The following is a 71,007-nucleotide window of genomic DNA, read 5'->3' on the forward strand; positions in this document are numbered from 1 at the left end:
AAACCCAGTTAGCAGCTGTAGCTGTGAAAGGTCTTTTAGTGTCTTGAGTCAGCTCCATACCTGGCTGAGAAGGACCATGGGTCAAAGCAGACTCCAGCACCTGGAGAATGTGATAGACAGATTTGCCAACCTCAAGGTGAGGCGATATAGGTTAAAAGAAAAGAAAAAAAAAATCTGCAGAGCCATAGTAGTATCTGCACTAAAGATCTTTTCATACATTGTATACATTGTACCATAGGCCAAGGTGTCTCCATTTTTCTAATTTTTTAATAGTATTCTGTACATTTCACGGACTCTTCTATTTTTGGAGTGTATTTTTTATGTATATGTATTGTATTATACATACACATTAAAAGTGAATCTCTGTCCAGAAAATGCATTCAGTTTTCAGTCAGTTTTACTCACTATGAGCATCATTCATTATTCTCCCCCAGTAATTAAGGTTAGGATATGTATTTTTTTTTTCTTCAAATTTCAATCCATTCTTCTTTAGCAGCATTTAAATAACCTTTATCAGATTTGATGGTTTTGTTACAAACTTTTCAAAAAAGTGTTTTGCTTTTCTTTCACAAATGTGGGGATTAAATTGTGTTAAAATGTACAAAACAGTGATGTCATGTTTTGTGACGAGGACCTAGCCACAGAGAGACTTGATGAATTTAAGAATCTTATGATTTAATAAAGAAATTTGCAGACTTGCACAGAAATGGTAAAATTATGATGACTGATAATGGAGATGAAGACAACAGACGATGAGGACAGGGAGGAACAGGGGTTTAAATGCACCAAGGAGACAGTCAGAGGGAACTCAGGACAACTGGAGACATTTAAGGATGCAGGGACTGACAGAGACAGGGAAGAAGTCTCATCGTGACGAGTAAAGTTTATCTTGCCTGGCTGGGCAGCTCTCTGGGTGCTCAGCACCCCCAAAGCTCTGATTCTAGAATCGCCCCTGACTGAAACTCAGAACACAACCCAACAGTTTTAGTTAGACTCTGTGCTGTTTTAGAATTTCAGAGCAAAGATGAGGTCAGCAAGTACAGTGCAGGTATCCAGTTTTAGGATTAGATATTAATGCTTATAGAACAAAAAATGCAGATGAAACCCGTTGAATGAACATTGGCTTTAACGGTCTGTCTTCAATGAAAAGATTCTTCAGCTAATCTTAAGTTTCAGTGAATGTCCTTCAGTATCAAGTCAATAAAAAGCAAACACACATTCAACAACTAAACTGGCAGGTGAAGGTTGTGGTAGCCTGTTTCTCTGCATTTTGACCAACCACTGAAGCTGCTGACTCAGAAAGGATCTCATTTTGTGCTTTCACCAAATATTTACTCTGTTAAGTTAAATACATTGTAACAGTCTTTGGTGGCTTGCCAAACCCACTTTATAGTTTATAGCTTGTCAGCCAATTAAAATTCTGCCCTTAAAGGAAAAAAAAGGCCAGGGTAAGACGAGTGAATGATAAGCACTTTCTGTTGTTTCTCTGTAACTACCAATGAAAGATGCCAGACCACAGTAAATTGTAGCTTTTACTGATCACACCAGATCTAAGCAGATCTCTATGTGTGTCCCTTTCTCATATACACTTTAACAGCTCTTGTAAATTGTGTAATTATAATTGTTAGTCACATTAATAATATAGTGTTATTACAGTTTCCTTTTTTAGAATAGATTGAAAAGCAGTGATGCCAGACCAGTTACTTGAGATTAAAACAGAGACAGGAAGTAAAGTCCCTTGTATCCATGCCCTTGCTTGAAAGCCTAAACACAACAATGTGCCCATGCTTCTGTGTCGCTTTGTGTGTTTCCGGTCAAGCAGCAGTTGAAATTTCAAGGCCAACATTTTTTTATTAGTACATTTAAATCTTTTAGCTTTCTGTATAAATCTTCTGGATTTGGTGCCCCCACCCCCCATGGTACATGGATCTCAGTTGAGTCAGAAGCTCCCATCAATGTGTTTGTGTTTTGGAGGCTGTAACTACAACCACCTCCTCAACTCTATATGCTGGTGCATGTGTCTCCTCTTTAGGAACAGACTGCATTGGTAATAATTAATAATGTGCATGTCATTAACTGCATTTTGCACAGGGACAGTAAAGTTGAGTCTAAACTTCTGAATCAAATCTTTGCCAGCTACTGTAAGATTATACATCGTTGTAGCGAAAGGTTGGACATGATTAAGCAAAGTATTTCAGAATTGGTAGTGTAAGGTTTTGAGACTGAGGCTTTGAGACTTGTAAATTTATTTTTAAAAATGTCATAAATATATAAGTGGCAGCGGTTGAGCCTGGTAATCTCTGGTGATACATTCATTTAGGACATCTTTGCAGTTTTGAGATAGCACGGATAATTGTGTAGCAAAGTGTAAAAATACATTATAAAAGCAAGGAAAATGACGGGATCCAGTGTTTTGGGGGTGTGACTCATATTAATTCAATTTACGTAATTATTTATATCATATATTATTTGCAACATTAAATTGTTGCATCAGACCAATAATATTGTTACAGTAATTTTGGTAACAGTTACTTTACCACTACAATTTGTTTCCTAACCTTAAAGGTACTCCTTAACCTTAACCTAACCATAAACCAAACCTAGCCTAAATGGTAAATTATACTTTTCAAAGCAATGAATGCTTTAAAAAGTGCCTCACTTATTTATGTTATGATAGTGGGTCATGCTAATAATGGTAACAATTTTATGAGTCCTAAATAGCTTGGCCATATTAGGTAGGATAAAGTCTGTTGCCTCTATATTCTAGAAAATATCCAGACAATTCTGTTTTTGTGTTTTAGTTTACTGTGTCATCTCTTACGTTTACGCCCTCAGAAATGAAGAAACCCACCATAAAAGAAAAGCATGTTGATGGTGTTGTTTCATATGTTTAGGCTGGAAAGATGGTTGATATTATTTCCACTGTGGTAGTGCAGTGAAGCACTAACGTAATAAAAAGCCAATCAGATTGTTCTAAAATTGTTCCCTCCCACTTGATGTGATTATATTAAGTTGCATCAGCTTATAATATGTTTAAATGCTGTGTGCTTTAATACAAATGAGCTGCAAGTGGATTAATCAGAAAATGCTGATAATATTTTACATACTGCTGAGCATCAGAGTTGGTAGTAAGTTTATTTATTTATTTATTTATTCATATATTTGTACAATTTAGCATTTCCAAATCTATCTCTCACTGCTTTTTTCACATTTTATTTTCAGGATGCACAGGTGATCTATTCTTTGAAACAAAGAGTTTAGTTGTTGGAGATTATGTGACTCTGAAATGCCCACGCCAAACAACTGAGTACAAAGAAACCATGTACTGGATAAGGATAGTTTCTGGCAGCTCAGCTGAATTCTTGGGAGGAACATTTACCTTTGACTATAATGGTGTTAACAAAACTCCCCATATTACAGCAAAACAAGAACCTGGAACTTTTACTCTTGAAATAACTAAAGTTAATCTAAGTGACACTGGCCTTTACTACTGTATAAAAGTCAGGCAGCTTGCTATGACATTTTTAAAAGGAACGTTTCTTACAATTCAAGGTGAATATGTTTTTTTTTCTTTCAAAAAATCTTTTTTTTTCTCAGTGAAGTGAGTGAAATATTTTAACTATTTCTTCTTTTATATTTTCCAGAACTAGAACCTGATATCACTGACATTTTTCAAATGCCTCCATCTGATCCTGTCTATCAAGGAGATCCAGTGACTCTGCAGTGTTCACTCCTCTCTAACACTAAGAAGAAAACTTGTTCTGAAAATCACACTGTGTTTTGGTTCAGAGCTGGAACAGACGAGTCTCAACCCAGTCTAATCTATGCTCATGGAAATACTGGCGATGAATGTAACAAGAGTGCTGAGGATCCTTCCCAATACAAATGTGACTATAGCTTCTCCAAGAACGTCAGCACTGCTGATGCTGGGTCTTACTACTGTGCTGTGGCCACATGTGGACAGATCATTTTTGGAAATGGAACAAAGCTGAACATTAAGGGTAAATTTTCCAACGTTTATCCAATAATTTAGAATATATTAATATCAGCTGAATACATTGGTGTCAAATTTCTAATGTAACAACAACAACAAAAAAAATCATAATGATGGGATGCTTATATTTTTCCAGGGCCCAGCACATGGGACTTGCAGAAGGCCAGTACACTTCTCTTTCTCTTATCTGCTGCACTGGCTACAAGTCTAATTGTTATAGCCTACCTCGTAAAGAAATTAAGTGTTTGCTGCCCTGGTAAGTTTTCCCTTCTCTATCTAACAGTATTTTGCAAAAACGTCACATGAGGTGACTGTTGTTGTGATTTTAAATAAAACTGGCAGTCAGGTGACTGACAAAAATGAATTGAATTGATTCACAAAGTTGTTTTTTAAAATCAGCCAAGAGTGTCTTTCATCTTAATTTTTTTGTTTCAGACACAGATCTTGGAACAACCAGTGGCAATCACGAGAATCAGGAGGTAAGGTGTATATCAGAAACAAAGATAAATTAATGGCATTTGAATTTTTTTTCACTTTATTTATCTCCAAAAATCGTATGTATTTCCTCAGAGAGGTGAGAACTCGATGGTTTATTCAGCAGCAACTTTCACCATAAAGAAAAGTGGCAAATTAGTGAGAAGAAATGAAAAAACAGAAGAGGAAGCAACAGTCTACTCTGATATCAGTGCTTCTGCAGTAAAATAACTATTTTCAAACTGAATTTGAACTGATATTATCAATTACAAAGTTTTGTATGACAAACAACAATGTCATACAACATACAACATCTTCTATTTTACTTTTGAAACCCACAAATTATATTATAATAACATCTATGATTTTAACATCACATTTTGTTATTGTCCAGTTTGTATTATTAATGCTTTTTTTAGAAGTGTAAAATGTAAATTTTGCTGATATACTATGACGCTATATATTTAAACAAATGCTTACTTCCTTGCAAAGGGGGCTTCCCATCTTTCTTTTGTTAACATGCATATTTCATCATCTTAACCATTCTGTAATGCATCAGTGCAATTTAAAACACTTCAACAAAACTGACCTATGTGACCCACAAAATATTGGACGTCAGACAGATGTCCAATCGATCATGTCTATATTGGGTCCATTGGTCAATCACCGATTCTGGACATGTGTACTACGTCTGAACTTGGTCCATGATTTTGACGTCCAGCCCTGACCCAATTTGATGTTCAACATTTTAAACTTGGACTGGGTACATTTTTTGGACGTCATGTGGACACCCGTGAGAGGTGCAGGGAATTTACATGATTAATAAATGTAATGTTTTTTTATTTACAAATATCAGCATTGTTGTTATCAAAATGAGATATATGAATATGGATTATTTATAAATAAACATGGTTTATTATGTATTAGCCTATTGGTTTATTTGGTACATGTGGGTTTTTTTATTTTGTTTGTTATTTTACATTTTCCTGATTATTTATTTTAATTAATCAACTTATTAGTTTGAAACCAGGTAAAACTGAAAACTACTAAAATGTGTTGAAATATTAAAAATATTGAAATCCATGTTAAAATGTAAAATAACAATGGTTATATTTAGAAAAAGTTTTAAAATTCATTTTAAAAGGAGTGCAATGTGTTTAATAAGTTTAAAAAAGCATTTGCATTGTATATGGTTTGTTTTTATGTTAGTGAGGTTGATTTCCTGTTTTATTGTGAAGAACTTTGTAGGAGGAAGTGAATGTGGTTGTGATCGATGGCCTGCTCTGAGAGACGTGACAGAAAGTACCAAGGGTTTGTGCAAGTTTGTATGTATGAATGAACTGGACAGCTCGACAGTGTTTGTCGATGCACACATTTTGTAAACTGAACCCGCAACATCTTGAAGATGTCCACTGACCACTCTGCATTCCCTCACACATAACTGTTACTGTAGAGAAAACATGCCCTCCACCCTCTGGAAACATGGGACTTATTATAAAAATGACATCTAAAAAAAAGGCTAAGTGTGACATTGAAAAGGCACAGTTATGGAGGTCAAGAGTAGAAGTTTATTTACTGTCATCATAGTCATAATAATGCATTTGTATTCACATATAACATAGTAAGGAGGGGTAATACTACATAAATGATGAATAGCACTTGCTAATACTTTACTAATACCTTAATAATACCTTGCTAATAAGTGCTATCAGCTTTTCTAACCACAAGATTTCATAAAATAAGGATTAAAGATTAAGTTTGGGAGGTTTTAAAAGTTTTACAAATTCAGATATATATTATATTGTATACATATGATATATATTATTATTAAAGATCAGCAAAGATATTTTAGATTCCACTAATGTTATTATACTTTATTTGTCTTATACTTTATTCTAATGGGTTGCAGCTACTAATCACTATCTGATAACGTCTCTGGAGTAGGTGGCAAGCATTAGGATAAATTACTGTGGTAAAAAAAAAGTCATATAACCTGTGAAACATCCTTTTGATAGATTATTGGCAGCATCGAACCACCACCACTTTCACGTGAATGCACAAGGGAAACCCTGGGTTAAATTAGCAAGCTGATAACCAGCTTTGTGTGACCGATTATCATGACTGCCAGTGTTAGGATAAGTGAATCCAGATGATAAAAAGACATCTTGGGTATGCTGAACAAGTTTCATAGTATGGGGCTCTGGTCTTCCACCCAATGTCAGGTGACTATTCTTTGTGCATTTTAGCAAAAATGAAAAACATCCACCCAAACGCCATTTCCCAAGTCAAAGTCTTTCTTACAAATACCTGTTAAAAAAAATGCCTCCCTTACAATTTAAGGGAAACATTTGTTTTTCTTCTTTTAAACCACTGGTGTCTATTTTACCAATATATGTCACAAAGTAATGCAGTTGCATGCAATAGTCATGCAACTGCATTACTAGGTCACTGATTATTAGTTTTGAGCTGCCTATCCATATTTGTGCTAAGTAAAGCATAGGCAGTTCTTTGGCAATAATTAAAAACCTTGCCACAGAGACCAGTGAAGAATTTGACAAGGAAATGTTTTCTTTCCTGTTCTACCACTTTGATGCTCTTGTAAGCTGTTTGTTATGCTATGAATTGATAAAACGGTACTGTAAGGCCAGCTTCCTGAGATTAAAGACAAGAAAAGCTGCTTTTCTATTCACACCTTTATTTGAAAGCCCAACCACAGAAATGCTTAAGTTTCCTTGTATTGCTTGACAGTGAAGACTTTGAATTGTGTTTGTCACACAAAGAAAAGGCAAATTATGCAAAAAAATAAGGGAAAATGTATTTTTTGTTTTCACTCCTCGGCTGCAAAAGGCTGATGGGGTATTGACATTACCCTGCTGTCCAAGCGGACAATGTGGACACCCAAGTCTGAGAATGTGATAATTCAATAATGAATAGATAGCATAGGTGTATCTACTGAAAATCTTGGATGAGCTCAAATTTCAACCTCAACCTCAAGGTCAGAGGTCAAATTTTTTTTGAAAATCTTTAGAATGTGATAACTCGACAATGAAGTGATGTAGGATTTTCAAATTAATACTTTAGATTTATCTACTACAAATCTTGGACGACTTCAAATCTCAGTGACCTAAGGAGCTTAGAAAGAAAAGACTTCTTTAAGTTGCAAGCAACTTTTTGCAAGCAACTTAAAGAAGTCCAGACGCTTTTCTTTCTAAGCTCCTTAGACTACGATGACCTGGATGACAGAGAACCTTCACAGACAAATCTCAGTGACCTCGACCTCAAGGTTGGGGGTCAGGTTTTCTGAAAATGTTGTGAATGCACTTGCAGATAAATAAAAGGGCGACTGCAGTTACATAAACGATAATAACTTCTACTGGGCTGCTGGTGTTGGATGTGACATTTATCCAGGACAGAATAGGGCTGAGCATAGCAGAGCTTGTGGCTGGACATGCAGAACAGTGCAGTTATCTGGCTGTTCAAAGCAAAGTTGCGCATAGAGTCTAGAGTGTGACTTGTTAATCCAAATGAATAAAGAATCAAATCTGAAGCAGAGCAGCTGAAATGGCTTTCGGGTCTAAGAAGCAGAGTTGAAGAGAGCTGCAGTTACGTTAGAATAAATGGATTCTAACTTGTTTATCTATGTTTCTTGTCAGCATAGCCAGATTTGTCAACTGGGGATTGGACCACCAGGTCCTCCACCCTTGACTCCTTCCTGATCTACAAAGCACCAAACCCCTAACCATCTCTGCAAGCTGTGGGCTCAGGTTGTGTAGGCCCAGCCAGGCCTCATGGATCAATATCAGGCCCTTAGGATAGTTTTTAGATTATTTTGTTGCATTACAGTGGAGTGTGGTTGTAGGTGCAGATTTTGCGTCTGTGTCAAGGTGCCCTCAGACAGGATACACACCTTTGTATGACCCCTGTTCCTTATGATCACTTGTATGTGATTTTACCATTTCACTCTTTCAAAGAAAATCAAATACCTGTCTCTGAGGAAACCTGGGTAACTGTGGTGGGAACACCGATAGTTCTTTAAGCCAGGGTCTAGTTTCCCCTTGAGGTCTGTCACCATTACAGACTACTGTGTAGATCAGCATAAAGGATCTAAAAAAAATGTTTTTTGTACATTTATTTCCAGGTGATACAATATAAACAAATCTGTTATCTGTTATCTTTCTATAAGTTTCAGTTTGAGAAACCCGCAACAAGAACCAAACATAAGATGACAGAGCCTACGATTGGTGTTGTTTCATGTGCTTAGGTTGGAAAGATGGTTGATGTTGTTTCCACGACGCAGTGGAATACCAACACAATGAGAAGCCAATCAGGTTCCTCTGAAATAGTTTCCTCCCACTTCATGTGATTATATTTAGACAAATCATTTCACTAGGTTTTTAATACAGCAGTACCAAGAGGAAAGACCAGAAATGAGGATTATATTTTATTCCTATCTGATGCTTAGTATTGCACGTAAGTATATGTAGAGTGCCCATACTTAGACTAAATATATGTTACAGTAAAAAAACTGAGAAGAGGATTTGGGTGATTTTGTGTCTTGGGTCACGACTGACAGGTATGATTTTTTTTTTCAGATTGCTCAGATGAACAGATTTTTGAGACAAAGGCTGTTCATGTTGGAAAGGAGATTAAACTGACATGCCCCCGTAAGGAAGTAGGAACCTTGTTTTGGATCAAGCTTGTTTCTGGAGACTTTCCTGAAATCTTAGGAAGGACATTTAGCTTTCAGAGTGTTGATCAGCGCATTAGAGCTGTAACAGAAACTGGAGCATTTGTTCTGTATATTACAAAAGCACAGCAAAGTGATACAGGAGTTTACTTCTGTATAAAAATAGAAAAACAAGAGTTAAAATTTTTGAATGGAATATTCCTGAAAGTTGAAGGTAAGTACACAAAAACATCTTTAAGTCCCATGAAAGTTTGGAAATTTACATAGTTTATTTAAAAAAACCATATATAAGATAAGATAAGATCTTATCTTTATGTAGTTTATTTAAAAAAACCATATATAGTGTGTTTACTTATATTTACACATTTATGAATGTGTAAAAAAGCACCGTTTACATAATTTAATTTGCAATTTGTCTTTTTATAAACATATATGATTGATGTGTTTCTCAGGACCAGAACCAGCTTTCACTACAGCTCCTCCATCTGATCCTATGTATGAGAAACCTACATTCACTCTGCAGTGTTCATTCCTCCATGACTGCCAGAATAAAGCATGTCCAGCAGCTGATACTGTGTTTTGTTTGAATGCTAAATCACATAAATTTCACTCCAGTTTGAATCATACTCATATAAATGGTGGAGCTGAATATGAAAAGAACTTGGATGGACTATCAATAATGAAATGCTTCTCCAGCTACTTGAGAAACTTCAGCACCTTCGATTCTCAGACATATTACTGGTCCACGGCCACATGTGTGGAGTCATTTTCTGAAGATACAACAAAAGGTGATACTGAAGGCGAGTGCATCATGTTTTTATATAATGGAGAAAATTATAATATTTGTGCATTTGATTTGATTTTAGTTTTGAATCTAATATTAATCTAATATTGATTAATCAAATAATACTTTTATTAACCATTTTAATAATGTTGAAGGTTAATTATTTTCATTTTGTGTCAGCAGTCAATAAGAACAATACAGTTCTCTATCTGTTATGTGCTGCTTTGGCTATAAGTCTGATTGTTATAGCCTCTCTAATTTATTCAATCAAGAACCTGAAGAGGCAACCATATGTGAATTGTAATGGTAAGCATTCACTCATACTGTACATCAATGTATCAAATAATACTTGCAATAGTAAACTAATTTCAGTGCTCTGCCTTTATGTGACAATATAGCTGCTGTTGGTCTGCAAACAAATGTCATTCCAAATGGTGATCAGGAAAATCTGCAGGTAAAGATACATATAACTCTGAGCTATAAAAATATTTTAATGTCTGTGTGTGTAAATATTAATATGTGATGCTTCCTCAGGTAGATGAGGACTCGGTGGTTTATTCTCTAGCAACTTTTAAAAAAGTGAGCAAATCAAGGACAACAGATACAAAACCTGCAGAGTGCATCTACACTGATGCCAGGGCCCTTGTATTGGATTGACATCTATCAAACTCATCAATGTGAATACAAATGTTTATACAATGTTTTTTGTATAAATGTAATTTATCATTTGGACAAACTGAAACAAAATATGAAATGTATGTTTTAGGTTTTTGTCATAGCTTACATGCAGAGATAATAAATAAACAACAGATGCAAACAACTGAATGTTTTTTCATTGTAGAAAGTTTGAAAAAGAAAATGTTTTTATTGTGATGTTTCACAATAATCATTTGTATATGTATGTATTTTTCAATGAGCTTCATCAATATTATACACAATAAAATAGATCTAATATAAATATATATGTACATAAGACTATTATATGCATAACACATTACATACATGACAAAAACATGACAGAAAAAAACACCATGACTATTTATAACTAGCCATGGTGTTAAAATCACAGACACAGATTAATCTCCTTATTGCCCATGGAAAAAAGTCTTTCCTAATCTGCTTCTTCTTCAGATTAGAAATTGGTGACTAGAAGCTTTTATTCTTTCTTAACGGACAAATATGCTGTTATGCAGTGATATTAAAGAAAAACCCAAAATTCAAGTCACTAATTGTTTCTTGAAGATTTTACTTAATATTGATTGTAGTTAATTTTTTAAAAGTTGATATAGATATTATTTTTTTATGTTAATTAGCTATGAAGTTTGCATTTTGGAAACCTCTCAGTCAATGTAAGATGCTTTGAAATAAATAACACATGGTCTTGTTTATTAAAAACTATTTAACAGTTAAATATTAATGGCAAACCAGGAGGAAAATGATTTACATTACAGTACATTGGCTTTTGTGTTGTCGTCCTTGCCAGTAGTCACACTCGATTAAGAGTAGCATTTTGCTCCTAACAGTCCAGAGTGTCAACTTTTGTGAATTTTTTCAAACATTTTTCTCACAATCTGAGTAATAGTAATGGATAGAGCAACATACACAACTAGTGCAGGTTTTTGACTGTCAACTTAAGTGTGATGCTTTTTTTTTTAATTAACTAAAAGAGGCCTATGAGATGAGCATAGAGGGCTTCCTCACAGACAACCAACCCTATCAGGTGTAGACATTCATCCAAGCATCCAAAACACACACTTACATACACCTTCTCCCTCAGCACAACCCACCCTCCCTCTACAAACATGAGGTCTGGAGAAGATTAGTCATGAAATGTTTTGAACGGGTACTGCTCAGTACATCATACCCTGCCTAGCCCCCTCCCTCGACCCCCACCAGTTTGCTTACAGAGCCATCTGGAGAACATGAGAGCTATGTAAGGATGCTCTTCGTGGATGACAGCTCAGCATTCAACACTTTAATCCCAGACATCCTTACCACCAAACTGGACCACCTTCAGATCGTCCCTGCATCTCCTCCTGGGTCAAAGATTTCCTAATCACTGGTCTCAATCAGTCAGACTCCCAGGCCCCCACATCTCTTACCCCACTGTTACTCAGCACCGGATAACCACACAGCTGTATTCTCAGCCCCCTCCTCTACGTGTTGTACACATATGACTGTACACCAATCCAACCACATCTCCAATCATTTCACCTGGACCCAAAAAAAACAAAGCTCTAGTAAAGAAGGGCCAGCAGCAGCTGCTCATCCTCCCTGTCCTAAAGAAGAATAACCTGGCCCAGAAGTCGCTGTGGGGAGTGTGGTCTCCTTTTGCCCGGGTGGATGGTACAACTGAGACCAGGAAGCCTGGCAGAAGGTAATTAATGCCGCTCAAAAGAGAGCTGGCCTCCCTGGAGGAGATGTTCAGATCTGTCTCTGGACAACCTGAACCATCACAGGTGATCCCTCACCACCTGTTTGACCCAATGCCTTCTGGTAGGCACCTCAGGTTAATCAGGTCCCACACCTCCAGATTTACAAACATTCTGACCCACCAAACACTATCCACCCAACCCACCCCATCCCCCTCCACATACAGTGGCTTGCAAAAATATTCAGCCCCCTTGAACTTTCCCACATTTTGTCACATTATAGCCACAAACATGAATCAATTTTATTGGAATTCCCCGTGAAAGACCAATACAAAGTGGTGTACACGTGAGAAGTGGAACGAAAATCATACATGATTCCAAACATTTTTTTACAAATAAATAACTGAAAAGTGGGGTGTGCGTAATTATTCAGCCCCCTGAGTGAATACTTTGTAGAACCACCTTTTGCTGCAATTACAGCTGCCAGTCTTTTAGGGTATGTCTCTACCAGCTATGAATATCTAGAGACTGAAATCCTTGCCCATTCTTCTTTGCAAAACAGCTCCAGCTCAGTCAGATTAGATGGACAGCGTTTGTGAACAGCAGTTTTCAGATCTTGCCACAAATTCTCGATTGGATTTAGATCTGGACTTTGACTGGGCCATTCTAACACATGGATATGTTTTGTTTTAAACCATTCCATTGTTACCCTGGCTTTATGTTTAGGGTCGTTGTCCTGCTGGAAGGTGAACCTCCGCCCCAGTCTCAAGTCTTTTGCAGACTCCAAGAGGTTTTCTTCCAAGATTGCCCTGTATTTGGCTCCATCCATCTTCCCATCAACTCTGACCAGCTTCCCTGTCCCTGCTGAAGAGAAGCACCCCCAGAGCATGATGCTGCCACCACCATATTTGACAGTGGGGATGGTGTGTTCAGAGTGATGTGCAGTGTTAGTTTTCTGCCACACATAGCATTTTGCATTTTGGCCAAAAAGTTCCATTTTGGTCTCATCTGACCAGAGCACCTTCTTCCACATGTTTGCTGTGTCCCCCACATGGCTTGTGGCAAACTGCAAACGGGACTTCTTATGGTTTTCTGTTAACAATGGCTTTCTTCTTGCCACTCTTCTATAAAGGCCAACTTTGTGCAGTACACGACTAATAGTTGTCCTATGGACAGATTCCCCCACCTGAGCTGTAGATCTCTGCAGCTCGTCCAGAGTCACCATGGGCCTCTTGGCTGCATTTCTGATCAGCACTCTCCTTGTTCGGCCTGTGAGTTTAGGTAGACGGCCTTGTCTTGGTAGGTTTACAGTTGTGCCATACTCCTTCCATTACTGAATGATCGCTTGAACAGTGCTCCGTGGGATGTTCAAGGCTTGGGAAATCTTTTTGTAGCCTAAGCCTGCTTTGAATTTCTCAATAACTTTATCCCTGACCTGTCTGGTGTGTTCTTTGGACTTCATGGTGTTGTTGCTCCCAATATTCTCTTAGACAACCTCTGAGGCCGTCACAGAGCTGCTGTATTTGTACTGACATTAGATTACACACAGGTGCACTCTATTTAGTCATTAGCACTCATCAGGGAATGTCTATGGGCAACTGACTGCACTCAGACCAAAGGGGGCTGAATAATTACGCACACCCGCATTACGCACAAAGTTCAAGGGATCCGAATACTTTTGCAAGCCACTGTATACACCCCACGCCTTCCCACCCACCTGACCAATCTGAGCCATGGTCTAAGTAACCTCATCATTCAGGCCATTCACACAAAGACTTGAGTCAGACCAAGTCCTTTGCACTACTTCCAAGCACTTTGCAACCTGCTGTCTAATGTATGTCTAATGTGTTTTCTATTTTGTGCCTTTCTTGTTTTGTATATAGTCTTCTTGATTGTATGTATTTCTCCTGTTTGTTATTCATTCCTGCTGTCTTACTAGTTATATTTTATTCTTGCACAGTTGCTCTGGAGCACACACAATTTTTGTTGTACATTAACAATGACAATAAAGAGCTATTCTTTTCTATTTATTCTATTCTATAGTAATGTCACTATCTGATATCGTCCATTTAAATATTGTTCAGCTATGGTTTCTTTGATTGCCCTACTACAAGTTGAGAGAACAATGAGCAGATGCACAGTCAGCAGCTACACTGACAGACAAAAGTTGTGGTGGACCGTTTCTCTGCTCTTTGACCAACTACTGAAGTTGTTTACTCAGAACATATCTCAGTATGATCTTTCACAAGACATGAAGTGAGGGAAGAGCTGCAAGGCACTTCAGCAGGCCAGTTTAAGTTGAACAGCTGGAATAGATCATTTCAGTTGTGCGTGTTTGTTAATTTGGAACATTGTTTAAAAAACACATTCAATGGTGTGTCCAAACGTGATGTTAGTTCATGTTTTATTTTTTTTTTAATTTCTTTTTTTTTTAATTTATGCAAATTTCAAAATTTTTTACACAGTCACAAACAGCGGGACTGAAGAACTCAGACAATAAAGACAGCAAAATAATAATCAAAACCAAAAACAGACAAAAAAAAAACAGCATACATGGCCAGCACTTATTAAGAACAGCAGAGAAGGAAAAAGCAAATGGTAAAATGGTAAATGGCCTGTATTTGTATAGCGCCTTACTAGTCCCTGAGGACCCCAAAGCGCTTTACACATTCAGTCATCCACCCATTCACACACACATTCACACACTGGTGATGGCAAGCTACATTGTAGCCACAGCCACCCTGGGGCGCACTGACAGAGGCGAGGCTGCCGAACACTGGCGCCACCGGGCCCTCTGACCACCACCAGTAGGCAACGGGTGAAGTGTCTTGCCCAAGGACACAACGACCGAGAATGAGCCCCTACATGGTATACATGTCAGACAACTCATAATCCAGTGAGTCCAATCCACATTGAAGATTGAATCCAGAGATCCAACACTAGGAGGAGCCGATTCATATCAGGTATGGGCAACAGCTCAGGATAATAATAGTTAAGACAACGTAGTCAGGACCCAGGGTGTGGACTGTCTTTCTTAATGTGATCTATAAAGGGACCCCATATCTTCCTGAACTTCTTCATGGAGTCAGATGTAGAAAACCAAATTTCTAGTTCATGTTTTATTTTTAATTGATAATTGATTTAAACTGGATGGATATCTGTTACAGCTCTTGGTTAAACGCACTGCAATAATCTCCGGTGAGGCTTTATAGTTGCCAAACTTACTGTATAGTTTACAGTTTGGCAACCAATTAAAAGTCAATTTCTAAAAGAAAGAAAAGGAAACACAAAGTTAAGACAAGTGAATGATGAACACCTTCCCCCATTGCCCACAGTGACATGTGATTAAGAGTGATCACAGCATGACTGAGCAGGTCTCTGTGTATTTCCCTTTCTCACATACCCTCTGGCAGCTCCTGTGAGTTGTTTTGAAATAATTATTCATATTAATTATACAGTTTTATTCAACCTTCCACCAGTGGTACAAGATCAGTTACTTGAGACTCAAACAGAGATGAGATGAAAAACCCCTTTGTATTCATGGCCTTGTTTGAACTCTCAGACACAGAAGTGTTTCACCAGCACTCCTGTTTATTGGTATCGTTGTGAGTTTCCGGTGCAAGTACTGTTGTGAGAACATGCAAAAAAAAGATGTAAGGCATGAAAAAGTCACAATCTATAATTGTAAGTTATTACCTTTTGTGTTTGTAGCAATCAATATACATATGACTATGTGTACATGGAAGATGTGACCACAGGATTGTCTCAGAAAATTACAGGGAGCTAACTGACTGAACTGTATGTGCCAAAGATCAAATAGCAGTTTATGTATTTAGGTAATAATTATTTGTATTTTTATCAAAGTGAACTGGGTAAGTGGTAAGCAACTTCTCTCAGACAATCCAGAGTTCAGCAATGAAACTTCACAATGTGGTACATCTTTTGCCCATGAAGATTCCTGACTATATCAGAAATTATGATATCATTATGTTGCCTAGCAACTACCTAGCAACTTGTTAAGATGACCATTTTTTTTTAGCATTTATGCACCTTTAGTACCATTTAAAGCATGCTATCATTTTTCTTTCACAAAAAGAACATCAAATTTGTCACTGTTAAAGGTAAATTATGCATGATATATTATGAAACTCTCTTTGCTTGGAAACCACCTACCAATGGGCAAAATTGACCTGTTTTCAGCCTTTATGCCCCTCATGAAACAGCATGTCAATTTTATTTAATGATAATGTCTCATTCATATCCATAAATTTGAATTATACATGCCACCTGGCAAATGGCTCGAGTAACTCATGTTCATCAAATAACGACCATCCACTACCACTATTTCTTGCCATTTCTCATTGTAATTGACCATATGGCTTTACCAACAGCATGAAGCAATACTGTAGCATGGACATCTACTTTTGTACTACATGTGTAAGTGGAATTAAACTGGTCATCATTGGCAATCCATTCACATTGAACTTAATTGCACTCAAATATATATGTGGATGTAAGTTGTGTGTAGTTTTTTTGAAAATATGTAATCCAGTGTTTCTGACAATTATTCCTATGACTTATTTTGCATTACTAAAGTCCCAAAGTACCATTTAAAATGATAAATAATAAAATTGTAATAAATGTAAAAGTACCGTAAGTAGTAGTTTCATAGCTTTAAGCTTAACCTTAATGCTAATCACGGCTCAACCTTAAAATAAATTTTGAAAGCTTAGAACACTACGGTCTCTAATTTATGTTATCAAAGTTTATAAAGGTGATCTATGGTACACAGCTTAACCATATTAGTAGGGATTAAGTCAGAGTATTTTGGAAATTTACAGGCAGTTTTAATGTTTTAGTCACCATGTCATCTCTCGTGTTCACTTTGTGTGAGTTACAGAAACCCACCATAAAGAAAACTGTGCTGTTGGTGTTGTTTCAGTTGTTTAGACCGGAAAGATGGTTGATATTATTTCCACTGTGGTAGTACAGCAAAGCACCAACATTACGAACAGCCAATCGGATTGTTCTGAAATTGTTCCCTCCCATTTGATGTGATTATATTAAGATACCCCTTGTTATAGTATGCTTAAACGGAAATGAACTAGAAGCGGATTAATCAGAAAATGCTGATTATATTTTACGTACTACTGAGCTTCAAAGTTGGTCGTAAGTTTAGATTCAGCTTTTTTTTTCCAATTTAACACCTGGGATGCAAAAATGTATTGTTAACTCCTCTGCTTCATTTTATCTTCAGGATGCACAGGTGATCTGTTCTTTGTAACAAAGACTATTGGTGCTGGAGAAAATGTGACTCTGACATGTGCGCGCCCGACATCTGATTATGATGCTACCTTGTATTGGATCAGGATTGTTTCTGGAAGCTGGCCTGAATTCCTGGGAGGAACATTTGCCTTTGATTATGTTGGTGTTAACAAGACTCCTCATATTACGACAAAACAAGAACCTGGAACATTTACTCTGGAAATAACTGAAGTTAATCAAAGTGATACTGGTCTTTACTACTGCATAAAAGTTAAACTGCTTGCTATGACATTTTTAAAGGGAACATTTCTGAGAATTAAAGGTGAATTGAATTACATTTTTTTTTCAGCGTGAATTTTAGTTTTTCTTTTTTTGTTAGTTAAAAAGTGGGTAGAACGTGTTAATTATTTCTTATTTTATATTTTCCAGGACTAGAACCAACTATCAATGATACCATTCAAGTGTTTCCTTCTGATCATGTACATCCAGGAAACCCAGTGACTCTGCAGTGTTCAGTTCTCTCTAACTCTGAGAACAAAACATGTCCTCGAAATCACAGTGTGTTTTGGTTCAGTGTTAGATCTGATAAATCTCATCCTAATGTAATTTATACAAATGAAAACAGCGATAACTGTGAGAAGATTCAAGAGGCTTCCTTCACACAGAAATGTGTCTACAGCTTCTCCAAGAATGTCAGCTCCTCTGATGCCGGGTCGTACTACTGTGCTGTGGCCACATGTGGACAGATCATTTTTGGGAATGGAATAAGACTGGATGTTAAAGGTACATTTCAAATTTTTATTATTTATTATTTAGAATAGATTATTATGCATTGATATCAGTTTTTAATGATACCAAAATTCATATTCCGTGGTGCATGTATTTTTCTAGAACTCACCACATGGAATTTGCAGAAGGCCAATACAGCCGTCTTTCTGTTATGTGCTGTTTTGGTTACAAGTCTGGTTGTTATCGCCTACCTCATTTATACCATCAAGAAGAAAAAATGTAATTGTTGCAAAGGTAATACAACTTTCCCCTTTCGTCAGTCAGATCTAAAAGTATTTAGCAAAAGCTAACATCACGTTTTATATCATTGGTTTGTTTCAGTCAGCCTAAAGCATCTTTTAGCTAAAATTTCTGTGTTTCAAACAGATGTTGGAACAGTCAGTGGTGAGGAGCAGAGTCAGCAGGTAGGGTGTATGTCAGAAAAGTAATGGGGAAATTAATAGGTAAATACTTCTATATATTTGTAGTCAAGATCTTTAGTTGATATATGTTTGATTTTTCTACAGACAGTTGAAGATTCAGTGGTTTATTCATCAACAACTTTCACCTGGAGAAAAACTGACAAAGTGGAGCAAAGGAGTTCCAGGAAAGCAGAGGAAAAAACAGTCTACACTGGTGTGAGAGATTTGTAGCAGATTAAAAATTCACCTGTGGAAATTGCTAATCATTAGAACCCGAGCTTTTCTGAAAATATGTGGGAAAATGTAGCACCATAAACACCACAGGGCCTCTGTTTCACTTCTGAAAATGCTAATGTAATATTTTAACAATATATTATAACAATATATTGTGTAATATACAGTTTTTGCCTTGTATTTAGTATTGTGATTTTAATTTAGTTTTAATCTCAGAAAACACAGAAAAGTTGGGCAGTCATTTTAATAATAAAATAAATAATAATAATACTATGCTCCTTCTGGTCATTTCCACATTGTCCTCCAAGTTTTTCATTCTCTCTCTCACGCTCTCTCTTAAAAGAGCACCCTTTTTAATTTCTTTGATTTTATTTTGATATATTATTGAAGATGTAGAGCAGACTGTTAAGTGACTTCCTCTCAACCACAGCTTTAAGCATGGCCAATAGTGGAAGTCATAGAGCCTTCTTAATCTTAGCATAACTCTTAGCAGCTAATTCAAAAAACTGCTAAAATCAAATGAATGACATTTGATCTTTTATCTATCTAAAAGCACTTTCTAAAGGCCCTCTGCATTGTTCTCTTGCCAAAAAACAAAACAAGCAAAGCCACATGCAACAGCTACACTGACAGACAAAGGCTTTGGTGGGCCATTTCTCCACTCTTTGACCAAACACTGAAGCTGTTTACTGAGAACAGAGCTCACTGTGCGCTTCAACAGGATATGATATGACAAAACAGCTACAAGACTCTTTTTATATAGACAAACCAAAATGATTTAGTGCCATGCAAAGCACAAATATTGTTTATTTTTTGTGATTTTAAGCAACAAGCATTTACAACCACCTATCACCAACTATATATATATTCAACATTCACAAAGCATATTTAGTGACTGGTTCATCATCACTTTAGACATGCTACCTGTCCATCATTGTGCTAAGTGAGGTGTGTAGGAACACACGACTTCAGAAGTATAGTTAATAATATAGCAAAGATTTGAAGACATTGCCATGGATACCAGGAAGGGATAAATGATTAGCACCTCCCTTCTTCTGCCAGCAGCTAAGAAAAACCACAGAAAAGGAAAAACTGTCACAGTGTGATGTGCACTTGTTCCTTCCTGTTCCACAGCTCTTATAAGCTGTTCAGTTATACATATTATTACAACAGTTCTATAGTTTCATTCCACTTGCCTCTTTAAAATAGACAAAAAAGTACTGCAAGACCAACTTCCTGATAATAAAGAAGAGAGTGAAACAGAAACAAAAGCAGCTATGTACTCACAGCTTTCGCTGAAAGGCCAGCCGCAGAATTGCTTATGTTTGTGTTCACCATTTATCACTGGTAACTGTGAATATATGTTTCTTTGTCTCTTTTTGCAAATAATGCTTTGCATGCAAAGAAAAAGCTGATTATACGTGTAAGACCGTTTTTGTTTGCTTTCTTTTTGAGAGATGGGAGCATGGTTTTGTTTTTAAACACTTTATTTGTTTGACCTATTATGTTTTTTATTTGCATATCAGTTCTACATTTGTTCAGGACCAGTTGTACTATGAAAAAAAATCCCTTTTTTTTCCTTTGTCAGTTTAAGAAGTGAAGGGGCAGAAAGGGCTCGTGGTCTCAGGCTGTGGCAACCAACACACAAACGTCTGCCTTGCCTCCAGCTTAAGTTGAACAAGTGATGTTGTGGTTCTTGTGACAACTTCATTGTCAGACCAATGGCTTGTGGTCCAGAATATGTTGACTGTGATTAGGCCACAAAGCAAAATATTTCAAGTTCTGTAAACACTTGTGCCAGTTATTTATTTTTAGATTTTTGTTCCTTTTTTTTTTTTTTTTTTGCACAGTAGGTCTCTCGGAAAGCTATGCGTTTAATTCAGATGTAGTGTATTACTTTTTGGTGTTAGGATTCTGCTGCTTTCATTCCTCTGACAAGTAATAGGGCAAGTATGATGATAGTATTGTGATTACAGGGGATTTGAATGTCTTCCAACCTAGTGTTTAGATTTAATATACCAACAATGTTTTTCTGTTGTGTAAATTGCTCTAATCAAAACCAATTCCAGAGGCCATAGAGACCTATTTTGAATAAATGAATTAAATATAAAGGTCAAGGTCAAGAGGTCAAGTTCAGTACCTCTATTATTTGGTGTAGACAGCTATCAGCCTAGTTAACACCGATGTCTAGTAACTATGGCTAATAAATATTCTTTTATCAAACTTGGAAATGTGCATAACTTGATTAATACAATCGAAAACCATTAGTTGTATCTTGGTTTGGGTCTTCTTTTTACGATGTAGTTCAATATTCCCTGATGCTTTTGTGGTTGAAGTAAAAAAAAAAAAAAAAGTAGTTTTTTTTTTTTCATTCAAGAAGCTGGCAATAGCAACCAGGCCTGAAGCCAGTTTAAATGTGGAAAAGTTTACTCTGTCATTCTGTAATGTGTCTGAGTGTGCCACGGAGAACAGAAAGAAGAACAGAGAGTTGTCTGAGGGCTTGAGAACAAAACTTGTGGAAAAATATAAACAATCTCAAGGTTACAAATCCATCTCCAGAGATCTTCATGTCCCTTTGTCCACTGTGCACAACATAATCAAGATGTTCACAACACATAGCACTGTAGCTAATCCCCCTGGAGGTGGACGGATGAGAAAAATTGATAAAACACTGCAACAAAGGATAGTTCGAATGATGGATAAACAGCCTCAATTAACTTCCAAATAAATTCAAGCTGTTCTGCAGACTCAGGGTGCAACTGTGTCAGCTCGAACTATCTGTCGACATCTGTAAGGAATGACCACACTGCTGAGACAGAAACATAAAAAAGACAGACTGTACATGCCAAAATCGGTCTGGAAGAACCAGTTTTTAGTTTCTGTGTGAAACTTTTTTTGTCTGTTTTTGTGTTGATACACTGCACATAAAGGAAATAAAAATATATATACGAAGACATTTGTAATTGTAACGATTTTCTGGCAGAAAATGTGCATTATCTAGAAAAATTCCTGGGTGTTGACAATTTCAGCTATGACTAAATATCCTGTGAGTACAATTATTTTACCAATCAGTAAAATTTCCTGTGGGGATCTTGCTGGCTTTCCCCATTATCATAGGCATGCAGCCTGATTTTACCTACAGTTCACTGTGCACATCAATACAGCAATGGTTGACCTGCAGGTGCCCCACCCTTGTACTCTATAGAGATGGACCGATCCGATATTACGTATCGGTATCGGTCCAATACTGACATAAATTACTGGATCCGATATCGGAGAGAAATAAAAAATGTAATCCGATCCATTAAATATCAAAAAAGCACCTCACAAAACTTGCGACATGGCGTAACTCGGCTCATAACCGTAGCACGTCGGAGCAGTGTGCTCACGTGATAGAGCGGCTGTGTGTATTTGAAGCCTCGCTAGCAAACCAGCATTTCATTTCCGAGGAAGTTATCCCAGAGAGAAGTAAAGCAAGTGTGTAAGTTCATCTCTGAATGTTTGTAAAGCATTCCCACGTTAAGCTTAACAACCGATATATGGAGCGACTGCCTCTCTCCCTCCCTCTCCTGCTGCTACTTCAATCATGAAACTGCTTAATGATCAGCTGATCGGCTTTTCTGTCGCGAGTCCGTCTCTCTTCTTTGTTTTTGGCCCACTTCGCGCCAGAAAGAGGAAACCAGTGGCTGAACAACAGCAGCACGTTTAAGCTTGATAAGCTGTTGTTAGAATTTATTTAATATTACTTTCTACACCAGGATCCTTTTCTACGTAGCTGACGGCTGGTAACTGTGCAGGGGCGGATCTAGCAAAGTTTAGCTAGGGGGGCTGATAGGGCATTAACAGGGAAAAGGGGGCACAAAGACATACTTTTCTTTCTTATTCTCATTTAAAATATCTAGCTTTTAATAAATAGCTGTGTATTTTTTGCATACAGGTATAACAGAATAGCTTCAGTGGTTTTTTTTGTTTGTTTTTTTTTACACTTGAGTATGAACGTATACAAAAAGCAGCAAGATATTAAAAAAACAGTTTTATTGATTAAAAAACACACTATATCGGATTCATATCGGTATCGGCAGATATCCAAATTTATGATATTGGTATCGGTATCGGACATAAAAAAGTGTTATCATGCCATCTCTAGTACTCTATAGTACTCTGATTACTTGCCATAAAAGTCATCACAAGGATGGATTATGTGAAGTTTGACAACCATACAAATGGTATGGTTTTTATGGACAGAATTTCTAGACGTAGCCAAGCGGCAGAAGGCTTTCACTTGGGTGGTCTCAGAATCTTTTCTGGATAATGTGATGATGGCTTCATCGGGTGATGGCCTCCAGCTCGCCTTGGAACGGTTCGCAGCTGAGTGTGAAGGAATGAGAATCAGCACCTCAAAATCTGAGGCCATGGTCCTCAGCCGGAAAAGGGTGGAGTGCTCATTCCGGGTTGGGGATGAGTTCTTGCCCCAAGTGAATGAGTTTAAGCATCTTGGGGTCTTGTTCATGAGTGACGGGAGAAGGGAGTTGGAGATGGACAGACAGATTGGTGCTGTGGCTGCCATCATGTGGATACTGTAGTGGTCTGTTGTGGTGAAGAGAAAGCTGAGAGTAAAAGCGAAGCTCTTAATTCACCGTCCCTACCCTCACCTATCGTCCCGAGCTGTGGGTAGTGAAAGAATGAGATTGCGGATACAAGCAGCGGAAATGGGCTTCCTCCAAAGGGTGGCTGGCCTCTCCCTTAGAGATAGGGTGAGAAGTTCAGCCATCCGGGAGGGGCTCAGAATAGAGCCGCTCCTCCACATCAAAAGGAGCGAGTTGAGGTGGTTCGGGCATCTGATAAGGATGCCTCCTGGGTGAGGTGTTCTGGGCATGTCCCATCGGGAGGAGGCCCTGGGGCAGACCCAGGACATGCTGGAGAGATTATATCTCTCGGCTGGCCTGGAAACGCCTTGGTGTTCCCCCATTTTCTGTCCAGCTAATGGGTTATCAGTTTTGAGATGTGCATTTGTAAATTATACCAGTCAGGTCCTTCTGAATTGAGGTTCCCCTTTTTCATAAAACCCACAGTTTCCAGAGTCCTATGTATCACAGAGTCCAGGTTCATACACAAAAGTGCAAAGCTAGACTCTGATGGTACAGACACGTGATTCAGGGTGAAGATTCTGTGGCCAAGACTGCCACGCACCTGATGGCTGGGTCAGATCAAAGAAGACATACAACAAGTGAACAAAACTGCTGAAATATATTGCTTGATATCCTGTATAGCTTAGAGATGTACCTCTCTGTTTGATGGACAGCTGGAGGCTGAATTGCTGTTGTAACTTTAAAGAAGCAGGTAAAGAACTATAAGAAGCTGGAAGAACTGAAAATATAAGACTGGCTGAGAGGAAGCTGAAAAGTTAAAACTTCTTTCAACAAAAAAATTCAGACAAATTTAATACAAATGTGACACAGCTAAATTCAGAAAAGTTACATTTGTAACTTTATGTTTCCTAAAATGTTAAAGCATTTAGACTTACATGCAAGTATAATTTCTTTTATTTATCTTTGCTAATGTTAATTTTTAATGTAAAGATGTCAAACCGTGTTGGATTTTTGAATTGTTTTCATTTAGTATGCATATAGATCAATTCCCACTTACAGTGTATGTTATTCATAAATGATTAACCTTCTGGTAAAACCTCACTGATCACTGTTGTTATGAAAACATATTTAGTTGTACATCTGTGTTGGTTTACTAATAATTTTATATATTTATTCTGTATAATAATGACCAATCAAATCAGTTTTCTTCATTTTAAATGTGAAAATGGACATCACTGCTACATTAATGAAAGAAAGCTACCCAGCCAATCATATATCTCCCAGCTGAACACTTGCACAGAAATGGAAAAGAAAGACAGAGTAGCAAGAAGTAGAGAACAGGGAGATGTTTTCCAAGAGTCTGTTGAGGGTGTTTTTTAATGGATCTAATTTAAAAAAACTTATTTAAAACCTGTTTTTCTCAAAGGCTTACACTTATTGTGTGTGTTAACTTGAATTTTATTTCTTTGTAAAGTTTATTTGGTTATTTTTATTGCTTTAAAGAGTTGTAGACCTAAATAGATTTTTATTTTTTCATCTTTTATGTTAAGCACATTGAGATTATGTAGCACTAGGGATGGGTACCGGTATCCGGTGCCATAATGGCACCGGTTCTGACATAAACGGTAGTAACCAGACCGAAAAGCAGCGCACATTTCGGTGCTTTATTTCGGTGCTTTCTGTGATACACTTTAGATTCTAGCCAATCATTTTACGTTTCTGAGGATAGTAGGCGGGGCCAGGTACGTACGTTCTTTTAGAGCAGAGCTACAGATTAAAAATCCCCAAGGCGACGCGGTCGAAGCCTGGCTGTACTTCACAACAAAAGATGCAAACTCAGCAGCCTGCAACAAGTGCTTTAAGGTGATACTGTGATACTGTCAAAGGAGGTAACACCTCAAATCCGATGAAACACCTGGCGACGCATAGCATTGTTTTTAAAAGCCGAGAAATGCGCCGTATTTGATAGCTTGCTGCGAGACCTCACACCGTGCACATGTACTGCGGGTGTAGTGCCTGTTATCGGACCCGGAGTTAGCAACATCCCCCAAAAACTCGAAGAGGAGAGTGCTGGCCCCTAGCCCTGCCAGCGTAGCAGAAATGATGACGGATGATGATGGCAGCAGCAGCCGTTCTTCTCTGCGTGAGTAGCTTAATGTTGTTCGTGTGTAATTTACGTTGAGTAGGCTAACCACGTTATTAAATTAATGCACATAAGGTGAACTAGCAAACATCATCATAGCTACATGCAGCTGTCTTCTTGTTTGATGGTAGATACTCCCTTCACCCTGGCCAAAAAGGCTAAAATGACCAAAGAAAAAGTGGAACATGAGAGGTTTTTGGACAAAGTTTGTGTTTTTTCCATTGTTTAAGCACTGCTTCCAGCCAAGAGTGATACCATATATGCCCCATAGCTGCAGAAAAGGCTAACATTGTTATTTTTTTACAAAAAAACAGCTGAACATGAGAGGTTTTTGGACCAATTTTGTGTTCTCCATTCTTTAAGCACCTGTTTGAGCACCGTTTAAGCACCGGCACTGTTTCAAAAGTACCGGTTTGGCACCAGTATCGGATAAAACCTAAACGATACCCATCCCTATGTAGCACATTTCATTATAAGTAAATAAAATGACCATTGTCAAACAGGCTGTTCTTTATGGCATTACAGTTGGAACTCTCAGTCTGTATCTTTGATTGGCTTTTCCTGCCCTGTGTCACAAATGTTTCATAGGATAAAAGGATGATATGAGAGTTTGTACTAAAAAGGTCAAGAGCCAATTTATACAGGTCTAAATGTTTTTGTGGCCATTATTTAATGGCAAAAATTAAAAAATCCAAAAGGATATTGGAATCAAAGTACAGATTTGATCAGATTTTAATATAGTCCACCTAACCTGTGGCGATTATTTAGATGTTCTGTGCTGCTGGGCTGAAGATGTGTTTGACAAATCTGTAAAATATTTGCAGCTTTTCCCAAAAACCGCATTTCAAGATGTCACTTTGACCGGTGGTGGTATCAGGTTTAAACAAAAAGATATAAGGGTAACCTAAAATTAATCTACCTATTTGCATCCTTAATTGTTACAGCAGGACTTTATGAATACAGCAACACTCATCAGCTACCTTCTTTTACACCTGCCATGGGTGAGTACCTGGAATAGCTTAACTCTTGGGGTAACAAGACCAAATGAAACGCTACACATCTCCACAAATCAAGACCACACCAAAATATAATATAAATAGTAAATATATTAAAAGTTTTAGAAATAATTCAATAATAATGTTTTAACCAGTTACCCGTGTTAGAGATCCCAATTTGTCACTTTAGTTTGTTTGCTATGCGTGTGATGAGTCACTATTTGCTTGTCTGCTTGGACAAGTGGTTATTATGAGCTGTATTTATGTTTGAAAGTTAATGCCCTCTAATGCCATTGTAAATAAATATTGAGTCTTTGCTTTGAGATGGTGCAGAATGTGGGACACCTAATGACCTAGAAAGTGGAAAATGTGTTTAAAGCATAAAATTTGTTTCAAAGAAGACTCAAACTCCCATCCCTGGTGTAGTTATACATGTTTGTGCCACCATCCTACATTCACTTTCTAAAGTAAACATTTTTGCTCAATCTGGCAATTCAGGAGCATTTTAATGAATTGTTTCCAATAATAGGAAGAAATGGGCGATGCATCAGCTTAGTTTGAGGACTTATTGTGCAAGATCAATGTCACAGGAAGTGGCCTTCTGAGTCTATGTTTTGTGATAACCAATCAGATGTATGTGACAGTATGACATGGAGGGTCCATGTTACCTCCTCCACCTCCTACACACTCAAAGAAATACTTATTAGATCCCTAACAGAGGACACTGTCAAAATGTTTTTGTTCTGGGTTACACTGATTCTTCTTCATCGAGTATGTAAGTGCTTTCTTATTCTATCAAGTATTTTTTCCATATATGTAGGTTGGTCCTACATTTCTTTTTTCAGTTTTTTTTTATTGTTATTGACTGCTTTAGATTTTATATTTTTTGTTTCAATTTAGTTGCACTCATTCCAATAACTACAGCTCAACTTGGGGGACCTGTCACCTTTACATGTGTTCTGCCCAAAAGTGAGACCGGCCGTAGAGATATCCACTGGTACCATCAGAGAGCTGGTGACACACTGAAAATTATCTGGACACTGAAAGAATCAGCAACACCTAAGTTTGCACCTGCATTTGATAACTCAAGATGGAAAGCTAATTATGATAAAAATGTCAGCAACCTGACCATTCTGAAAACAAATCAAGACGACGAGGGAATCTATCACTGTGGGTTTACAGAGTGGCTCCAAGATACTACATGGACCGGAACATATTTGTTAGTAAAAGGTAATAATGTGATCATCTTTTGTGATTTTTTTTTTCCTCAGTACCTAAAACTGTCTCATGTAAATGTGAAAAAAAAACCAATTAAAATGTCAATAAGCATTTTTGGAAAACTAGACTTTCAATTTATATTTAAGATGTTTGCAGTGATCTTAATGATTGTTTTAAGTGAAATATATTCTTAATAGTTTTATGACTAGCATGCATTACACCCATGTTTTCTCAGGCTTTCAAAGGGTGCTTTATTGTCCCATTTGTCAACACATTTGTATTAAACAGGAAACACCCAGACAGCAAACTACACTGTTGTTCAGGAGAAGACAGTCCATGCAGGAAATTCAGTGACTCTTCACTGTTCACTATTTTCTGATGCTGAGAATAAGACATGTCCAGGCGGTCACCATGTGTTCTGGTTCAGAGAAGGATCTCATCCTGATATCATTTACACTGAAGGAAACAGTCATCATGAATGTGGGAAAAGATCTGAGGCTCAGCAGAGTTGTGTTTTTCGCTCTTCTAAAAATGTCAGCTCCTCTGATGCTACGACTTACTATTGTGCTGTGGCCACATGTGGGCTAATATTATTTGGAAATGGAACTAAACAAGAAATGGGTATGACTTTATAGAAATATATCATATCAGATAAATATCAATCTCTTTTAGAATCACTCCTAAGATGTTTTCTTTGTTTTGCAGTGCCAACGGCAGGTTCTCCATTTATTGCACTGGTGATAGCAATACTCTGCTTGGTTATTTCTCTAATTCTTAATGTTATTTTCATCTGTTGTCGAACTCCAGGAGCAGCATGTGAACAAATTAAAAGTAAGTGGTTTAAAATAAATGAAAAATAATAATAATATCACTCTTCTTAACATTAAAAGTAACTTTCAAAGAAATAGGATTAGTAAAAGTAAATGTACATATCTTTGTATACATTTTTATTATTAATATTGCTGACATTATGCACATCTCATTATATATGACTCCATCAATAAGTTATTATTGACTTAGTCAGGTTGGAAAACTAATTTTAAAAAATATAAATCAAGTAGATAATATTCCTCTTTCATCACCATTATGCACAGAAAACAGCTCGTCACAAGCAAGGCAAGATGACTTGAGCCAAGCTGTGGATGAGAGTGTAAGTAATAATATGGCATCTAATTTTTTACTTGACTAAAATGATTTCTAACAGCTTGATATAATTATAAGAATTGTATTATTTCGCATAGATTGAAGGTGAACTGAACTATGCTGCACTGCAATTCTCTGGAAGGAAAACGACAAGAGGAAAGAAGAAGAAGGGTGAACTGGAAACTGAAGAAAGTGTGTACTCTCAAGTAAAATGCAGAATGTGAAAGTGTGTCTGTGTCGGTTGGGTTATAGCACTGATGGTTTATATTGAAATAAACAAATACAAAGATTTTTTTACTAATTTTACTAAAAAACATGATGCTTTACATTCATTGTTCCTATTTTGTTTTCCTGTTCTTGTTTTCCAGGTTTTTTGTTTATAATATAATGATAGTATAGTATTACGTTGGATCACATACATAGCATACATAGTATTACAATAGTGCAATATTATCATGATGATTTCACCACATTGTGGTTTCAGTGATTTCAGCCTAATAGTTCGATCAATCCCCCCACCTTAGCATTCAAATGGCTATAACAAAAGAGCTGGAATGAGGTTTAATTCACACTTTACTCTTATCAACATTTGTTTAGGCTCACAATTTTTATTTTAGTTTTTAGCAATTTGGCTTCCACAAAAAAGATGGATTGTATAGTCCTTGTTAGTTTGCATTATCTGATGCAACTCTTTGTACAGGTGTAATCCTGGATATGTTGAACATTCTTTGCAGTTCGCCCTTCTATTGGTGTTGATTGAGATAGGAAAATTTACATACTGAGTTGGTACAGTATTATTCTAACTTGGGGCTGGCTGCAGCTCCGGAAGCAAAGCAGGACATCTACTAATCTGCATGTCAGATATCCTTGGGCAAGGTGCTAACCCCAAGTTGTTCTCTGATCCATCCATTAGCGTATGAATGGGTGAATAAAGCCTATTGTATAATTGTTTTTGAGTGCTCCAGGACAGTAGAAAAGAGCTATATACGAATCAGCCTATTTACCATCTAATTTCTCCCTGAGCACAATCGTGAGGTTGAAATGTTTGATTCTGAATAAATGAACTCAGTCTGTTAAACGATTTGCCATAGGATTTGCTCCACAAAATGAACATTAGCTATTTCTTGTAGTACGTACACTAAATTGCCGATAGCATTCACGTTTCTGCTTTCACACAGATATGAAGTGAAATGCCATTTTTAATCTATAGGGTTCTTAGTATTGACTTTTTAAAGCTCTGAGTCGTGACACTCCTGCCTACATCTCTGATCTTTTAGAACCCCACGCTCCCTCTCGCAGCCTGAGAACATCTAATTAAAGGCTTTTGGTAGTACCATAAACACATTTTAAGACCAGAGGAGATAGATCTTTTGCAGCGTGGCCCCCAGGTTGTGGAATGCTTTGCCTCCGTCTTTATCAATCAATCAATCAAGGCTTTATTCGTCACATGCAGGGGGGTCCTGCAGTGAAATGGGACCCCCCCCGACCTTACATAGACACACAGACATCACATGGGGATTGCCTCCGTCTTTACGTTGCCTTGATTGTATTTATTCTTTTAAACAACAGCTAAAGACTGATTTATTTAGACTGGCTTTTAACTAGAGTTGTGCTGTATGATTGTGTTGTTTTACGTACATTTATATTATTGTGAAGAACTTATCCTGTGAAGACTGCTATATAAATAAAGTTATTATTATTATTATTATTCTATTATAATATAATGTCAGGCTTTACAGCTGTAACAGCTTCAGTTCTTTTGGGAAGGTTTTCCACATGTTCAGGAGTGTGTTTATGGGAATTCTTTGACCATTCTTTGCATTTGTGAGGTCCGACTTTGATGTTTGACAAGACGTTCTAGCTCGCAGCCTCTGCTTTGATCATCCTAACAATGTTCTATAGGGTTGAGATCAGGATTCTGTGCAGGTCAGTCAAATTATTCCACTTGTGTGTGTGTCATGTTCGAAGGAGCCAATTTCAAACTGTTACCACAAATTGGGAGGATGAAATTGTCCAAAATGTCTTGGTAAACTGAAACATTAACTCCACCTTTAACTGGAAGTAGGGGGCAAGCCCAACCCTTAAGACCTTCTGTGAGTTGTTTTCTTAAATACACACACACACACACACACACACACACACACACACACACACACACACACACACAGAGCAAAGTGAGCTGTCAAATTCCTTGTTTGGCCTTGGCCGAATAAAAATTATTCTGATTCTGAAATGTGTTTATTGCAAGAATTTCAGCTCCTCTGATGATGAGACTTACTACTATCTTGTATCCACACGTGTGGAAATAAAACAAATTAGATCAATTTGAAATGTATTTCTATCTGCTGATGTTTCCAAGAAGGGCAAGAGGGGAATGGGACACTGAGAGATGGATTTGTGTGACTGCAAATCAAAAATTTGTTGTCATGAGGGCGGAACAGACCCAGGGCAGACAAGCTGAATTCAGAATAGAAGACACAAGTTTATTTACAATAACACCAGGTGAAACTATTTACAGACAAAACAACATGTGGCCCGAAACTAGGTCAGCAAAGGAAACATGGAGACCATGAGATTTGTGATTTGTGGTCAGTGTATATTGATATTAATAGAGAGCTGATAGGAAAAGCAAAACTTTGGATTCTGGTTAATCTACATTTAAAAACTAAAAGTGAAATGCTTGTGTCCAAGCCAACACTTAAACTAAGTTTCTTTTTTAGAAATAAATCTTGTTTCTCTTCTCTGTTAGGAAACACTTGATTTATGCATCTTTTTTATGATCTGTGATCTATTTTGCTGTGTAATTGCCCCTGACCAGTACTTCCAGACATTGGATATTGTCTACTCATTGTGCTTTCAGGTTTATGGCCGGCTGTGGAAACCATGTGCATCTATGTTCTCTGTATGGTGCTGCTAAATGGCCCTCTCTGTATATCTGCAGACTTTCCTGTTAGTTGGCTTTTATCTATAAATCTCTGCTTAGGCTAGTTCCATCTTGCCTGTGTGTCTATATGTGTAAAAACCACAACCAATATAGCCTATGCTCTCAAAACATACAAATGTGTGGCGTGATTCAGTGATTCAGATTCAGTGTTAGAGACATTCTATTTATTCTGGCTGCAGCTCTCGGCTGTCAGCTGCACCATATCACACCACAAAACTAACTCACAACAACCCCACTTCCCCTTATGTAGCCCCCCTGCCCCCACAAGCGAGATCGGGAATCGGCCCAGACCAGGTGACAGGGCAATGTCCAGTCTGGTGGCCGCCCTCGCCTCCGGCGGTGGCGAAGCTGGTTCAAAGGTCGGACGCATGGCCAGCGAACATGGCCCGGCAAGCATGATCGTGAGCCCCCGCTCACAGGTGGCTGGGCCGACAACTGTCGCGTAGGGCCAACTGGCGTCTTAACCTCCTGGCAGGAGCAGCACTTCACCCGGCTGTTCCCCCTCCTCTGGCAGGCGCGGACCCCGCACACCTGGTCCACCACCTCTGGCTGCTGAGATACCCCACACGGCTCCTCCACCACTTCCCCATCCTCAGGATACGCCTGTGGTGATGGCAGTGGTGGTGTCCACAGCAGCGCCGCCAGATTCGTTCAGTCTGATGCCACAGCTCTTCCATCTGGTGGCGCACCTCCACCTCCTGTCCCCCCTGTGTGACCGCCATTTTGGCCAACAACCTGGGCAGCTCCTCCCTCTTCTGGCTCTCTCATGGTCCTGCCGTCTGCCTCATGGATTTCGGCACCAATGTGGTGTAACTGAGACACGGCGGACCACAGATTTGGTGTTAGAGACATTTTATTTATTCTGGCTGCAGCTCTCGGCTGTCAGCCGCACCACATCACACCACAAATTGCAATTGCGGATGCCGCACAGGTGCGTCCGCCCTCCCTGCATGGCACCGCAGACCACGCCCCACCACAAAATGTTTATCCTAAGAGTCAGAAAAGAAATAGGAAAAAGGTTTTTAAATATGCTGCCCCTGTTTCCCTTATATAATCTATACAACTGAGCTGAAATTGTCAGAATTGGTTACGATGGGAGAGAATAGGTCCATTTTAAAGGAGCGAGAAAATAGCTGTTCTGGTCAGTGTGACAGTTTTTAATGTCATTTGTGTAATGATCTGTTATTTATCTCTCTCTTGAAAAAGAAGTTTTCTACCCAGATAAATAAAACATGATGAAATTACGTCAGTGTTATAACCAACAGAAATGCACTTCAAAAAAAAGGTATCTGAACTGAACTTTGGTGTCCCTCTGCATCATAACCAAACATTAGAAGTGGTTCAGGGATCCAATTAGGAGGACATCTTCATGCTATGTGAGGACATACTGCACCGAGATAACTGTGGTTTGGCATCTGTGCTTAAACTCTTTCCCCCAAGACCTGGATCCAGATAAGGATGCTGTTATAATGTTATTACATTTTTAAATTAAGATCTCAGATGATGCTCCTGGGATCTGTTGGAGCCACTTGCACAACGTCGGGGGTCACTGCACTGAGTGCTCCAATCACGAGCTCTTCTCTCAACCTTTGGTATTTCTAGAGCTTCTCATGTTTCTTTCAACTGATGTTTCTTTCAACTGATGATATCATTTGATATACATAGGGGAAACTAGGTATGGTTGTAACCATGTGGAGAGCTGTAACACCACCAATCCCATCAATAAGGGATGAGATAGGGGTCATATGAGTGTTTACCCGCTTCCATTCTTGATTTGACATGGTGGTTGTCATGGCTGAAAGCAACTGTGTATAGATTTTATTGCGAAAAAAATGATTTTGATGTACGAAAGTCATTTTTTAAGGAGAACTAAACTTTATTTGGTATTTAAACAACTGCAGATAAAATAATATCATTTACAGTATATTAAATTGTACTTTCTTATGCAAACTGCGATGCGTTTCCTCCCTGCTGATTTTAACCCACTCTGCTAATACAGTTAGTTAAACAATGACTGACAAGAGTACGATGGGTTGTAACAAATGTTTTGTATTACAACCATTTTTTTACATATACATATATTGTTTTTACATATACTTATACATGGACTTTTACAGCATGCCTAGATAATGGAAAAAAGACTGTTAGAGGTATGCCTGCTGATATATAAAAAATAGCATCCAATGCTGTCTCAAAGGACGAATCAGTCAGATCAAAAAGAAGCAACAATGCGAAAATAATATCTTACGAAAAAAGAAAGGCAAGCAGAAAAAAAAAAGAGAAGAGAGACTTGCCAAAAAATGTTGAAAACTAACGCTGAAGATTCTGAGACCTCAGTTGGAAACATTTGCATTGTCTGTATGGAGCCATTTGGCAACTCAAAGCCAAAAGAAGTTTGGGAAAATGTATCCTGTGCAGTCCCCAATAATATATAGGCTTGAAATAAGACTGTAGCAAGTACAACTCACGCTTAGCTCCCAGTTCCCTGTCTTCCCTGGCAGCTACTGTAAAAATAGGGGATGCACGATTATGATAACAGGACCCAGCTGTGTCAGCCAGTCTCCCACGACACTACAAACCCACTAGTCCACCCATAACCTGCATCCACACCACAGACCACACCCGATCACACAGACCTAAATCTTTTTCACACATGCTATTTATAAGAAACAAAAGTGGGTATTTTGTTTAAAAATTTTGAGAACTCTAGCGTGAAAATTTATCAAGTTACAGGTACTGAAGCAAAAAGTGTTACAACCGTACTTGATCTCCCCTGTTCTATTGTCATAATTAAAGTTATAGTGTCATTTTTAGATTATTTCATAGAAAAAAAAACAATATTCTACTCTAAACATAAAATGAGAACTGTATTAATACATCTTACAGCAAATTGATGTATTTCCATAAGTAGAAAATAGATTAGAATTATTTAGGTGCGGATTTTTAGAAACTGCCCTGTTGCCTTACCATCTTGAATACAGCGGCCGAGATTAAAAACACTATTCTGCCTAATCACATTTTATGTATGTAACTAGAGACTGGTGAAACAGCAGCCTACCAACAGAAAAGCTCAGGATATCTTCAACAACTCACCTCAACATCCCTGTCTTTGGATAAAAGTGAGCTTTACTGACTTATCAACGGATATTGAAGCCCTTTCACAAAGTTTTACAGAGTACATAGACATGGACACCCGGCATGTCTAGATCTGAGTAAGCTTAGCCCAGTTTTTGTTTTTGTGGTGACTCAGGGGTTACAACTTAAAGGGGGCCCACCAAGTGTGGGTGTTATGGAGAACAGTTTAAGAGTTTGATCTCTATTGCCTCACTAAAATGTGTTTGTCCTATTGTGGCCACTGTAGCTTTGATTATGCACTTGAATTTATAGGAGTAAGAAAACAACCTTCAATTCACTGCAGTCTATTGACATCTAGCGGTGAGATATTACATACTCTGCTTAAATGGCATTTCTCTTTTCTTTGTATGTAGAAATCTTAAAACAAAATTTCAATCTTTCATTTCAATGTGACTCAGATTTTAAAACGATGCATCAAATTTTTCAACAAGTCAGATAAAGAAAGTCTGTCTTGACCATTAAATATATACCCATTATCCTGATTGGGATTTTAGGTTTTTCCAAGCTACCGGATGCAACGAAAGAATGCCTATTTTTATTTAGAAAGCAAATCATGGCTAAAGTTTTGTAGTTCGCCATCATTCTGGATTTAACTCTGGCTCCACTGTGGGGTTGACATGTGGGATTTCTATTAACATATCTCATTAATGCTGATTAAATTTGCTACATAAAAATACCCACATTAATTAGTTCTGATCTTCTTTGGGTAAGGGACATTGGTTGAAGATGCCTTTGAGCTCTACAGGAGACAAAATGTCATGGAAATGCATTAAGATTTTCTCTGAAATGCAAAAAATTATGTATTTAAAGTATTAGTAACATAAGACCCAATATAATATCTATTTTATTGACATAAATTGAGTGAAAAGTAAAAATTGCAACAGAAGATGACAGAGAGTTAATACATTTTACAAAGCACCGGAGGAGTTAAATATGACAGGAAGTGTACATTTGAATGTACTGGCTTAACCAATCAGATACAATTTTCCATCTGACCTGAAACAATCGTCTCACCTCCTTCACTCACTGAAATACCAGTAAGGTCCACGACAAGAAGCAATGTCAGGATGATCGTCTTATGGGTTACATTGTTTTGTCTTCATGAAGGATGTAAGTGCTTTTTTTATTTTGTCTAAAAAATGTGTTAGCAATTTACACACCAATAGATTTGACATGTTTTACTTTTCCATCTCTTTTCCTTAATTCAGATTCTCTGGTTCCAGTTAAAACTGTTCAGCTTGGTGAGCCAGTAACCTTGACATGTGCTATACCCAATGAGCTAAGCATTAGAGGAGTCAACTGGTACAAGCAGAGTGTCGGGGATACTCTTAAATTAATAGTTACACTGTATAAATCTACAGCTGATTATGGTCCTGGATTTTCGAGCTTAAGATTTGGAGTATACGATGGTAAGAATTTTACCAGCTTGACCATTTTGGAGACAGTTCAAGAGGATGAGGGACTCTATCACTGTGCAAACACAGAATGGATTGGAACTACATGGAGTGGGACATATTTGTTAGTAAAAGGTAATAAGCCAACCTACCTTTACAAACATTTTTCTATTCATGTTTTGAAGAATGTCTTTGTGATTGCACAGGAAACACTCAGAGGACATCAAACTATACAGTCAGTCAGTTGCTGATAGAATCAAATCCAGTCCGTCCAGGAGACACAATGACGGTCCAGTGTTCGGTCTTCTCTGACTCACTCAACATGACGTGTCAAGGAGATCTCAATATTCTCTGGTTCAGAGCTGGATCAGATAAATCTCAACCAAACATCATCTACACTGACAGAAATAAAAGTAATATATGTGAGGAAAGATCTGACCATCAGAAGACATGTGTTTATCGCTTCTCTAAGAATGTCAGGTTGTCTGATGCTGGGACTTACTACTGTGCTGTGGCCACATGCGGGGAGATATTATTTGGAAATGGAGCTAAACTGGATATTCAAGGTAGCTCTATCAATCAATCTTAATTAACTATTACTATTTTTATTGAACGTTCACAGCAATCTCATCATTGGGTGACATTGCTGTTCAGTACTGGAAGTTATGTATGCCAAATATGTTGATAATGTAATGTGTAAATTTTTGTTAATGTTTTGTTCATTTTTGACATTTAGGAGATGTGTTTATTGTATATATTTTAAAGTTTTCATTATTAGTCTATTCTTTGTATTTTCTGTTTATATTCTCTGTTAATAGTTAGTTCCCTTTGTGTTCCCACTATGTAGTTATAGCTAAGTGTTATTTACTGTCTTCTTACGTTCACCTGTTCCTTGTTTTCCCCTTCTGTGTGTCATTCCCCTGATTAGTGTTGCGTGCGTCTGTGAGTAAAAATAGTGATGTCTTCTCGTGTCCTTTGTCAAACTGTCTGTTGGCATTCCGTTTGCCTTTTGTATGTGGACTCTTTATTTATTTATTTTTTTAACATATTTTTCTGTCACCCAAAAATAAAGGCATGTCTCTATAATGTAATAATGTGACAGATTGTGAACAACAGGAGCAAGGCTGAAAATTATTTTTCTGTTTGTTTTTTGTAGTGTCACCCACACATTCAGCATTTATTCAGCTGACAATATTAATAGTATTTTTGGCCATTTCTGTCATTGGAAACGTGTTCCTCATCTGCAACCGAAGAGTATGTAAAAAACTTCAAAGTAAGTCTTACGAGAAATTGAAAATATTTAAAAGATGAAACTTGTGAAAATTATATTTAAATGATGAAAAGACTTAAACATTTTATATACAGAATCATAATGTAAAATATACCTTAAAAGACCCTAGCGGTGCATAAGTTCTGCAAATAACTCATTTCTTTTAGTGAGAATTTATCAATGACAAAAGGTTCTCAGGGACATGCAATATTAAGTTAATTTCACTAATATATATATTTTTATTATTTTGTTTATCCTTAGAAAAAGAAAGTGCTATAGCATATGCACAAGCTGACACCCCATGCCAACCAGTAAGTGATAAAAATTTGTGTTATTCACTTCAAATATGTCAGAAAATGTTAAGTGTCACTTCATAGATAACATGTTTGTTTGTTTGTTTTTATTACCACACAGACTGTCGTTGATGAAGAACTTAACTACGCTGCACTGAATTTCTCTGAAAGAAAAACAAGAGGAAGAAGGAAGAGAGAGTGTGCTGAAGACAGTGTCTACTCTCATGTTAAATGCTGATGTTAATAACAATGTTTAGCATCTCCTGAAATTAAAATTGATCTGGACATATTGTTTTTGTTTGTTTTTTTTATTAATATTTAAAGGTTGACAGTTAATTTTCAATCTTGCTGAAAATATTTGGACTGCCAAAACCTTAAACTTAGTTGTGTTGCATTTCTGGCATTCTTGAATTTTAATTGTATGAACTGTTTTGTAGTCATGCTTTCTGGATTAAATAAATATACATTTGCCTCAAAAGTGTATTTTATGTTTAAAGCAAGGCAATGCAGGCAAAAACGAACCCTAAAAGAACAAAAACAATCATTTCAGTACTCAGTATACTAAGTGGACAGTTTTGGCAGATACATGGAGTCATGAACATCCACTGCAGTGATGAAATGGAACCATTGGTTTGTAGGGCAAAGTCTCAAGTTCAGTTTTTGTCTGTCTTCTTTAGTCTTGCTTTTTTTGTCTTCTTTGTTTGTTTTTAACTGAATGTAACAAATGATGGTTAAATCTGACTAAGAAGACACTGCATGCATATAGCAACCACAACCTAAATAATTTACAAAATGAACATCAAACTGTCTTAAAAGTAGTGATCACGACCACAAATCAAGGGCTCAGTAATTACATTCCTGGACAAAGACATGTGTACCATGCAATTTCCTGATCAAATCACTGTTTGTAATTCTTCAACCATTTGAGTAGAGCAATGCTTCACTGGTTCTGGTAAGTATCTTTAGCTCATTAATTTGGATATTAATTTGTACAAGTTGTTATTATGCGCTATATTTATGTTTACAAGGTACATGGCCTCTAATATACATATAATTAAGCATATATGGAGACTAAACTTTTAGATGGGGTCGAGTGTGGAACACCTATTAAATTAAAAAAATAAAAATGTAAGGTGTGTTTAAAGCATAAAAATTGTATCAAAAAATTCCTGCAAATTTTCTCTAAAATGCAGAGTGTGACTGTGGTGTTAGCTGTCTGCCTGCTTAAGGTTTAAGGGCAAGAATAACAATTATTTAGAGACGGATAAAATTGTAGTTCATAATTTAGACAATTGCAAGAGAACATGAAATAGAAGTGAAAGGTTTTACAAAGCCCAGAAAGTAGAATTTTGAATATTTCATCCCCCCCATCCATCTTCTGCTCCTTATCTTATATAACCAGAGAAGAAACGACCTTCTTCTTCCCAACCACCTCATCTTGGAAGAGACTGGTCAAGAGAAGAAGCACAGGTGTGCCCTGATGCCTCCTCCTAGCAGAACATTCCTGAAATACCTCTCCCAGGAAGCATCGTAATCAAATGCCCGAACCACCTCAACTGGCTCCTCATGGCTCTACCCTTTAGAGGAAACTCATTTCAGGTGCTTGTATCCACAACCTTAAGCATCTATTCTGTGTTAGCCAATCAGATATGTTTCACTGTCTTAAGTAATACAATTATTTCACCTCTTTTACTCACTAAAATACAAGCGAGATCACCAACAACAAGCAGTCTTGAGGATTTTCTTCATCAAGGATGTAAGTGCTCTTTAAATATGTTGTCTAAAAACGGTATAAGCAGAGAACATGTCATGTGAAGAATAATATAAAATAATTTTGCATTAGACTGTTTCCATATCATATGTATTTGATTCTATGGCTTTTCTTAACTGAAATTCTGTCATGATTTGCAGAGGCAAATCATGTGGCAAGAGAGCGAAGTGGACCCAAGAGCAAGCACTGGTTACTGCGAGTGAGTTTATATATAAGTGTGGGGATACAAACAGAAGCGGGGATGGCATGAATGGAAACTAAGGAAAACCTAAACTGGGAAAACTAAGAAACAAGAAACCAAACCTGAAACGCGGAAAGACTGAGGGCTGAGGTAATACAGGGCACAACAAACAGACGCTCTGACAAAGAACAGAGTTAAACACACACTAAATATACACATACAAGGAGGAAATGGCACACAGGAGGGAGACACAGCTAAACCTAATTAGACGAGACTGGGCGGAAACCAGAAAACATGAACATAGAACCAAAAACACTAGACACAACACAAGGAAGGCACAGAGAACAGTTGAACACTGTGAAGGATAACAAATAACCTAAAACTAACAAAAACACTGAATATTAATGAACATGGAGGCCACAGACTCCATGACAAATTCCCTGTTTCCTGTGAAAACCAGTTTGGTAAAACATGTGCTATTTGTCTTATCTCCTTCACATCACCCCTAACCGGTCAAGGCAGATGGCTGCTCCTCTTTGAGCCTAGTTTTGCTAGAGGTTTCTTTCTGTTAAAAGGGAGTTTTTCCTTCCTACTGTCATGGAAGGGTTTACTCATAGGGGGTCTTATGATAGTTGGGGTTTCTCTGTATTATTGTCGGGTCTTTACCTTACAATAAGAAGTGCCTTGAGGCAACTGTTGTTGTCATTTGGTGCTATATAAATAAAACTGAATTGAATTGAATAACATTGTGTTTGCCTGTTATTGTGTTCCTGTGTGATGTTAAAGATGATGAAATTAACAGCATCACTCATAATATCATTACGATCTTACAGTTTACCTAATAAAGAGTTCAGCAGTAGGGGAGTAGTAAGGGAAGCATCTGCAGTGATGAGATGATCCTGCAGTGACCCTGTATTGTTTTTTTTGTTTTTTTTTTTGGTAAATACAGAGCTGAAAGCAAAACTGTGGATTCTGGTTAACCTAAAATCTTGGCCTTTATTTATTGGCACACATTTCGGGTAATGACTAAAACGGTTAGATCACAGATATAGACAGCTGAAAAGAGCTCCCAAAGCGTATCAGAACTCAATCCTAGAACCTTTCTCCATCACAAGGAGACAGCAGAGGTGGTTCTGGGATCTGATTTAAGATAACATCTACTAGGTGAGGGCATGTTGTACTGAGAAAACTGGGGTTTGGCATCTATGCTTAAACATTTTCCCTTAGACCTGGTAAATGGTTGGAAATTGATGGATGATTGTACGTTTGTATTTTAAGAGTTCCAAGCAACTCATAGGTTACAAATGGTGGTGGTGTCATGAATCGGCTGTGTGCAGGCAGGAAGAGGACCCAAAATGCAGAACTCACAACACACGCGAATCACTCAAAATGCAGCTTTATTGCTGACACACGGAAATAGCACAGGACTAAACTAAACTGGAAAAAGGCAGGGGAAGACGCAGACACTAAATACAAGAGGTGAACAGGACTGAGAGGAAACAGCTGGGAGACACGGCTGACACTGATTACACTGACGAGACAGGGAGAGCACAAAACTGAACACACTGACATAAGACACAGACCTTCAAAGTAAAACAGGAAATGCACAGACTGGACTCAGAGACACGGTACAGACGGAGAACAGAGGGAACACATGGGCGGACACTAAACAGAGGGAGCAAAGAACCAGAATCCTAAAAAGTCTAAATACAACATCAGAATAAACTGGAACACAAGATCATAATAATAATAATAAGAAGAAGAATAATAAACTCAAAACGCTGGGTCACGCGACCCAGGACCGTGACAGGTGGTGAGGAAAATATCACTTTCACCTCACAGCAAGAAGGTGTCTGTTTTGAACCATAGCTGAGGGCATTCTTTTGGGACTATATATGTGATCCCTGCTCCATTCAGAATTTCCTCCTGATACGTAAGCTTTCTCCCACAGCCCAAAGATGTTGTTAGGTAACATTAGGTATATATATCTCTGCTAACCATATATCTATACTAACCACAGATTTGAGTTAGTTTAAGTGTATAGAACAAAGTGCTGTATAAAAGTAATGTTCAAATGGGACTTCCTTAACCTTTTAAGACCTACCATGGAACTAAGTCCGCCAGAGCTTATATATTTTTACATGCTGTAGTGCCACTTTTGGGAGCATTTCAAGTTGCTATACATCAATACAACCATTGTAGCCCAAATTTTAATAATATGTATGCATTAAGTGCATAGTAATTACATAAATTGCAAAAAAGTGCAATAAACTACAAAAAAAAAATAGAAAATCGTTTTTGTTTTTTTTTAACATATATTTCTAGTTAGAGAAATTTAAGCACTTTGAGTGGTTAGTAAGACAAGACCAGTTACTGTCCTAAAAATGAACAGCAGGTATTTACAAAAATAAACTGAGAGAAAAATTGAGATTTCATGATATATATTTACTATTTTTTTATTTCTCTTTCTCTCTATGAGTTGAAATATATTTTTTAATATCTTTCATTGGTCTGCATCACCTGTTCATCATCTCAGTTCATGAAATAGATGGGATGTTTTTAATAGGTCAGGAAAAAAAGGCTGTCTTGACCAATAAAGAGTTGATATTATCCCATTATAGGGTTCATACGTTTTGTCAAGCCAGCTGATGGAAAGAAAACATGCATATTTTGATTTAGAAAGGAAAATCTTGCTAAAATCTTGTAGCCTATGCTCAGCATCATTCTGGATTTACCTCTAGCTCCACCGTGGGGTTATCGTGAGACTTCTCTGACATATCTCATTAATGTTGATTAAATTCGCTACAAAAATGACCAATTGGTTATCATTTTTTATAGGAGTTTAAACCATCTCCTTAGGCCAAGAAACATTGGTTCAACCTGCTCTTCAGCACTTCGGGGTCTCATGACCTCTGGACTATAAAATACCCAACCTGCAAATTTCCTCTGAAATGCAGAGTGTGAAATGTTTGATCCAAGAACAAGAATAAACATCAAATAATCAGGGTTCAAAAGTAGTCAAAAGTAAAAACTGAACATCTGGACAATTGCAATAGAACATGAAAGAGAGGTGGTGTTACAAAGCGCAGGAGGAGGTACTTTAAGTGTACGTTTGAATCTATTCTCTTAGCCAATCAGATACATTTTGTCATCTGAATACATCTCACCGCCTTCACTCACTAAAATACCAGTAAGGTCCCCAACAAGAAACACTGTCAAAATGCTTGTCCTATGGATTACATTATTTTGTCTTCACCAAGGATGTAAGTGCTTTTTTAATTTTTTTTTTGTCTAAAAATGTTCTCAGTTAGGTATTTATATGTCAAATACATTTGCACAGACTAAAATAGTTTTACACTGGAAAGTTACTACAGCAAAAAAAAGTTTAATTTTTCTGTGTTCTATTAATTCAGATTGTCTGGTTCCAGTTAAAACTGTTCAGCTTGGTGAACCAGCAACCTTGACATGTGCTATTCCCAAAGAGCTCAGCATTAGGGGACTCAAATGGTACAAGCAGAGCGTCGGGGATACTCTTAAATTAATAGCTACTCTGATTCAGTCTAAAGCTGATTTTAGCCCTGGATTTTCGAGCTTAAGGTTTCGGATAAATAATGATGCAAATTTTAGCAGCCTGACCATTTTGGAGACAGTTCAAGAGGATGAGGGTCACTATCATTGTACAAACACAGAATGGATTGGAACTACATGGAGTGGAATCTATTTGTTAGTTACAGGTAATAAGCCAATCTACTTACAAATGTTCACATTTTTCTGTGCATGTTTTGAAGAATGTGATTTGTATTACACAGGAAAAAGTCAGACGACATCAAACTATGCAGTGAGTCAGTTGCTGACTGAACCAAATCCAGTCCACCCAGGAGACACAATGACTCTCCAGTGTTCAGTCTTTTCTGACTCTGACAAGAAAACATGTCCTGGAGGTTCTGATGTCCTCTGGTTCAGAGTGGGATCAAATAAATCTCTTCCAAACATCATCTACACTGACAGAAATAGAAGTAATGAATGTGAGAAAAGATCTGACCATCAGAAGACATGTGTTTATCGCTTCTCTAAGAATGTCAGCTCCTCCGATGCTGGGACTTACTACTGTGCTGTGGCCACATGTGGGGAGATATTATTTGGAAATGGAACTACATTGGTTATTCAAGGTAAGTATATGATTTATAAATCAATTAGAAAAAACGTAATATTTCAGTTTTAAACACTCAGTCAAAATTATTCGTAATTTTATTTGTTATTACGTGACATTACTGTCCAATTCTTTAGTTATACAATAAATTACATTCAGCAATGATAATGTTTTTCAGAATTCATTTTCTTTGTTCTTTTGCAGAGTCATCCTCAAAATCAGCATTTATTCACCTGGGAGTATTAATTGTTTGTTTGGGCATTTCTGTCATTGGAAATGTTTTTCTCATGTGCAACCGAACAGTAGGTAAACAAGTTAAAGGTAAGAAATGTAAAAAACTACAAATATTTGAAAGGATGAATGCTTTTCAATTATACCTAAATGATGGAAATACTAAATATGTATTTATATAGATAATCATATTACAAGAACTACTAATAATAATCATTGCACAGATCATAAATAATTCTTGCAATACTGAGGCCTCCATAATGATTTTTTTGTAGCCTTCATTAGACAATCAATATTAAGTTCTGAAAATATTTAATATTTGCCTTTGTTATTTAACTTGTTCTTAGGAAAAGAAAATTCTATATCAGATGCACAAACTGACACCTCACACCAACCAGTAAGTGATGAAAATTCATCATTATTTACTTAAAATATGTCAAAAAATATCTATATAGCTACATAGATAACATTTTTTAATTACTACACAGACCGTAGCTGATGAAGAACTAAACTACGCTGCGCTAAATTTCTCTGAAAGAAAAATGAGAGGAAGAAAGAAGAGAGAGTGTGCAGAAGATAGTGTCTACTCTCAAGTTAAATGCTGATGTCAATGATAATTTTAAGCATCTCCTGAAATTTAAATTGATCCTGATTTTTTTCTGGTTAAACATGCTGTATTTGGGACTCTTTGGTCTTTTCTTTGTTTTTGTGTGTCTTTTTTTAATCTTAATTAATATTTACAGTCAACAGTCACCATCACTGACAATGTTTCAGGGCTCTCATAGCTTAAAACATACTTGTGTTGTATTACATCCTTGATTTTTAACTGTATTAACTGTTTGTTCTGCTTTTTGCAATAAAGAAGGACTCATATGGCCAAGAATTTTATTTTCAGTGAGTATTGAGAAAAAAAAAAAACCTACAGTACAGCTTTGAGACCTTAATATGTGAAAGAGCTCAGCAATAGATGGGTCAAATGGTGCAAGCAGATCTGATAGCTAGATAGATGGACCTTTGCACGTTCTCCCCATGTATATATGGGTACTATAGCTTCCTCCTGCAGTCCAAAAGACATGCACTTAGTAGGGATAAATCAGTGATTATAAATTGCCCGTAAGTGTGAATATGAGTGTAAATGGATTTTGCTAATAGTGTGTGATAGTGTGTGTTATTTGCCTTAGGTTAATTGAGAGGCATTCCTATCAGAGTAACCAGATTTTAATTATAGTGCTTTTTTAATTTTTTGCAAGACTGAATACAACATCATCATATAAAAGTCCAGAGCCTCTGTGCAGTGCTCCTAACACTACACAAAGTTTTCTATTGTACTGTTCAAAAAGTGCTGGGTTTATCTGTCTTTATCTGTCTAAACTGGAGGTCCAAAGAATATTTCCCTCATTGGGAGCTCAGAAAGAGCTGCTGGTAAAGTTTTTGAGTCCTGTTGTTTTTCCTGCTGATGATGTTTCTGACAACATGTCTACCTCAGGCTACGTCTACACAAATCCGGATAAATCAGCATTTTTCATCTAAAAAAACCCGCCTAAAAACACTCCGTGTCCACACTATCGTTTTCAGTCGTTTTCATCCACACACATGCTACGTTCCCATACTGCGCATGCGTGAAACGTAAGACCATTCGACCTGCGTCATTTCCGTCTGCCATTTATTAACTTTCTGGCTCGCGGCAAAATGTCGAGGAAAAGTGCCGAGTTTGTACATGCTCCAGATAGCTCCAGATAAAACTGATAATAATGTTTAATAGGCCTGTCAAAATTGAGAGCAAACAAAACAACTGCTGTTCATTGCCGTCCGCCATCTTAGTAGAATTGGTCATGTGACTGCATCAAATGGCTAAAATTCGCAATTGCTTTCAAAAGCCTCCGTTTTCGCAGTCCACACGCGATACGAAAACAGTGTTTTCAGATTTATCCACTTTGGAGAGCATTTTCAAAAAGCTCAGTTTTCCTTGACCAAAACATGGTGTGGACGAAAGGCCAAAACGTTGAGAAAAAGATGCATTTTCAAACGAAAAAACGTATTAGTGTGGACATGGCCTCAGTGGGTCAACGGAACATCTGGCACAGGACAGCAGTGATTACAGAAGGGGAGGAATTTTCTCCAAATTTCTGGACCCAGGTAACCAGACCCAGCATGGCTGTGATGGTCTTCTTCAGTCATTTTTCCCCAGGGTCTGGGGGAAAATCTGCTGTTAAATAAAAGGACAAATTGCATTCCTATAAAACATTCCATTTAAACTTTTCAATCTTCATGCTACCAGGCAGGAGAGAGCTCTGTAATTGTGTGATGGATGTTCAACTGTCAAACTGAATGAGCTTGTTTTCTATCATCCTCATTCATATGGTAAAGTGTCAAAGGACAACATTTAATTTCCAGACAGTTGTGATAATTACAACACTATAGGCCTGTGTAATGTGTAATACTTATGTAATCTCTTTGTCTAAATTGAGAATAACAAAACTAATAAGGGATTATTATTCAAACATATTAACTATGACAGCAACACAGGTGTGTAGAATTGCTAAAAAGCCTCTAACACAGTGTAGCACTAGCTAGATGCTAATGGCTATTCTAGCTAATGAATTAATCAGTAGAGGCTACAGAATGATGTGAGCTGTGCTGCTTTTTAAAAGCAGTGATGTGGCTGTATTTACATTAGTTTAATAGTCAGTTGCCGTAAAACCACCAGCGGACATTGCTAAAACTGTAGCAACTGTTAAAAGCTGTAAAAAGTGTAGCAGGGCGTTGTAGGTTTGCTTATAATAATCAGTCCGCTGTAACTGTATGCCAGGCGTTTATTAGCAGCCAACATGAACATTCGTACACTCGTAACAGGAAATACACATAACTGAGAGAGAACCACAGCGACACCTGCTGGAACCCTCCGTAACAGCAGCAACGGCAGGCAATATGGACAAAGATAACATTACTGTTATCTACAGGCGTGTTCCCAGTCACCTCCAGTGGGTGAGTGGGTGGAGTTCAAAGGAGCAGCAACTCCACCCCAGAGTCACTACTGCGGAACTCAGGCTCCAAACATGCAAAATACGGTAGCCCTGATAAACAGGGCTTCATTTTTGTACAGTGGGAGGAATCACGTTGGAGCCACACTGTCCATCTTTTATACGGTCATTGTTTTGAGCCCCACACTCCCAGCATTTTCTCCATGTTGTCCCTAAAAGGAACATTTTTAGCATATTTGCTGAGCACATCGATACATTTCCTAACCATAAACCTGGCCTGATGTCAGCTGGACATATGCTAGTGTATTGTACAAAAATTTATTTGACTTTATTAGTCACTATCTTAGAAATATATAAAAGGTACTGGAGGAGTGGGTATTAAAACACACTTGGGTACACACTTAAAAAAAAAAAATCTGCTTGTGTTAAGCTAAGCTCAGACATAGACTGTCTTTAAAAGATGGAAAACCCAGCGTAAGCTCAGCAATTGTTTTGTGAAGTCTTGTTGTGACTTTATGAAGTGTCTTAGGTGATACCATGTTGATGTAACCATACATGATAAGTTAGTGGTGAAGCTGGCAGAAAAACCAAAGGACACTGCGAACCCATATGATTATAACATGTCAATTACAAAGTAACCAGACCCTAAAGCACAATTTCCTTGTTGTTATTTTTGAATGTAATAGGGATCAGAAGCTACATCATTCAAAATGTCTAAGGGCTGTGGTGGCAGACCTTGTGTTTATTTAAGAGGACCCAAACGCAGACGCTGAAGGCAGAAATCAGATTTAACAAAAGGCGAGCCATTTATTAAGGCAAAACACGAAGATACAAAATAAGAGGAACCAAAACCAAAGGCTGACTCTAAACTGGGGAAAAGTAAACTAACAGCAAAGCACAGGGAACATGGAAAAACTAGGGACCGGGAACATGAGGGAGATGAACAGACAACCTGAGAACCAACCAAGGAAAACAGAAGACTTAAATGCACAGAGGGGCAATAAAGGAAGTGGAAACACATGGGGAACAAAGGTGATACAAATGGACATGACGCCACAGGGGAACTGAACATACTGAACATGGACCACGATGACTATTAAAATAAAACAGGAAACACAGAGACGTAGAGTGAAACGTGAGCTTGACACAGGAGGAAAGGCAGATGGGAGAGGGAGCAAGAGACCACAAGAGAGAGGGGACAAGAGAGCACAAGAGAGAGAGACATGATGGGCTGGGGAAACATGGAATAAACATGACCGACAGGTGAGACATGGAATGACACAGGAAATGGGAGACGATTCATCTTGACAAGACACCAGGGAAAGGGAAATATAACTAAACAGTAGAGAGAACTCAATACTCAAAAAACAGAAAAACGACTAAAACAACACCAAGAGCACAGTTTTGTTTTACAGTGGATATTACAACACACATAAAAGCACTATAAACTCAAAAGGCTGGGTCAAATGGCCCAGAACATTGACACAATAAGGCTTGAAACAGATGAATCTAGTCATCAACTCAGCATAAAAACGTTGAGTCACCCGCAGATTGTCATAGGAAATATTTTGGGTCTAAGGTACTCGTTCATTAGCTTTCATTTTCTGGATTGGAAGCTACATTGATGTTTTATATACAGTCTATGATCTAAATTCAAATCTTTATGCATAGTTGTGGCAAAAGGTGAGATCTTTAAAATGCATTACATAAATTATTTGCTCTAACTTCCCATCCTACAGACACTGACACAGTCATATTCAAGAATTGCTATTCCAGGCTGTGCAATACCCAGAGAAATTGTATATATATGAATCCAGTAGAATAGACAAAAGGATAGGAGAAAAAATACTGCAAAACATTTCAATCTTAGAGTTCTTAAACATTGTAATTTCAGTATGTGTGTTTATTTCTTAGCCACCTACTACTCCTTGACCACAGGGAGTTCAGTAAATAAACTGATAATCGTAGGCTCCTACAAGGCCTTTTTATAGATAGTATGTGTCATGGTCCCCGTGTCTCTCTGGCTGGCTCACACTGGCTACAGGTTTTGTTTTCTTTCTTCCCCTCTCCCTCTCCCTCGCTCCTCTCTGCCTGGGCAAAGCTCGTTAGGGGCTCTTGCTCTTGGCCAAGGCACCTGTGTGATTGTCACCACCTGCTGCTGATCTGGCTGAATCCTCAGCTACTCAGTGGCACAGAGCAGCTTACCACTGGAACGTTGAGTCTCCTGAGTTCGTGCTCTCGGCTTCTTCAAAGATCTCCCCGTGTGTATTCACCTGTGGTACTAACTGCTGTATTCTGTGTGTAGATATCCCCCTCCTGGACCAGATTATGGATTTTTCCTGTGTGTGGCGGCCTGAGTGGAGTTTTGGAGCAAGTGCGGCTGAAGAAGAGTGAGTGTGCGTGGAGGAGCTGTGGCGGTGACTGAGCAGAAGTGGAAGCGCGTGTGTGGATTACCCCTTCTCTTTGGAGCCCTGGACCCCCTCCCAACTCACTGTACATATATAGCACTCAGGTGTTCCATATTTTAAATAAACTGTCTTCTTTTGTGTGGAAAGAACTCTAGCTGTGTCCCAAAACGTCGGCTGCATCCTCCGGAGGCCGCATTTGAAGGCCGATTACGTCACAGCCAGGCGACGAAGGCTGTCCCAATTCGTCGACTCCTTCAAATGCGGCCGACAAATGCGTCCTTCATTTCCCCGAATTTGAAGGATGGGTCGGGTGTGTCCTTCGTGGCCCACCATATCCCAGAATTCATAGCGCGGCCCAGCCAAATTTCAGCTGCCAACAATGGCGGCCGCTACTAAGTTTTAAAATTAGTCTTATTAATCTTTCTGGGTCACAAAATAAACTTTTAACATATTTTCAGGCGAGAAAGTAAATTACAAATATCTGCTTGGTTTATCAAGACATCACATATCTGCAAAAGTGTGCCGACGTTTTCGGAGACGTCTGTTACCCACCCGCTCAATAGCAAGCCGGGGGGTTCAATGGTCACTCCAGCCAGCGAGAGCAGCAGACTCCCGGCTTCATCGTTTTTAGACCCCCGCTCTTTCACTACTCAGGTTAAACATGATATATAAGTCACTCGGATAACTTAAATATGTAATTGTTTGCCTTTTTTCAGTGTTTTATTTGTTCCGGAGTAAATCGGTTTGGCTGAGATCAAAGTTATTAGATTGTTAGATTAAATAAAACTTTAAAACTTTAAACTTTAATCGGGTGGGTTCCTCCGGGATTTTCACACAGCTGAATAAACGTTAAACAGAAAACTGATTAAAAAGAAGTGTGAGACGGTCGAGAATTTACGCCAGTGTCCTGTTATATTTTAGATAGCAAGGAGCAGATGGCTGAGTTTATTAAACTCCACCGAGACAGCGGTGACGCTAATCTGAAGGCTAGACCGTCCCATTTCACAGCCTCGCACTTCCGGCCTTCTCGGTCTTCGAAGGACCCGGCCCACGTAGACCGCGAAGGCCGGGTCCTCCGAAGGATGCAGCCGACGTTTTGGGACACAGCTTCTGTCTGCGCTTGAGTCTGTCCAGTAGCCATGACAGTATGATATCATCATGTTCCCTAGCAACCACCTACAAACATGCTGGAGTGACCAAATTTAGGATATAAAAGTATCTAAAACAACAATTTAGTTTTGTTATTGTGATTGTGATCAGTTTGACAACAGCCTGAACAACTGAAACAATACTGTAACATGTTTGTTTTTCTCTCTGTTTGTCAAATTTGCATCTCTGTACGACCCATCTTATTTTGCCAGTACCCCGTTCAGTGTGCCTTGTGTTTAGTTAAGTTTGTGTCACACAGTGTCCCTCTTAATCCTGTGTTAATTCCCTCACATTTAGTCTATTCGTGTGCATATTATCTTTCCATTTAGTCTCCTCCCCATGTTTCTTCATTTTTTGTCTCACTGTGAAATCAGTCATGTCTTCGTTTACCTTTTGTCTGTTTGTGTGTTCCATGTATTCCTTTGAGCTTCCTAGTTTTTTGAGTGAATGTATTATGAGAATACAGCAGTAAAGCTGTTTGAATTCACACCTTGGCTGTGTCCCAATTCAGGGTATGCACGCTTGAAGTACGCATTTCAAGTGCGAATACGTCACCGCCACGCGACGACGGCTGTCCCAATTCAAAGTGTACTTCAAATGCTTACTCCAAATGCGCCGTCGATTTCCCCAAATATCAAGCGTGGTCCGGTGCACGCTTCGTGGTCCCATATATCCCACAATTCATAGCGCAGCGGTGGGTGTGGATAATTTTGCCGCAAAATACGGCAGAAGGGAGCGGCCGAAGAGTGAACTGGCAAAAGTAAGTACTGAATATTATGTCACTTATTTATGTGCGAATGTTTAATAATGAAGAACATGAAAACATTACTGTTGGCCACATGTCGGCAAAGTTATGTGACATTAGTGATGTTTGCACTTTCACTTGGTTTTAAAGCCTTTACTCCTATATATATATATAGTCGACCTTAATCGTACAGAGAATGTGATGATTTTATGGATAATTAAAGTCAGTCATATATCCACAAACACAACAAGCTGAAAGTCAGTGATGCTGCTCGGTTTGCAGTCCTGAATATCACGGCACAAGCAGGATTCACTGCACTGTTAATGTTAGCTATGTTATATTGCTGCCTCTGTTCGGTGGTGTCGAGCCAAGCGGACTTTAACGTGTGTTTGAACAAGCTGACGGTTCACTCGTTAAGCTGAAAGAAATATGCTTTAATCACAGGAGTCACACATGTGTCCACTGTACCATCTGGGAACTCTTCTTGTTTAGCACTCGTAATAACACAAACACTAAATCCTCCTTCTCTTGTGCTGTTTTGTAGCAGTGTATACACCTGAGACTGTCACCTGTCTGTCTGTCCTGCACTCTCTCTCTGTTTCTTTCTCTCTGATTGTGGAATAAAAGTATGAACATGTATTTATAAGTTACACTTGTGTTTGAATCCTGCAGCTTATCACACATTTGATTTCCATGTGTGACAACTGCAAGTGTCCAGAGTGAGGACAGACTGAGGGACCCACTGCTGCACATCATCTGTGAGGCTTTGCACCCCTGATGATCCACCAGGACAAACTCAGCTGTGTGAGGAAGAGGAGGAGGAAGAGCCAGCACCAGCTGACAGATGGAGAGAATAGACAGACTGTTCCCTGTTTGTGAAGGACTGCTAGGAAATTTTTAAAAAACTAATTGTCTGTCCTGAATCAGTCTTATTAGGTAATGTTCAAATAATTTTTATCATTCCAGTGTTTTCAGTGTGGGAGAAAGTACTCAGGGCCTTCAAGTTAAATACTATGAAAGGCAGCAACAAGTTTAATGTTCAGAAACCTAAAGTATGTATCAGCAGCAGAATGGAGCTAAAAATAAATGTTTGTTTCAGTTCTATGAAGCTTTGAGTGTTTTGGATTAGTAGCACTGCTGTGTTTGTTGCATCATATTGCTGTAATTGTTTATATGCTTTATATATTCTGAGGTAAGTTGATCTATAGTGTTACATCATATTCTATAAGGATGTTATGTGTTTGTTTACTTTCTGCCCAGTTTGACCCATTTAGCAGAAGTCAGCAGCAGAAGAATAGATATCAGAGCCTGTTTATGGCTCTGATATCTATTCTGTATGACTTAAAGCAGTTATGACATGGTCTGATTTTCTCACCCAATAAAGGAATATTTCATATATCAGTCTACTCTTCATTCTATCAGACACAGTTTTCACAGCTCGTACATTTTCCTTTTTACACATATATGTAAGCATTGAGCCAAATGTAATAATGCCAACATATTAGATGAACAATATTTGTCTCTTATGTATAATACATCTATATATACACTGTCAAAGATACTTGTCTTTGAGTGAAGATTTAAGGTGATAGGAAATATAAATAACTGCAACTTTAATCTTTGACCCAGAGTTCAAGCTCACTGCTGTAATATATATATATATACCATAATAATCTGACAATACATATAAAATTGGCCATATTATATTTACATTACCACACTGAGATGATTTTAGTCTCATGAACAACATTAGCTGATTGTTATTTACTAACTAATCTTGAAATGACTGTTCAGTACAGAAATGAAGCCCAACTATCATGTTTTACAGTCCCGTGGTCTCAGCCTCAGATACTCAACTAATCAAAGTGATGTCATGACAAAAATGAAGGACCAACAGAACATTTTTTTCTCCTTCATTTCTGTCAAACAAAGCTGTATGACACGTTTCTCGTGGTTAGTATCATGGTTGCTAGGCAACCTGAACAGTGCGACGAAGGCTAGACCGTCCCATTTCACAAGCCTCTCACTTCCGCACTTCCCGTACTTATAGTACGCACCGTCCGTAGTACGCGTAGTGTGCGTACTTCAAGCGTGCATACCCTGAATTGGGACACAGCCCTTGACTCTGGGGTCCTGCATTTGGGTCCAACTTCCTGCTTCCACACAGCCAGCATATGACAATGTTTGAGATGCATTATGGAAAATATGGAATCTATATTTTGGAGTAATAAAATATTTAGAGATTTTTTTATTATCTGTTATCACTAAATTGCGGGAATCACCTATCAGCGGATATGTTTCTAATCGTTAGATTGCCAGTCTTTCTGTAACCTTGAGTATTCTAAGCTTAACCATAATCCTTACCACAACCAACTGTTATTGGTTAGAAGTTTAGAATATTGTCACCCAATTTATGTTATTGTAGTTGATAAAGATGTTTGTATGATGTATAAACAGCCCGACCAGTTAGCATAAAGACAATTGTGGAAATTTAAAGGTGTTTTTGTGAGAGTGTTTTGGTTTACCGTAACGCCTCTTTTGTTTACTTTCTGTGTGTTAAAGAAACCCACTGTAAAGCAAAACTGTGCTCTTGGTGTTGTTTCGGTTGTTTAGGCCGGAAAGATGATTGATATTATTTCCATTGTGGTAGTAGAACGAGCACCAACATAACAAACAGCCAATCAGATTCTTCTGAAATTGTTCCCTCCCACTTGATGTGATTATATTAAGGAGCATCATCTTAGTATGCCTAAATGTAAATGAGTCACAAGTAAATCGATCAGAAAATGCTGATCGTATTTTATATGCTGCTGGGCTTCAGAGCTGGTCGTAAGTCATTTTTTTCCATTTATATTTCTCTGATTTAACATGTGGAATATAGAACTCTATATCTAACTGCTCTGTTTAATTTGACTTTCAGGATGCACTGATTATGTGTTTTTTGGAACGAAGACTATTGATGTTGGAGAAAATGTGACTCTGACATGTGCGCGCCCGACATCTGAATATGAAGCAACCTTGTATTGGATTAGGATTATTTCTGGAAGGTGGCCTGAATTCTTGGGAGGAACATTTACCTTTGATTATGATGGTGTTAACAACACTACTCATATTACAGCAAAGCAAGAACCTGGAACCTTTATTCTGGAAATAAGTAAAACTAAGCTAAGTGATACTGGTCTTTATTACTGCATAAAAGTGGACCAACTGGACATGGAATTTTTAAATGCAACATTTTTAAAAATTAAAGGTAAACCGAACTGATTATTTCTTAACCATGTTTACAAATCAATATCTAACTAATGATCTAACGAACTAAAAATGAGTAAAAAAGGAATTTATTAATTTATGTATTTACATTAATAGTTACTTACTTATTTTCTAAGGGCCAGAACCAGCTATCACTGACATCATTCAGATGTCTCAATCTGGTCCCCTCCATCCGGGAAACCCAGTGACTCTGCAGTGTTCAGTCCTCTCTAACCCAGAGAACAATGCATGTCCTCGAAATCACAGTGTGTTTTGGTTCAGCACTAGATCTGATAACTCTCACCCCAACTTAATTTATGCTGATGGAAACAGTGATAAATGTGAGAGGAGTCCAGAGGCTTCCTCCACACAGAAATGTGTCTACAGCTTCTCCAAGAATGTCAGCTCCTCTGATGCCGGGTCGTACTACTGTGCTGTGGCCACATGTGGACATATAATCTTTGGAAATGGAATAAAACTGGACGTTAAAGGTAAATATGAAGAATGCTATAATAATTTAGAATAGGCTAGTTTAAAATCAGCGTGAAACTTTTTTTCCAGTTTATAATGTCACCAAAAGTAATATTTATTACTGGGTGCTTTTATTTTTCCAGTACTCAACATGTGGGACTTGCAAAAGGCTAATACAGTTCTAGTTCTAATATGTGCTGCTTTGGCTACAAGTCTGATTGTTATAGCCTTCCTGATTTATACCATCAAGAAGAAAACATCCAGTTGTTGGTGTGGTAATAAAAGTTCAACTCACAGTATATCCATCAGCTTTGGTGCAAATTAACCATGCAGAAAGTATCTGTCATGGTAAATTTCTCTGTCTTTTAAACAGATGTTGTGACAGGGAGTGGTGATCAGCAGAGTCAGCAGGTAAGGTAAATTAAAAAAAAGAAAAATATAAAGTCAATGGTACATTTTAATCTTGAATGTTTGTTTGTTTTATTTACTCAGACAGCAGTGATTTACTCTGCCCCAAACATCACCATGAGGAAAAGCAGCAAATTAGCACAAAGGAGTGAAAAAGCAGCAGAGGGGGAGACAGTCTACACAGATGTCAGTGCTTTTGCAGTTGAGTAACTACTGTTAGTAGGGTTTCCTATATTTTTTATGACAAACTGTGTGAAATGCATTTCAAACTCCATTGTGGCTTTTATTTAAATTCTGAAACAAAAAATACAGTTATATTTATTGAAAAAAATAAATAACATATTATAATAAAATTCTATATTTGAATGTTATCACATTTTAATGTCATTCTGTTATTTTCCACTTTGTTTTGTGATGATTTTTTAGAAAAGGTAGACAGTCAACCACATGTACACAGTCAAAAATTAAAGTCGAGAATTGTCAAATTGTGGAAAATTGTGTGGTTATTTGACTCCTTGGATGAAGTGTGTCAAACGTATAGCCTGCAGGCCACATCCCGTCCATGACACAATTATATCTGTCCTGCAAGATAATTTCATATGTTAGTTATTAATGGCCCATCAGTATGTGGGAGTCAAATCTTCAGCCCTGCTGAGAATTCATGCAGGCAGGGATGGGACTTTTATTGTCATGGGCACATCATGTGGCCAATCACGTGCAAAGACAGACTGGGATCATAACATTATGTGAGAGAAGGAAGAAGGAAGAGGGGCAGACAAGACAGCAAGTGTAGTGGTAGAGACCAGGTACACACAGAGATGATGAAGTAGATTAAAATGCAAGCGTGTCAGGAAAAAGTGGAGATACAAGCAAAAAAGGAAAATGAGCAGCATCTGGCTGCATTCCAGTGACACTGGAGACTCCAAAGCTGAGTCCATAATTTATAAAATTAGAAGCTGGCTAAAGTGATACCCGTTCTAATTTTCAACCATTTTCCATTGTGGTGGACAAAACCTCTCGGGGCCTCAAACCTTATGGAGGTTTTCTCTAGTAGAAAATGCATAAAAATAAGGCTTTTATGAAAACAGTGGAAAAAAAATTGCTTTCTTGAAAAGACTAAATTTACAGTTCAGTACTGAATATTACATAAAATAAAGTATAAGGAACACGTCTTTGAATGGCAAATTCTTAACTTGCTTGATCTGATGCTCACCAAAAACGAGCACAAGTATCACTTTTGAACTGTTAACTGTATTTTTTTTATAGCTTTCCCTATTGAAAAGCCCCCTTCTGGCCATTCATACAACACAAAGTAAAACAGATGCATCCCCAGATCTGTTTTCATAGATAGAGGTGTGGTAACTAGTGAAACGTCAGAATCTCAGCTAAAACTCACCAAAGCATTTCAACCACCACCAAACTGCTAAAACAACAAACGATAAAGCGCAGGTAAACAGCTTCCACATAAACATGTAAACACAAAGCAGCAAAGCCTGTTCACCCGACAGCATGTACACAAATATGCCATTGGATGCTGAAAACAGACATCTCAAAGAGTCAGAAACTGAAGGTTTTGTCACTCTCTGACCAAAATTTACTAAACCAACAGCAAAAGAAGACCAAAACTGCACTTCACATTTAACAAAAACATTGTAATGAATTCCTGCTTGTCTGTTTTACTTCCACCACGACTATGTCTCATTATGCTTCAAGACCAGATTCGCATCAAAACTCTACTTTCTGCCTTATTTGCTTGCTTATTATGCAGCTGTCTACTGTAGAGCACAGTGTTGTCAGCTGCTGTTTTATTTTCCCCCCCGCAAAAAATGACTGCTGACACAAAATTTATGCTGTTCAATACCAAAGAAATTTCAACTTTCACAGATTATGCAGAGTTATGTCAAAATACAATGTCTCTAATAAACCCTAGTGTGTAACTTTGTGTAACTTTGTGAAAAACAGAAAAGTTTCTGTTTTTCATTTTATACTCCAGAAACATCAGGTTTTTTACAACTACATTTGTAAAATGAGTGTGACACCCCTGCCTTAGACAGACTTTTGTCAGTTGATATACTTCCTCAGTGTCTGAGCCAGAGCATATAGACTGGATGGGCAACTTGACAGGGAGGCATTTGTCTCACCTCTATTTATTTATTTTTTTTAAATGAGGAAGTTTTTTTAATACTCAAATATAGTTGTGAAAATATGTCAATAGAATTTAGCTCAGTGGGCACCTGTTTGGATGGGACTGAAACCCCAAAGGCTCCATAAAGGCAACAGTGTACTCACCCAGCTAAACAAGGAAGTACACTGGATGAACAACTGCTGACTAAGCATTGCTATGTGACATTTGACCCATCTGTTCCAGTCCAAGGACATATCTGCTGAGTCAAAAGGAATCATCATTGAATCATTCAGTCTTTTGTGCAATCAACCAATCACCTCCCACCACCACCACCTAGATGAGTCATCGATGCACTCCAAGAGATCCAAGGGTCAGCCAGATCTTCAGACTCCCTGTTTTCACATGAAAACAAGACACGTGTTATAACCATAACTAACCCAAAAGCAAAACCCAGTAATTTACTTGTCATTTCATTTCATACAGTCATTTCTCTATGAAAAGTCAACCTGGAAAAAAAAATTATTACATAAATCTTAATAGTCTTAACACTTTTTTTAGTCCTTTATAAAGCATACAAAGAACAGGGGAAGGATTACTACAATTGCTAATGAAATAAGAAAAATCTGTGTTTAACCAGGTTCTTGTCTTTGGTTTTATGCAAATGGAGACAGAGAGTGAGTGAGACAAACTTGCAGAGAGGCAGCGGTTTTGCTAGATCTATATTTGTCTACCAAGCCTTTCCACAACTATAGATAGCATTTTATATTGTTAAAACAATGTCTTTGTTTAAAAATGTGTAATAATATTTATACATATGATGAAAACTTTCTTTATAGTCTCAAAGGACTTTGAAAGGGCCTTCTGCGTTTTAGGCATGAGAACAACAAGCAAAGCCACAAGCAACAACTATACTGACAAACAAAAGTTGTGGTGGGCCATTTCTCCACCCCTTGACCAACTACTGAAGCTGATTACTCAGAACAGAACTCACTGTGTGCTTTAACAGGATATGAAGTGAGCAAAGACGTCAGCAAGCTCCCTTCAAACACCAAGAGTCTACAACTTTATCCATCTCTCATAAAATATTACATGTATGCAATATTCATACAACTGTATTTAAATGTATATTTACCTAAACATACTTAATTTGATCCTTCAAATTAATGTACTTACCCATCACTATGCTAAGAGAGGCACGTATGAACACACTTTAACAAGGTTTCAAACCTATAGTCAATAATTTGCCATTAAATAATTTCACTACCACAAAGGACAGGGAGGGACAATTGATTAGTACCTCCCCTCTTCTGGAAGCAGCTAAAAACATAGAAAAGTGTAGAATAAAAAAAATAGTCTAGTTTGTGTCCTTGTTGCTGTACCCTTCAAATACTCTTTTAAATGTGTTCTGTTATTATTTTTACTTTTATATAGTCTCAATCTGCTAGACTTCTCAAATGGATGAAAAAAACAAAAAAAACAAGAGCAGCTTCCTGAAACTGGAGTAGAGAGTGAAACAGGAAGAAAAGCCCCTTTGTATTTACACCTTTCTTTGAAAGCCCAACCACAGAAATGCTTAAGTTTCCATGCACTTTGTCAGTGATGATTGTGACTTTAGGTTTAGTTGTCTTTGTGTGCAGACATTAAGAAAAGGCAGAATATGCAAAGTAAAACAACTTTTTAAGAAAAAGCTTTTCATGTTCGCCCTTTAAACTTCACATTTACTTCTTAAATACTTACCTAAGGTATGTTGTTATGTGTAAATCATCATGCGCATTATTAATGTGAAGAAACAACATTTTTTTATTACTGTTGTAAGCAGTGAAGTGGCAGAACAGAAAGTGGTCTCAGACGGGAGGCTGTGTCATGTAACACACAGATCTCTAGCTTGACCAAAACTAAGATTGTGGTTTTGTGCTACTATAGGTTTTTCTGCCAGAAACATACACACATGATTTGGTAATGACTTGATTCAAGCATACTGCACTATTTTTTAGGGCCAGATTTTAATGTAGGTGCTTTCATTTTCCTGACATACAATATAACAGGCAGGACTGTGGTTGCAGAGGGTGTGAATGTCTTCCTAGTTACTGTTTTGGTTACACAACTTTTTCTATTTTTGGTAAACTTGCCCTAATCAGAATTAGGGCTAAAAACAGGATCTGTTTTTAGTTTTATGTGTGTATCAGTGTTTGTGTGTTGATAGGTGGAGTTTAGTAACTTGTTGGCAGACAGGTTGCAGCCTAATTAACCCCTACACTTCCCTACTTGTAATGACTTCCTTAACCATTTGTCTAATATGAATGACTAGGTAACTTAAAGTGTTGTATTATTTAAAACCTCTGCTGAGGCAAAAAGTGAGGAATAGTGCCAGAAGAGGCTGAGTTGCGCACCTGTGCACATTCTCTAGACATTTTCTATTTATGCAGGGGATTCCAGTCACCTGTGCTACTCTGTGTAAGCACAAGATCTGGAACAGCTGCAAACAAAAGTAATACTGAGGAAAATAGTATGCAGTGCTGGAGTGTAACAGTGAGAAATAGAAATATGGGCTCAAATTGTGGTCAAAAATATTTTGTACTTGTAAATCAGGATTTGTATGTGTAAAAAGAATTTGTGTGTGCGTAAAGAAGATTTGTGTGTGGAGTTAGCCAAAAAATACGTGTGAAACTCTGCACTCAAGTTTCAAGTTACAAGTATGAATTTTGACCCTATTTTTCTTCATTTCATCTGATTGGCCAATGTCATGTCAATCACAAATTTAACAATCCAATCGGAGAACAGATGGGTTTGGCTGTTGGAGGGGTGCTTTATGGAAATGTTGTGGAAATGACACAGTCTTCACTAGTGGGGATAGTTACAAAGCTTTCTTCGTTATGAATTAGTGATATATGTTTTTATTGAACATTTGAAGATAAAAAAACAGAAACTCTTGTAGAGGACATAAAGTCAGAGATAGAAACGACAAGGAGCAGGTGCATCTAGTACAGGTAGAGCTGCCGCAAAAACCCACAGAGCCCAGCAGCCAGCGCAACAAATTCTGGATCCTTGGCTTTTAGTTACCAGTTAGCATTAGCAGCACATGCTGCCTCCGATGTGAAAGGACTTTTATGCTGCGCACTGTGACTCACAGCCATGGTCCCGGGTCAGCCCTGACTTTGTGTTAAACTAATCCTAAAGTAATAATGGTATTTCTAACCACTGATATACCACAACTTTATCCTTTCAACAGTTACTGAAAGTTAGGGGACCTAGCTTCTATTGGATATTTATAGAGATCCTCCAGCTTCAAACTGTATTACCCTTCAAGGACCTGCAGTTCAAAAAAGCGCCCCTCCGACAGCCAAACCCTGATTGGATTGTTAAATTTGTGATTGACATGACATTGACCAATCAGCTGAAAGGAAGAAAAATAGGGTCAAAATTTGTACTTGTAACTTGAAACTTGAGTGCAGAGTTTCACACGTATTTTTTTGCCTAAGTCCACACACAAATCTTTTTTACACACACACAAATTCTTTTTACACATACGAATCCTGATTTACAAGTACAAAATATTTATGACCACAATTTGAGCCCATATAGAAATGATAAAACACAGCAAACATGAGTGAACATGAGAGTGATGCCAAAGAATTTGTGCATAGCTAAAATCTTCCCTTTGTTGGTTGCCTTTGCCTTTAACAAGAGTGCAATATTTAACATCCTAAGAATAAGAACACAGAATAAGAACTGCACTACAAGGACTGTTGTTGTAAACATCTGTTGAGCCATATTTGATACAGAAATGAGATTTTGAGACATCATCACTGTGATTTTCTTATAGATAATAATAATAAGCACAAAAAAACAAAATTTATGACATATATTATTAAAATTCCTACTCTTAATACAGTCTTAAACAAAAGTATGCATATTTTGCATGGTTGGATCTGAACAAGGTTCCAAGTAGACCTTCAACATGCAGCAAGATAAAACATTTTTTAGAGCATGCAATTTATTGAAGGCTTAAACTGAAACAGGTGGTTTGCATTTGATCAAAAGTTTAAGACCGCACCTCCAAAAAAGCCCATAAACCCCCCAAAAAAGAAATTCTAAACACGAACTCAGTAATGAGTAGTTCCATCGTTATTGTTGACCATTTCAAAAATGTGTTGCAGCATGCTTGATGCAAGTGTTTCCATGAGGTGAGTGGGAACATTTATCCAAGTGGTGAAGACGGCCACACGAAGGGCATCTACTGTCTGGAACAGTTTTCTATTTTTCTAAACTTCCCTTGCCATCCATCCCCAAAGGTTCTCAACTGGATTTAGATCAGGTGAACACACAGGATGGTCCAAAAGGGGTGATGTTATTGATGGCACCGGTAACGACCTTAATTTGGGTCGAGGATCGAACAGTGTCAGACAGCCAATTGGATCCTCCAGCTCAGTGCTGGTGAAATGTTTTTGGGTCTTCCACTTGACTTTTTTGTTCTATAACTCTCAGGATCAAATAAGAAATTACAAATGGCTGTCTCACTGCATCAGACCATTTTTGACCAGGATATGTCCTTCAATGCACATATTAAACAAATAGATAGGATTTGGTATTCCGCTGGTTTTTAAATGTGCTCTATAAATAAAGTTTGTTTGTTTGTTTGTTTGTATTGCTTCCAGGCTGGACTACTGTAATTCATTATTATCAGGATGTCCTAAAAACTCCCTGAAAAGCCTTCAATTAATCCAAAATGCTGCAGCAAGAGTACTGACAGGGACTAGAAAGAGAGAGCATGTTTCTCCTGTATTAGCTTCCCTTCACTGGCTCCCTGTTAAATCCAGAATTGAATTCACAATCCTGCTCCTCACATACAAGGCCTTGAACAATCAGGCTCCATTTTATCTCAATAACCTTGTAGTACCATATCACCCCATTAGAGCACTTCGCTGCAGGCTTACTTTTTGTTCCTAGAGTATTTAAAACTAGAATGGGAGGCAGAGCCTTCAGTTTTCAGGCCCCTCCTCTATGGAACCAGCTTCCAGTTTGGATTCAGGAGACAGACACTATCTCTGCTTTTAAGATTAGGCTTAAAGCTTTCCTTTGTGCTAAAGCATATAGTTAGGGCTGGATCAGGTGACCCTGTACTGTAAAGCTGTTTCTGTACTGTGATGAGCTCTGAAACCTGACTGAAACTCTTTAAATAAGCCATTCCTCTGCAGATGATCAGTTAGCTGTTTTACAACTACACTTTGAAGATTTTTTATATGAAAGGAAGGTTAGAGGTTGGCCTGTAATTAGCTAAGACTGCTGGGCCTAGAGATGGCTTTTTTCCTTCCTTCCTTCCTTTTTTCCTTCCCACTGTCGTCAAAGTACTTGCTCATAGAGGTCATATGGATTATTGGGTTTTTCTCTATTATTGTAAGGTCTGTCTTACAATATAAAGCACATTGAGGTGACAGTTGTTGTGATTTGGTGCTGTATAAATAAAATTGAATTACATATATGCAAATTAATAGTGAATTAATTGGTCATATGACAGGTTAACAGATTTTGCATGTGATCTGTTAATTTAAGGGCCGTAGGAATCAAAACACGTGAAATTATCTAGCAACTAGTCAAAGTTTACTGTTAAATTGTTTACTGTTAAGATGTTGAGTTCTTCACTTTATACCAATGTATGTTAATGATGACATAACTGACATGAGATAAAATATCCACCCATCCATTCTCTTTTACTCATCAGGGTTGTAAGGCACTGGAGGTTTTTTCAGCAACCATAGAGCAAGATGCCAGGTACACCCTGTCTTTCACAGGGCTAACACAGAGTCAGATATCCATTTGCACTCACATTCACACCTATGGTCAATTTAGAATCACTAATTAACCTAAACCCACTAACTGCATTTCTGTGGACTATGGGAGGGAGAGAGAACCCACGCAAACATGGGGAGAACATGCAAACGCCACAGAGAAAGACAACAGCCTGTATTGTGGAGTCAAACTCAGGCCTTCTTGCTGTGAGGCAACGGTGTTAACCCCCATCCTACTATGATAAAATGTGTGTTTCACAACTATTGAAAATGTTAAAACACTGAACAAACTTCCTGGTGTTCAGTGGCATAGCAGCAATCCCTGGCGTTCTGTCATTATGAGTTGTTTACAATGGCTGCAGTCATTATCTAGTGTTATGCAAAGACAGTCTTGTTGTCTAATATGACGATGCCTTAACCAGACTGAAACATATAGTCTATGCAGCATTCAGTGATCAATAAGATTTTAACTTTTAAACAATTAAAATGAATTAAATATCACTAAAAAAAACCCCATACATTTAACCAGAATTACAATTTCAAGTTGAGTTCTTTTAAATCATTTGGGGTTAAATGTTGACAAACGCTCGATAATTGTCATAGTAACATTAATATAAAATGTGCTTCAGCTTTGTTGTGTTCTTTTCTCTAAGTTTCAGTTTGAGAAACCCACAAGAATCAAATATGAGGCGACAGGGCTTACATTTGGTGTTGCTTCATGTGCTTTAGTTGGAACAATGGTTGATATTGTTTCCGCTCCGGTAATGGAGTGATACCCCAACATAACAAGAAGCCAATCAGACTGCTCTGAAATAGTTCCCTCCCACTACCAATATTTATATCTAGATGAGTCTTTTATATTAAGTTCTTATTACAACAGTATCAGGAAGGTAATCAAACAAACAAACAAGCAAGAACCCAGAAATGGTTGTATTTTATTTGTTGCTGATGCTCAGTTTTGGAGGTAAGTATTTGTAGAGACATCAGATTTACAGCTGATGAATATATTTCAATTATTGCCATTTTTATATAGATAATGAAGAGAAGACAGCGTATATGATTCTGTCTCTTTTCATGTCTGACTTGAATAATACTTTTCAGGTTGCTCCGATGAACAGACTTTCGAGACAAAGACTGTTTACGTTGGGGAGAATATTAATCTGACATGCCCCCGTAGGGAAGTAGGAACCTTGTTTTGGATCAAGCTTGTTTCTGGAGACTTTCCTAAAATCTTAGGAAGATCATTTAGCTCTCAGAGTGCTGATCAGCGCATTAGAACTGCAACAGATCCTGGAATATTTGATCTGTATATTACAAAAGCACAGCAGAGCGATACAGGAGTTTACATCTGTATGAAAACAGCAAATCGAGAACTAACATTTTTGAATGGAACCTACTTGAAAGTTGAAGGTAAGAATAGAAAAACAATTTCCTCTGAAATTTTTGAATTTACATTGTTTCTATATTCATGAACAGAGGCATATATGGCATTTATTTAAGTCAAGTTTTTACAAGCTTTTCTCTTTCTTTCTGTCTTTTCTATTTAAATTTGTCTTTAAAATAGCAAGTGAATTTTTCACATAATTTTTTTTCATTTTTTTAGGACCAGGGTCTCCTTTCACTACAACTCCTACATCTGATCCTGTCCATCAGGAACACACAGTGACTCTCCAGTGTTTGGTCCTTCATGACTTCCAGAATAAAACATGTCCAGTAGATGACAATGTGTTCTGTTTGAGTGCAGAACCACATCAGCCTCACCCGGGTTCTAATTACACTCATGTGAATGGTGGAGATGAATATGAAAGGAACTCAGAGGCACTCACAACAAAAACATGTTTCTACAGCTACTTCAGAAACCTCAGCTCCTCTGATTCTCAGACGTATTCCTGTGCCGTGGCCACATGTGTGGAGTCATTTTCAGGAGACAAAGCAAAAGGCGATACTAACGGTATTTGAATCATGTTTTTATGCAATGGGGAAAATTGGAATATGTGTCCATTTGATTAGATTTTAGTTTTTTATCTAATATTCTGTAATGCTAAATCAAATAACAAAAAATATATCTGATGACACTTAATCATTGCTAACATAATTCATTTTCTTTTGTTTTATATCAGCAGTCAACAAGACTAAGTCAATGAAGGACAATGCACTTCTCTATCTGTTATGTGTTGCTTTGGCTGTAACCCTGATTGTTATAGCCTCTCTAATCTATTCAGTCAAGAAGAATAGCTCATGTGTGGGTTGCAATGGTATGCAAAGTCAATCATACATCAATTTACCAAACAATATTCAACAAAATTGGACTCACATTAGTGTTGTGAATTTATTTATCAACACAGATGCAGTCGCTTTACGAACAAATGTGACAGGAAAAGGAAATCAGGAAATTCTGCAGGTAGTTATGAAAAAAAAAAAAACCTTCAAGCTTTCTGTATGTTTTAAGGTCTCCCTGTGTACCTAAGTCTCACCATTTTTCTGTTTCCTCAGACAAATGAAGACTCATTGGTTTATTCTGTAGTAATTTTCACTTGTGAAAAAATGGGATACAGAAACAAGGACAACAGAACCTGCAGAGGACGAGAACATCTGTACTGATTTGAAGGCTCTTGAGGTGGATTAATAGCTAGCGACATTTAACTCTTGCCTTTTAAATTGTGTTAGAAATGTACTTATTCTTCTAGCTACCCCCTTTTTTTTTTAGCATTTTATTAATAGTTATATAGACAAAAATAAATAATTACAATGATAAATTTTAATTTGTTTTTCTAATAGATGTACATAGTATTAATCCTATCCATGAATTGTTTTTCATTGTGGAACTTTTCTTTTTTCTGATGTTGTGATATGTTCCTACATATTCTTGTATCTGTATATATTTCTTCATGGCCCACATCAATATGTTTATCTCAGTGTAATATATTGAAAGGAAAAGGTGGAAACAGTATATGTATTACTCCCTTCTTAATAGACAGACATAGAATAGTGTACTTCAAACACCAAATTTTTTAATTTCATGTGATGTAATTGTATTGGTCACATTTGGTTTAACATGAATAAAAAGTTACTGATCTCGGCCTGCAGGTTTTGCTCTCTGTCATTAATGTCAGGTGCATCTAGAATGATTTTAAAAATCACAGTAAAGTAACTTTGTCAGGTGATGGTGACACTTGTTCACGGTAAGCTGTAGAACTTCAGACCATGAAGTTCTCACTGTTTATCTCACTGCTTTAAGGAACATCAGTGCAGAATTAAAGTTTAGACAACAGTGTTCAACATGCATTAGTATTAGTATGCATTAGCATGGTGGCGCGCTGTTCACTGTCATTTCACATGAAAAAGATTCCTGGTTCAAACCCTTCCCATATGGAAAAGAAATAGAAAAACCTTATAAAAGACTTCCATCAGCTTTAGCTTGCTTCATATAGTGAATCATATAAGGCTTGTATGATTTACTCATGAAAGTGGCCACATTTTCATTACTTTCATATTTCGTTTTAGGAAGTATCCAAAACATTTATATAATTTTTCAAGGGATCTTATATCTGTTTTCATTCTTGTATGCTTTTCATACAAGTTTCACACAAGACAGATACAAACTTTATAAGATTTATATATATCTTTTCCACATGGGTTGCTGGGCCCTTTCTGTTTGTTCTCCCTGTGGTGAGGGTGGGTTTCTTTACTTTGCAGTGTTGATTCTGAATTCTTAAGGTTCTCAATTGAATAACCTGAAGCGATGGATGAAAAAAATCAGTTTTCAAATAAGTGACACTCATCTTCACTGCCTACTTTGAATTTGTGGTAACAGAGGATTTCTATGAGATATCTATTTGAGTTTTTCGTATCATCGATATTTGAATAACTATATACTGTCCTGAGTACAAAAAAGTCTTATCTATCTATCTATCTATCTATCTATCTATCTATCTAATGTGTGTATGTGTGTGTGTGTGTGTGTGTGTGTGTGTGTGTGTGTGTGTGTGTGCGTGTGTGTGTCTTATATCTTTTAATAAATTCCTTACTATATTTCTGTATGTCTGAACAGTCACAGGTCAAATATACATCTTCAGTGAAGCCCCACAACCATATATAGTTTCCATCTACAGGTTCCAAAAGATGCAAAGCATCTTTGGTGACACCAGTCTGTGACTATTGTAAATAGTGGTGTGAAAAAGTTTCAGTTGCGAAAACTGGCAACTGAGTCTTTTACAGCACAGTGGAGGAATTCTGGCCCACTCATCTTTGCAGAATTGTTGTACATCAGCCACATTGAAAGGTTTTCGTGCATGAAGCACCTTTTTAAGGTTATGAAACAAAATATCAATGGGATACAGGTCAGGACTTTGACTAGGCCACTCCAAAGTCTTCATTTTGTTTTTCTTAAGCTATTCAGAGGTGTCTTGGATTCTGCAGGAGGACATAGATCATCTTAGATCTTGCTTTGTCCTTTGCTTCCTTCCTCCATTCCACATGCCTGTCTCTTGCTCCAGGCAATCGAAGTCTTATCTTTAGCTTATCTCATGATCTTATTCAATTCAATTCAGTTCAATAAAACTTTATTGCTCCCGAAGGTTGGCCCCGAAGGAAATTGGGTTAAGGCTGCCGGCGTTATGCCAGCGACATCTTACCCACCATACATACATTACACAAACATCACATGGGGAAGACAGGTCAGAGAGGTATAACAATAGAAAATGCACAACATGAGGAAAGACGAGGAGAAAAAAAGAACCCCCCTCAGACTGAGCTCCAAACACACCTTGCTGGTGTGTTTTGGATCACTGTCCTGCTGCGGAACCCAGTTGTGGTTCAGCTTGAGATCATGAACAGATGGCCGGACATTCTCCATCAAGATGTTTTGCTAGACTGAGATCATGGGTGCCGGATTGGTCTGGACCCCACCCACTCGCCCGCTGCCGGGGAACGCTGGTGGGGGTGGCGGTAGTGGCAGCCAGGACCAGATCAGAGCTGCCAGAATCGCAATCCTTTGCGTGCCGTGCTTGATCCAGTCCCGGAGTTCTTTCTGCTGGTGGTGTGAAACCACCGCCTGCTCCCGCTGTGTGGCCGCCAGCTCAGCCACCATTTGGGCCAGCTCCTCGCGTGGCTGGCCTGGTCGCGGTTCCGCCATGCCGCTTCCTTGGTTTCAGCACCACTGTGGCAGGTAGTAGGCATGATCTGACCACGATTTTGCATTCTGAGACATCTTACTTTATTAACCGGTTGCTGTTCACGCACATCCACGGCTGCAGCATCCCAGCTGCCAGCCACACACATCACCAACAACAACACAACAGGACCCTACAGCGCTCTTAAGCTGGTGTGGCATTATTACAATGCCATGCAGGTGCCTCCACCTTCCCTGCTGCGCCCTGCCACAGTAACCAATTCATCTTAACAACTCATGAGGATCTTAATTTGTAAAAAACAAACAAACAAAACACATTAATGTATTTTTTGACTTGGAAGGGGAGTGGGGGTAGGGCTTTACACTATATATATGTTCTATCTGATGTTGCAAGTGTGTTTAGCTCACTAAATAGCTGTGCAGCAAAAACACATATAGTCTACACACCAGAAATGACCCTATAGATCCGTTGTGCAAGCTGCAATTGTGACCATTTAAATTTTAGACTTAAGCAACCTCTATTGGAAGAAAAGGAAATGCATGTAAAATGTGTGCTGGTGTCTTCACTCTTAGCTAGGACAGAGCACTGTAAATCAGATAACACTCAAGATCTAACCTAGATTTATTGTCTAAACCTAACCAGGCAGGAAGTGAAAATGAAAACGAAGAGTAGTAAGGTTTGTCAACATGGAGCAAATGAAAAGTAGTAAATGACTGAAAGGAAAGTTTAAACTTAAAAATGTTAAACATGAACATTTTAAACTGGTAAAAATACAGCATTTCTATTGAGAAACACTAAAAGGGGTTCTTCGAAGATGATAGGAACAAATGACCAAAACGATCACTTAGTTGGAGAATTTGCTGAGAGATGATGAACAAAGAAAGTGAATATTGGATAGCAAAGACGAAACAACTACAAGATAAACCCCTAACATTAATTAGTAAAGGAATTTATAATTATTTTATAATTATATAATTTTTATAATTATATTTATAATTGGCTAAATAAATAAGGAAGAGATGACCTGCTCTGGACAACAGAAATGTGTGACAGGAAGTGCACTTGAACCTTTATTCTGTGGTAACCTGTCAGATTCATTTCACGCTTTAACATGCTATAACACCTCCTACAGTCAATGAAATACCTGCAAGCTGCCCAAAAAGAGGCACTTTCAAGATGATCGTGTTATTGGTTACACTGCTTTATCTCCATCGAGGATGTAAGTTTTTTCTTATTGTGTTCAAGGTTTCTCCATACATGAATTTTGTTTCTGTGGTGATTTTCAATAATCATTGTGACTTAATATTGTAGATTTTGTATGTTTTCTTTCAATTTAGATACACTTATCCCGATAACTTCAGTTCAACTTGGTGAAACTGTAACCTTCACATGTGATCTGCGTAAGAATTCACAGTTCAGCCGTAGAGAAGCTGACTGGTACAAGCAGAGTACTGGGGACACTCTTAAATTAATATGGACACTGAAGGAATCTGCTCAACCTGAGTTTTCTGCTGGGTTTAATCAATCAAGATTGAAGGTTAATTACAATGAAAATTTCACCAACCTGACCATTTTGAGGGCAAACCAAGAGGACGAGGGAATCTACCACTGTGGAATCACCGAGTGGTTCAAGAATACTGAATGGAGTGGCTCATATTTGTTAGTCAAAGGTAATAATGCGATCTAATTACAAGTTTTCCCTAAGCTTTAACCAGTAAAGCAGAAGTGTTAAGGAAAAATAACATCATCAATAAACTGTGAAAACTGACATAATAATACATTTACAATATATTTCATAAAATCCAAGATACATTTTATCTATTTTTTAAAATAATTTCAGTGATTTCATAAGATATTCCAAGTGAAATATTTTAATGCAAGACACATGACTGTGTAACCCCATATGGAAAAGAAATAGAAAAAACTTATAAAAGTCTTGCATCAGATGTGGCCTACTTCATATAGTGAATCATATAAGGCTTATATGATTTACTCATGAAAGTGGCCACTTTCATATATTGTTTTAGTAAGTATCCAAAACATACAAGTTTCATTTATATAATTTTTCTAGGGATCTTATGTCTGTTTTCACTCTT

General features: G+C 37.7%; 7 protein-coding genes across 8 annotated transcripts in view; all 7 read left to right on the forward strand.

Moving 5' to 3' along the window:
* The first annotated feature begins 1,024 nt into the window (after nt 1–1,024).
* LOC134633771 (hemicentin-1-like) lies at nt 1,025–11,995 on the forward strand. The gene is made up of 6 exons (XM_063482819.1): nt 1,025–1,037; nt 3,223–3,552; nt 3,645–4,001; nt 4,131–4,250; nt 4,430–4,473; nt 11,813–11,995. The coding sequence occupies exons 1-6, from the start codon at nt 1,025–1,027 to the stop codon at nt 11,993–11,995; spliced, it is 1,047 nt and encodes a 348-aa protein (XP_063338889.1).
* Nucleotides 11,996–12,323: 328 nt separating this feature from the next.
* Nucleotides 12,324–23,583, forward strand: LOC134633780 (uncharacterized). The gene is made up of 7 exons (XM_063482832.2): nt 12,324–12,435; nt 17,569–17,898; nt 18,006–18,359; nt 18,468–18,584; nt 18,732–18,769; nt 18,872–18,980; nt 23,246–23,583. The coding sequence occupies exons 1-7, from the start codon at nt 12,324–12,326 to the stop codon at nt 23,581–23,583; spliced, it is 1,398 nt and encodes a 465-aa protein (XP_063338902.2).
* Nucleotides 23,584–27,459: 3,876 nt separating this feature from the next.
* Nucleotides 27,460–29,312, forward strand: LOC134635949 (uncharacterized). 2 transcript variants are annotated; one of them, XM_063485647.1, is made up of 6 exons: nt 27,460–27,502; nt 27,628–27,957; nt 28,234–28,566; nt 28,663–28,776; nt 29,040–29,095; nt 29,187–29,312. In XM_063485647.1, the coding sequence occupies exons 1-6, from the start codon at nt 27,460–27,462 to the stop codon at nt 29,310–29,312; spliced, it is 1,002 nt and encodes a 333-aa protein (XP_063341717.1). The 2 variants fall into 2 exon arrangements, 1 of the variants encoding a protein (XP_063341717.1); XR_010094993.1 differs by lacking the exons at nt 27,460–27,502; nt 27,628–27,957; nt 29,040–29,095; nt 29,187–29,312 and having other exon boundaries at nt 28,458–28,566; nt 28,651–28,754.
* A 6,922-nt stretch (nt 29,313–36,234) lies between these two features.
* Nucleotides 36,235–37,150, forward strand: LOC134633786 (uncharacterized). Its single transcript, XM_063482845.1, has 3 exons — nt 36,235–36,277; nt 36,376–36,696; nt 36,768–37,150. Exons 1-3 carry the CDS (start codon nt 36,235–36,237, stop codon nt 37,148–37,150), a joined length of 747 nt encoding a protein of 248 aa, XP_063338915.1.
* Nucleotides 37,151–43,135: 5,985 nt separating this feature from the next.
* LOC134633795 (signal-regulatory protein beta-2-like) lies at nt 43,136–51,059 on the forward strand. Its single transcript, XM_065472112.1, has 6 exons — nt 43,136–43,171; nt 43,384–43,387; nt 43,490–43,810; nt 43,886–44,245; nt 44,431–44,547; nt 50,887–51,059. The coding sequence occupies exons 1-6, from the start codon at nt 43,136–43,138 to the stop codon at nt 51,057–51,059; spliced, it is 1,011 nt and encodes a 336-aa protein (XP_065328184.1).
* Nucleotides 51,060–54,526: 3,467 nt separating this feature from the next.
* On the forward strand, nt 54,527–56,078 carry LOC134633803 (signal-regulatory protein beta-2-like). The gene is made up of 6 exons (XM_063482870.1): nt 54,527–54,569; nt 54,661–54,990; nt 55,127–55,480; nt 55,604–55,735; nt 55,834–55,871; nt 55,953–56,078. The coding sequence occupies exons 1-6, from the start codon at nt 54,527–54,529 to the stop codon at nt 56,076–56,078; spliced, it is 1,023 nt and encodes a 340-aa protein (XP_063338940.1).
* A 14,009-nt stretch (nt 56,079–70,087) lies between these two features.
* The window catches only part of LOC134633811 (uncharacterized), a 3,335-nt gene continuing 2,415 nt past the window's right edge, over nt 70,088–71,007 (forward strand). Inside the window, exons 1-2 of the mRNA XM_065472114.1 lie at nt 70,088–70,130; nt 70,249–70,581. Coding sequence (XP_065328186.1) covers nt 70,088–70,130; nt 70,249–70,581 — 376 coding nt within the window. The remainder of the gene's footprint in view (nt 70,131–70,248; nt 70,582–71,007) is intronic.

Source organism: Pelmatolapia mariae, linkage group LG2 (assembly GCF_036321145.2).
Source record: "Pelmatolapia mariae isolate MD_Pm_ZW linkage group LG2, Pm_UMD_F_2, whole genome shotgun sequence".
Lineage (NCBI taxonomy): Eukaryota > Metazoa > Chordata > Actinopteri > Cichliformes > Cichlidae > Pelmatolapia > Pelmatolapia mariae.

Excerpts from the sequence above, each read along its gene's own strand:
- LOC134633771 (XM_063482819.1), top strand. Across the intron at positions 3,553-3,644 it reads AACGTTTCTTACAATTCAAG|AACTAGAACCTGATATCACT; the intron begins GTGAATATGTTT and ends TATATTTTCCAG. Across the intron at positions 4,002-4,130 it reads AACAAAGCTGAACATTAAGG|GGCCCAGCACATGGGACTTG; the intron begins GTAAATTTTCCA and ends ATATTTTTCCAG.
- LOC134633780 (XM_063482832.2), top strand. The coding sequence starts at position 12,324 with ATGCCGCTCAAAAGAGAGCTGGCCTCCCTGGAGGAGATGTTCAGATCT. Across the intron at positions 12,436-17,568 it reads GTTTGACCCAATGCCTTCTG|GATGCACAGGTGATCTGTTC; the intron begins GTAGGCACCTCA and ends TTTTATCTTCAG. Across the intron at positions 18,585-18,731 it reads TACCATCAAGAAGAAAAAAT|ATGTTGGAACAGTCAGTGGT; the intron begins GTAATTGTTGCA and ends TGTTTCAAACAG.
- LOC134635949 (XM_063485647.1), top strand. The coding sequence starts at position 27,460 with ATGTTTTTGTTCTGGGTTACACTGATTCTTCTTCATCGAGTAT. Across the intron at positions 28,567-28,662 it reads TGGAACTAAACAAGAAATGG|GTTCTCCATTTATTGCACTG; the intron begins GTATGACTTTAT and ends TGCCAACGGCAG. Across the intron at positions 28,777-29,039 it reads AGCATGTGAACAAATTAAAA|AAAACAGCTCGTCACAAGCA; the intron begins GTAAGTGGTTTA and ends CATTATGCACAG.
- LOC134633786 (XM_063482845.1), top strand. The coding sequence starts at position 36,235 with ATGATCGTCTTATGGGTTACATTGTTTTGTCTTCATGAAGGAT. Across the intron at positions 36,278-36,375 it reads GTTTTGTCTTCATGAAGGAT|ATTCTCTGGTTCCAGTTAAA; the intron begins GTAAGTGCTTTT and ends TCCTTAATTCAG. Across the intron at positions 36,697-36,767 it reads GACATATTTGTTAGTAAAAG|GAAACACTCAGAGGACATCA; the intron begins GTAATAAGCCAA and ends GTGATTGCACAG.
- LOC134633795 (XM_065472112.1), top strand. The coding sequence starts at position 43,136 with ATGAAAGAGAGGTGGTGTTACAAAGCGCAGGAGGAG. Across the intron at positions 44,246-44,430 it reads AACTACATTGGTTATTCAAG|AGTCATCCTCAAAATCAGCA; the intron begins GTAAGTATATGA and ends GTTCTTTTGCAG. Across the intron at positions 44,548-50,886 it reads AGTAGGTAAACAAGTTAAAG|GACCCGGCCCACGTAGACCG; the intron begins GTAAGAAATGTA and ends CGGTCTTCGAAG.
- LOC134633803 (XM_063482870.1), top strand. The coding sequence starts at position 54,527 with ATGCTGATCGTATTTTATATGCTGCTGGGCTTCAGAGCTGGTC. Across the intron at positions 55,481-55,603 it reads AATAAAACTGGACGTTAAAG|TACTCAACATGTGGGACTTG; the intron begins GTAAATATGAAG and ends TTATTTTTCCAG. Across the intron at positions 55,872-55,952 it reads GTGATCAGCAGAGTCAGCAG|ACAGCAGTGATTTACTCTGC; the intron begins GTAAGGTAAATT and ends TTATTTACTCAG.